The 72,089-nt window shown below is 37.4% G+C and overlaps 2 protein-coding genes, 1 long non-coding RNA gene and 1 pseudogene across 3 annotated transcripts; 3 read left to right on the forward strand and 1 right to left on the reverse strand.

Annotated features, from left to right (window-relative positions):
- Positions 1 to 19,215: 19,215 nt before the first annotated feature.
- Positions 19,216 to 20,615, reverse strand: LOC139194573 (uncharacterized). Its single transcript, XM_070819413.1, has 2 exons — positions 20,389 to 20,615; positions 19,216 to 19,791 (listed from the first exon to the last, which is right to left on the reverse strand). The coding sequence occupies exons 1-2, from the start codon at positions 20,552 to 20,554 to the stop codon at positions 19,355 to 19,357; spliced, it is 603 nt and encodes a 200-aa protein (XP_070675514.1). The 5' UTR covers positions 20,555 to 20,615; the 3' UTR covers positions 19,216 to 19,354.
- Positions 20,616 to 25,659: 5,044 nt separating this feature from the next.
- LOC139194855 (uncharacterized) lies at positions 25,660 to 28,419 on the forward strand (annotated as a pseudogene).
- Positions 28,420 to 49,463: 21,044 nt separating this feature from the next.
- On the forward strand, positions 49,464 to 51,801 carry LOC139194574 (uncharacterized). Its single transcript, XR_011579541.1, has 4 exons — positions 49,464 to 49,671; positions 49,806 to 49,924; positions 50,687 to 50,745; positions 51,578 to 51,801. It is a non-coding gene; the product is annotated as an uncharacterized lncRNA (long non-coding RNA).
- Positions 51,802 to 56,880: 5,079 nt separating this feature from the next.
- On the forward strand, positions 56,881 to 58,283 carry LOC103415705 (transcription elongation factor TFIIS-like). The gene is made up of 3 exons (XM_008354005.4): positions 56,881 to 57,114; positions 57,205 to 57,564; positions 57,657 to 58,283. Exons 1-3 carry the CDS (start codon positions 56,961 to 56,963, stop codon positions 57,995 to 57,997), a joined length of 855 nt encoding a protein of 284 aa, XP_008352227.3. The 5' UTR covers positions 56,881 to 56,960; the 3' UTR covers positions 57,998 to 58,283.
- The last annotated feature ends 13,806 nt before the right edge of the window (positions 58,284 to 72,089 follow it).

The following is a 72,089-nucleotide window of genomic DNA, read 5'->3' on the forward strand; positions in this document are numbered from 1 at the left end:
AAAATTGGAAGACAAGTATATGACGAAGAGTGCAAAGAACCGGCTACACTTGAAGAAAAAGCTCTACCGCTTCCAATACAAAGAAGGTACAAAAATGATTAGACACCTTGATGGTTTTAATAATTTGATTGCCGACTTGTTAAATTTAGATGAGGATATTAAGGATGAAGATAAGGCCTTAATATTGTTGAATTCCTTGCCGGACTCTTATGAGCATTTTGTTACCACTATTATACATGGTAAAGAAACTGTGAAATTTGAAGATGTGTCAAATGCCTTGATGAATTATGAAATGAGGCATAGAGATAAAAATCATGATAGTACCTCTGAAGTTTTATTTGTTAGAGGTAGATCATCGGAAAGGAGGTCATCTTCTAGTAGGAAAAAATCACAGTCTCGACCTAGAGGAAACTCTAAAGGTAGACAAACCTTGGACAGGGATGAATGTGCCTTTTGTCATAATAAGGGCCATTGGAAGAAAGATTGTCCTAGGTTGAAGACCAAAGGAAAAGAAAGTTCGGAAGCCAATGTTGCTGAGGTTGAAACAGATTTTTTTGATTTTGCTTTAACCACTTCCTCATCATTTGATTGTGCTACTAAATGGGTGTTGGATACGGGTTATACTCATCATATGACACCTCACAAGGATTGGTTTTCAAGCTTGAAAGAGTTTGATGGTGGTGTTGTGTTCATGGGAGATGACAATCCTTGTACAACAAAAGGGATTGGTACAGTTCGTTTGAAGTTGCATGATGGCATGGTTAAAGAGTTGACAAGTGTTCGGTATGTACCGAATTTGAAGAAAAATATTATTTCTTTGGGCACTTTAGAATCCAAAGGCTTCAGGTTTCATTCAGATGGGCAAACATTGAAAGTTACTTATGGTGCACTTGTTGTGATGAAAGCTCCTTGATGTGGTCATTTGTATCTATTGCAAGGAAGCACCATGACAAGTGAAGCATATGTAGTCTCAGAAAATATGGGCACATCTGATTCAGATACTACTAAATTGTGGCATATGAGATTAGGCCATGCCGGTGAGAAAGCTCTACAAGGGCTTGTGAAAAAAGGTCTTCTAAAAGGTGCTACGACTTGTAAGCTTGATTTTTGCGAGCATTGTGTCTTGGGGAAGCAAACTAGAGTGAAGTTTGGTACTGCAGTACATCAGACGAAAGGCATTTTTGATTATGTGCATTCGAATGTTTGGGGTCCTACAAAGACTCCATCTTTGAGTGGTAGACATTGGTTCGTGACATTCGTTGATGATTATTCAAGAAGGTCTTGGGTCTACACTATGAAGCACAAGAGTGAGGTGTTGAGCATTTTCTTGAGTTGGAAGAAAATGGTTGAGAACCAGACTGGGAGAAAGATTAAAATTTTGCGATCGGATAATGGTGAAGAATACACATCCGACCATTTCTTTAAAGTTTGCAAAGAGGAAGGGATTGTGAGGCATTTTAGTGTTCGGGGAACTCCACAACAAAATGGAGTTGCAGAAAGATTAAATCGAACCTTGCTTGAGAAGGTTAGATGCATGTTGTCTCAGTCGTGTTTGAGCAAGTCGTTTTGGGCAGAGGCAGTTACTTATGCATGTCACATTATCAACCAGTTACCCTCAGCTGCAATTCAAGGTAAAACACCAATGGAGGTAGGGACTGGGAAACCTTCTACTGATTATGATTATATTCATATTTTTGGTTCGCCTACTTATTTTCATGTAATTGAAAATAAACTTGATCCTAGAGCCAAAAAGGCTATCTTTCTTGGTTTTAGTAGTGGTGTCAAAGGTTGTAGGTTGTGGTGCCCAGAGATGAAAAAACTTGTAATTAGCAGAGATGTGACATTTGATGAAGAAAGTATGTACAAAGACTCTGAGAAGAATGTGAAAGATGTCCAACAGGTGGAGCTTGAGAATGTTGCCTTTGGTACTTCAAATCCTATTTCCGCTGATGTCGAAGCCACTACAAGTGAAGAAGTTGGAGACCAAGAGGATGTTGAAGAAGTTGAACTTGAAGATTCTATTCAAGTTGAAGAGCAAGTTTCACCTTAAGAGTCTATTGCCAAGAACAGAGGAAATAGACAAATTACCAAGCCAGCTCGGTATAGTGACTATGTTGCTTTTGCTCTTCCTATTATCATTGATGATATTCCATCCAATTTCGAGGAAGCCATTGAGAATGAGGAGAATGAGAGGTGGTGCAATGCCATGGGTGATGTGATGAATTCTCTCTTGAAGAACAAGACTTGGGAGTTAGGTAAATTGCCTAAGGGCAAGAAAGCTATCGGTTGTAAATGGGTGTATGCCAAGAAGGAAAGTGCTGATGAGAAAAGCAATGTGAGATTCAAAGCAAGATTAGTTGCTAAAGGGTATGCACAAAATGAGGGCATTGACTACAACGAAATCTTTTCTCCGGTTGTGAAGCACTCCTCAATTCGCATTATGTTAGCTTTTGTTACACAGTATGATCTTGAGCTTGTGCAACTTGATGTGAAGACTACTTTCCTACATGGTGATTTGAATGAAGAGATCTATATGTGTCAACCGGATGGGTATACAGTGAAAGGGAAAGAGAATTTGTTTTGCAAATTGAAGAAATCACTTTATGGCTTGAAGCAATCTCCAAGGCAATGGTATTTGAGGTTTGATAAATTTATGAGAGGCCAAAATTATTCTAGAAGTCAATATGATCATTGTGTGTACTTCAAGAAGTTGCAAGATGGGTCTTTCATTTATTTGTTGATATATGTTGATGATATGTTGATTGCCTCAAAGAATGTTGAAGAGATTGAGAAATTGAAGAAACAAATGAAGAACGAGTTCGAGATGAATGATCTTGGTGAAGCGAAGAAGATCCTTGGCATGGAGATCACTAAAGATAGAGAGAAGGGTTTGGTCAGTTTGAATCAAAGACAATACCTTGAGAAGTTGATCCGGAAGTTTAGAGTTCATGATTCAACCAAACCGGTTAGTACCCCTTTGGCTCCTCATTTTAAATTGAGTTCTCTACAATGTCCTAAAACTGATAAAGAGAAGCTGCAAACGAAAAATATACCATATGCAAATTTGGTTGGTAGTTTGATGTATGCAATGCTATGCTATAGACCGGATATTGCTCATGCAATTGGCACGGTGAGTCGATATATGCATAATCCAGGTAAAGAGCATTGGGAAGCAGCTAAGTGGATATTGAGGTATCTCCATGGTACTCGACATGTTGGTTGATGCTTTGAGAGAGATGACTCTGGTATTGGTCATTTTGCAGTTGGTTATGTTGATTCAGATTATGCAGGTGATTTGGATGGAAGGAAGTCTACTACAGGCTATGTGTTTACTATAGCTAAATGGCCAGTTTGTTGGTGGTCCATTTTACAGTCGTCTGTTGCCTTGTCTACTATAGAGGTTGAATATATGACAGTTGCTGAAGCTATAAAGGGGGCCATTTGGATACATGGGCTGATTAGAGATTTGGGGGTTAATCAAAAGCAGGTGGAGGTACATTGTGATAGTCAGAGTGCCATTTATTTGGCTAAGTATCAGGTTCATCATGCGAGGACCAAACACATAGATGTGCGTTATCACTTTGTGCGAGAATTCGTTGGTGAAGGAGAGATTATTCTCCAGAAGATTCTGCTGATATGTTGACTAAGGTTGTTGGTGTAGCCAAGTTTGTTCACTGTTTGAACTTGGCTCACATTATGCCTATATAAAGAAGACGTTGAGCAGTAGGTGTTTTGGAGCATTTGGCTCAGCATGAGTTGTTCTCTTGCTAGTGTTTGGGAGTGATTTTTGTGTTGATTGTGTTGGTTGGCTTATCATGGTGTTTTCAGAATTTGGCCAAGGTGGAGATTGTTGGATAGTGGCCAAAATTAGTGGCCAACTTGCAAATGCCTTTTGATTAAATAAAAGAAAAAAAAAGGTGGACAATATCATTGTGTCCCTTCCTTGTTTTGGGGAGAAAAAAGGGCACCTTGTCTAAAGTTATTTGTTTGGCCATCAACACCCGTGGGTTTTGGTTCTTAACAGAGGGTTGTTGCCTTTGGAGCAATTTGAGAGAAAATGGAGAGCACCACAGAGAGAAGTGAGAGCTGCCGAGAGCAGAGAGAGATGCAGAGAGCCTAAAACAAGAAAGAGCTGCTGCTCCATTTGTTAGTAATCATCCACCAAGGTAGTTGTTGTTGTAATAGCTTTGAGCTTTGTATAGAGAGGAAATTATTCATTATATTTCTCTCTATTTGTTTTTTTGGTGTGTGTGAGCTATTGGTTGTATTGGGGTTTTGGGTTGTGAGCTTGCCAACACTTTGTAAACTCCCATTTGATTGATAGTGAATTATTGGGTGAGCTCCTACTGCTCCGAGTACGTACTCCAGTTACTCTGGTCAGTGTGGGGAATCTCGTTAAAATCTTGGTGTCTTTTATATTTTGTTCTTGCATTCTATTTGATATATTTCCTGTGGATGAGCTTGAGTTGGTTCCAATTGATTTGGTGCTATCCTAGCACAACACATTGTTATTCTTTTGGGGTACTAGACTGCAATTCACTCACTTTCAATGGGGTATTGTTCATCATGGTGAAACTGCGTCAATCGATTGTGGACTTCTTTCCAATTGTTATTGTTATCCATTAGGCATATTACATAGGTAGTACTATTAGGCCCATCTACCTCAAACCCTACTACCCTTGGATGCATTTAAATTCATTTTCTGATGCAAAGAAGACTATGAATGAAATGATACGGATTTACTTTAGTTTCTTCTACTTTTCTTGCATTTTTATCGCTAAATTTGCCATTGTCACGGCTATTGCATTAGCAATGTTGCTTTTCATTCTTAAGTCTTCCACTTGTTAGTAGATAAAAGCAGTGTTCATATCTTTTGCTTCCGTTTCCAGTAATGGACTTGTTCAATCATATTAGCAACAAAATCTTGTCCAGTAAATGTGCAATTGAGCACATGTTTTTTGGGTTTACTTGATAGCGTTACAGTTTACCATTCAATTTAGTGATAAAAGGGTGAGAAGATGGTAAAGATAGTGGCAGTAGGGACAAATAAGGGGAATGGAATATTCATCAACCCAACTCCAACCATATTCATCCTTTCCTACATTACGCAACAAGTAAAAGTAAAAGAGTGAAATTAGCACCACCAAAATCAAATTCTGAATAAAAAATAGCAAGAAAAGTAAACCGAAACCAGGTTATACGATTATATGTGAAACCAGGTTGTTTGGGAGTGTCAAACATTTTTTTGAGTTTAGTAATATTGAATCAGAACACTCTCCCAGCTTATATGTGAAACCAGGTTGTTTGGGAGTGTCAAACATCTTTTTGAGTTTAAACCGAAACCTAGAATAGCGATATGTATTATTTTTACTTGGATTTTATGTAGATTCTGAAAATTGGTCCGTCGATATTTGCTCTTTTATCGGATACTTTTTCAGCATCCTATATCCTCTAGATTGTGTTTTTCTTTCCAGAACAAGTGGGATTTCGAATTCATATCATCACCTATCCCCTCCCCTCAAAAGAGTTTTTAGCTGAACGAATGAAATGATTCCGACGTTATTCACCACTCTGGTTTGCCGGGTGTGACGGAGAAGAGGACAAGGCGGACGTGGAGCTGCTTGGCCGGACCAACCAGGCGGCGCACCGTACATTGCTGGATGAGGTGGCCATAAGTTCTGCGGTCGAGCCCGTCGAGTCCATGGAGATTTTGAAGGGCTCGTTGGACGTTTGGTGGCCGAGATTTGAATGTTCAATGGCTTTGTTGACAACATTCATTTGTTTTTTTCTCACAAAAGCCCCATGGAGGTTTTGAAGGCCTCTTTGATCCGACCTTAGCCGCCGTAATTGGATTTTGAAATCGGTTGGATTCTTGGTATTTTGGTATTTATATTACCCACACTTAAATCCATCAATATTCTTATCCACAGTACTACGGTCTGATGGTATTCATCTTCACTTGAAAGTGAGAGGTCTTAGGTTCGAGTCTCGTAGATGGCGAATTCAATATCAAATTAGGCTACCTATTTTGTGGTTTAGCCAAACTCCTCATTCCCTTAGTGTAAAAATATCGATGTACTCAAAAAAAAAATCCATCAATATTCTTTGCCTATTAATATCCTTGCAAGTCTTTGGCATTTTCACTAAACCTATATATTTATAGACTTTTTTTTTTAATTTTAATTGGCTACCTCTGGTTTGGATTTAAAATCCTACCTCTGATTTGGATTTAAAATCCTCTTGAATCCTTATTTTTGTGGATGCAAATTTCCGCCATTTTTTATTTTGACGAAAATGCACCTGCAAAATAATAATACCTTCGATTAAGGTCAAAAGCCTTACACGCCCATGATGAATGGGGGGAGGGCTTTGGTCAAAGAATCTTTGATGCCAAAATTAGAATGCTGAAAATAATGTGTTTTAGGAGTTTGTGGGTAGCAAATGACTTAGCATTTTCGTAGGATAAGAGGGGTATTTATAGGAGAGTGATTGGCCCTTTAGGTGGAGAGTGGCCGGCCATATTTGGTGATAATGGGTGAATAATTGCAGGATATGATATAAATTCAATCGGATTCAATTGTCAACTGTTCCTATGGATTCGAGGCATAACACATGGTTTCAGAAAATCGAACGATTTAAGTTTTGAGAGTTACCTTTTGAATAAAATAATATAAAAAAAACATTCAACAAGAGATCGCAACAAACGATTTCGTGTACTTGTCATTTGTTTTCTACAATAAAATTCCTCGTGTACTTTTTCTATGAATAAAAACCTTCAATATCAGTAAAACGGTGTACAAGATAACTTTAATCATTTGTTTTCTTCGATATTGTATGAGTTCAGTTCAGTGTGAACGTCCAATAGAAAAGTAGCAAGTTAACAAGATAACTTTGATAACCATGAATGTGAATTAACACGCTGTTAATATTTTGTAGACATGCCCGGCCTAGGCTCATTGCGGGCAGGGCGATCATCCGGGGCCCAAAATTGACAAGGCTATTTAGTTTTAGGGTTGGAGATGCATTTGGCCAATTACCCATCTCATTTTTTAAGGGTGCAGTTGCTCTAAAGAGTGGTGTTAGAAATTGAGAGGAAAGGGTTGGCTGCACGGTGGCTTGAAATTGGACTGGGATTCTCTTATTGACACATATTCCAGGACATCATAACAGTTTCTGTTATGCTTAGTGTAACTAATAGTTATCTTAGTGTAATTAGTTATACTTGATTAGGTGCTAATTATGATTAGCAGATATATATATATATACACAGTTGTAAAGCCTCATTAATTCAATGAAACAGAATATTTTCATAACTCTCATATGGTATCAATCGCCTTTGCTTAACCGCCTCTTCGCGATCCTCTCCACCTCTTCGCGATTTTCATCGATCTTCGAGATCCTCTCCACCTCTTCGTGATCTCTGTGGTTTTCTTCAGCTCTTGATCGATTCTTCCCCTTTTCGATCTTTCATCTCTGTTTCTCTGTCTCTCCGATGGCATCTTCGACGTCTTCTCCAGCGAATCCAGACATTCTTGCCCCAAATTCCTCTTCGATGAACCCTAACCCTAATTTCCCAATTTCATCTATTTCTTCAATCACAATCCAAAACATTAGTTGTATGGTTCCCACGAAGCTCAAACGAGACAATTATCTCGTCTGGAAGGCGCTCTTTGCTCCAATCTTTCGCCGTTACAAGCTCACTGGCATTCTTGACGGTACTGAAGTATGTCCACCGCCGTTTCTTCTTGATAGTTCTGGCCACAGCACCGGTGCTCCGAATCCAGCCTTTGAAGCTTGGTATGAAAAGGATCAAAACATCCTCATTTGGTTAAATTCCACTTTATCTGAAGAAATCATCCCTTTTACTGTCGGTGTATCTTCATCTCGCGAACTGTGGATCAATCTTGAACAACGCTTTGGTGGTGTCTCCGCTGTGCACATTCACCAACTCCGCACTCGCCTTCACTCTGTTCAGAAAGGTGATCTTTCAATCTCTGCCTACATTCAACAAATCAAAGGAATTTCAGATGCTTTAATGGCGGCTGGAGCGCCAATTTCTGATCCTGATCTTATTGCTGTTACGCTCAATGGCCTCTCTGATGAGTACGAGTCCTTCATTGACTCTATAATGTTGCGAATTTCCTCCACCTCTCTTGATGAACTTCATGGCTTATTGATCAACAAAGAACTCTTTATGGATCAAAAGAAGAAGTTTGTTGTTCCTTCTGTTACAGAACCATTTCATGCCTACGCTGCTCAGTCTCAGCGTTCTCAGGCTCCGCTTCTTCCAACGCCTCAATTTAATGCCTTTCCTCAAGCATTTGTTGCTCCATACTCCAACTATAATTCTTCTAAGAATTATCGAGGCAGCCATCGTGGTCACACTCGTGGCAATAATCGTGGCAACAATCGCAGTTTTACCAATTATCGTGGGACTAATAATTTCCGAGGCAACTCATACACTCCAAGTCGCTCTTCAGGAGGCTCCAATCGACAGTACTCTGGTGGCCGAGTTCCCTGTCAAATCTGTCACTCTCATGATCATGAAGCAATTTACTGCTTTGAACGCATGAATCATGCCTTTGCTGGAAAAATTCCACCTGCAAAATTGGCAGCAATGTGTGCTCACACCACTGCTAAATCTACCTCTCCTACCTGGATTTTGGATTCTGGAGCTACCTCGCATATCACGAATGATATCTCTGTTATTCATTCTCCTATGCCTTATCATGGTGACGACAAAGTCTATATTGGTGATGGTCAAGGTATGCCCATTCACCACACTGGTACTTCTGTTCTTAAAACTCCAACTGCCGCATTTAAGTTGAACAATGTTCTCCATGTTCCTCATATGAAGTTTAATCTCCTCTCTGCATATCAATTTTTAAAGGATAATTACTGTCAATTAATCCTTGATTCTGATGGTTCTACAATCAAGGACCGTTCTACGGGGAGGATGCTTTTTCAGGGGCCAGTTAGCTCTGGCTTTTATCCTGTGCAAGGTACTTCACCTGCTTCTGTTTGTGCTCCAGTTTCTACCTCATCCTATGCTAATATTAGTACTCCAGCTTCTTTACAACTTTGGCATAAGCGGCTTGGACATCCCTCTTCTGCAATCTTCCGGAAGATCTTAAGTAGAAATAAGCTTGCTTACACTGGCAAACCATCTGTATCTTTCTTTTGTCAAGATTGTGCAATTGGTAAAAATCATAAGTTGCCATTTTCTGTAAGCACTAGCAGTACTACTCACAGTTTAGAACTTGTTCATTGTGATGTTTGGGGCCCTGCTCCTATCTCCTCTGTCAGTGGATATAAATTCTATGTACTGTTTGTTGATGAGTTTACCAAATACAGTTGGCTATTTCCTTTGAAGTTCAAATCTGAGGTCTTCTCCATATTTGTGCATTTTAAATATTATGTTGAGACCTTGACTGGAAACAAAATCAAGACTTTACGGTCTGATTCAGGGGGTGAGTTTACAAGTTCTCAGTTTCGTTCTTTTCTTCTCCAACATGGTATTTTGCATCAGTTCAGCTGTCCTCACACCCCAGAGCAAAATGGGTGTGTTGAGAGGAAACATCGGCATTTAACTGAGACCACTCGAACAATGCTTGCTGCTTCTAAAGTTCCTCACAAATTTTGGGTTGAAGCTTTCTCCACTGCAGTTTATCTAGTTAACAGATTGCCAATTTCTGGTTTGGATAAATCACCATGGGAGCTTCTTTTTCACAAACCACCAGATTACTCACGGTTAAAGGTTTTTGGATGCAGTTGCTATCCTTGGCTTAAACCTTATGTTTCTTCTAAGCTTGATGGCAAAAGTACACCATGTGCCTTTCTTGGCTATAGCCTGCAGCATAAAGGGTATAGGTGTTTAGATATGCACACATCTCGGGTCTATATTTCCAGACATGTCTTGTTTAATGAGAGTCATTTTCCATTTCAGCACAAGCCTCTTCCATCATCTACCCAATCCTCCTTTTCTGTTCCAGATTCAACCTTTCTTTTACCCTTTCCCATTACTTCATCTAGTACTGCCCCTCCTGCACCTTCTCATATATCCTCTTCTTCACCACTTGCCTCTTCCTCAGTTTCTCCACCCACTGTACCTTCTCATATATCCTCTTCTTTACCTCTTGCCTCTCCTTTGATTTCTCCATCATTACCCCCTTCACCTCCCCACAATAATCACCCAATGATAACTAGATCCAAAGCTGGCATATTTAAACCAAAGGCTTTAACAGCAACCAAACATCCTGTTGACCTTGCTCAATTTGTTCCTACTACATATTCCCAAGCCTCTAAGCATGCTCCTTGGAAACAAGCTATGTTAGAGGAATTTCAAGCTCTCCAATCTACTGGTACATGGACTCTTGTTCCCTCTTCTCCCCATCAGAATTTAATTGGTTGTAAATGGGTTTTTAGAATAAAGAGGAATCCTGATGGCTCTGTGGACAGATACAAGGCTCGATTAGTGGCCAAAGGCTTCCATCAACAAGAAGGTGTGGATTTTACAGAAACATTTAGCCCTGTTGCAAAGCCAGTGACCATTCGGATCTTGCTCACACTGGCTGTTCAGTTTGACTGGTTCTTGAATCAACTGGACATTAGCAATGCTTTTCTTCATGGTTCCCTCAAAGAAGAAGTATTCATGCAGCAACCTCCAGGCTTTATTGACTCTTCTAAGTCTACGTATGTTTGCAAGTTAAACAAATCACTCTATGGGCTTAAGCAAGCTCCTAGAGCTTGGTATGACAAACTGTTTCATGCACTGTTATCCCTTGGCTTCTCTAACTCACAATCTGATTGTTCCCTCTTTGTTACATTCTCTCCTGCCTTGGTGATAATTTTGGTTTATGTGGATGATATATTGGTCACGGGTCCCAATCCTTCAGTCTGCAAGGATATTATCACTCAACTTGGTGCACTGTTTCCAGTTAAGGACTTAGGTCCTCTTCATTACTTCTTAGGCCTGGAAGTCCACAGATCTTCAGAGGGTATTTTTCTTTCTCAAGGGAAATATGCGCTTGATTTATTACTCAAAGCAAAGATGGAAGGCTGCAAACCGTGCTCAACACCACTTGGCAGTCAGAAATTAGATCATGTTGGCTCCCCTTTATCTGATCCTCATGAATACAGGTCTATTGTTGGTGCTCTTCAGTATTTGACCTGGACACGGCCCGACTTATCATTTGCAGTTAATCAAGTCTGCCAATTCCTTCATTGTCCACGAGATCTGCATTATCAAGCTGTCAAAAGGATCCTCATATTTCTTAAGGGTTCTGTGACTCAAGGATTATGGTTTCGAAAGAGTGCTCTACATCTCACTGCTTTCTCTGATGCTGACTGGGCTGGCTGTGTTTATGACCGGCGTTCAACCAGTGGCTACTGTGTGTATTTGGGCAGCAATCTTATCAGTTGGAGTGCAAAGAAGCAAAGCACAGTTGCTCGCTCTTCCACAGAAGCTGAATATCGTTCTCTAGCACATACTGCAGCAGAAATTACATGGATTTGTAAGATTTTCAGAGACATTGGTTTTCCTTTATCCAAAGTTCCTGTTGTATGGTGTGACAATGTTTCTGCCATCTCTCTCTCATCGAATCCAGTTTTTCATGCTCGCACCAAACATGTTGAAATAGATTATCACTATATTCGGGAGTTGGTCCTATCCCATCTTCTTCATGTCAAGTATGTGCCTACTCAACATCAAATTGCCGATATTCATACAAAGGCTCTTTCTAAAGCTCGGTTCAGTGCTTTGCAGTCCAAGCTTTCCCTCGGATTACCTCCTGTCTGCTTGAGGGGGTGTATTGACACATATTCCAGGACATCATAACAGTTTCTGTTATGCTTAGTGTAACTAATAGTTATCTTAGTGTAATTAGTTATACTTGATTAGGTGCTAATTATGATTAGCAGATATATATATATACACAGTTGTAAAGCCTCATTAATTCAATGAAACAGAATATTTTCATAACTCTCATATCTCTCCCCTCCTCTTTTCATTCCCTTCCAGCCCCTCCTCTCACATTCTCTTATTTTGTCTTTCTTTTGTTATAAAAAATTAATATAAGATATTGATGTGGCATAACCATGACTGTTCAAATATGAGCGAAGGAAATGAGAGGAAAAAAAAGAAGGGAGAGAATCCTACTCCCTTGAAATTGGCTAATTTGGGTGGCTCCCAGTACGTGATGCTTTACTTATAAGTTGTGTTTCAGAAACAACCTGAGGCCGACAAGTTTGGGAAGTGAGTCATATTTAAGGGTGATCTCTGGCCATTTGGACCACCACAACTAATTAAAAATCCCTTTTGTTTTAACTCACTGTTTTTTTTTTTTTGGTGGAAGAATGTTTTAACTCACTGTTTAACCTTATTTTGTTTCATGTTTTGTTTCGTGTGTACCAAACAAGTTGAAGAATCCAAATTACGTGGCTCAATGCTTTTTCTTTTCTTTTTTTATTCTTTTTAGGTAGTATAAGTATGTACCATAGAAAATTACATTAATTCACAAAATTTATTTTGTACTTTCATCACCATGCTAACCCCTTCTGCAAGTTGCAATTAGCCTAGTGCAACGAAAGATTTTCAGGTGTCACTAGATAATGATAGACATGTAATTGTACAAGTGCATATTATTTCACAAATTTTTAACATGTTGAGAATCTCACATTGATAAAAAATGGGACTTTACATAAGCTTATAAGTAAGTTTGGCTACTTCATATATTGTTAATTAGTTTTATGGTAGAATCTCAACTTCTTTCATGATATCAAATTAGCAGTTTGTCCCATATGTGAAACTCAATGTCATACATCCTCCACGTCACGTCAGTTGTGTTGTCCACTTGTTTAGCTTGAAAATTCGTCATATGTGAGAGGGTGTGGTGAGATGAATCGCACATTGATGAGAGGATGAACCTTGCATGAGCTCATAAGTAAGTTTGACTACTCTCCATATAGCCAATTAGTTTATAGTGGAACTTCAACTTCTTTCATATATAAGCTTCAGTATAATAGAAGACTCAAATTTTACTGTAAATTACGTGACAAGAAAAACATAATTATAAAATAGCTGATTCTCTGATGAAGTTACCAAAAACGATATGGGGACGCTTTCACCCCCTTGACATTGGATGTCATACAACTCGATTCATCTCACTCGAAAATCTTGTAGTTTTGCATCATATTTTGTGCTCTGACTTTCCATGTTTCAAATCTGTAGTAATTTGACTTTCTTTTGATATAGCAAATACTAGAAATTGTACCCGCGCGCGTTGCTGCAGGATGGAAAACTGTATGAAAAATTATGCAACTTTATTCTCTCTATAAAACAAATACAACATAAGTAAATTTTTTACAATTAGATAATAGATTACAAAAATATCAATGTGGCAAAGTATATGTAAGTGGTAAGAGAAGATATCCTAATTATAACCCTATTTGTTTTTATTCAACACAGGCTTGAAAAAAGAAGCAATCATTTTTACTTTTTATATTCCCAAATTTGATTACCCTTACCCAACATCGTTTGTATTAAAAAGAAAGGGTTGGTTCATACATAACAATCAATTCTTCATTGTTTGTAAGAAAGAGGAACTTGTGTTATGCAATTGGAGGAGAGGGGTTTTGAACTTGGGTCGTTTTCCTGAATTGTAACCAAACAATGTTTTTGTATTAGTTAGTAAATATTTGGCCTTAATCCCCATGAATTAAATACTAAAATGAATTATGCTAAATAAGTGACGAATGCAAAAACAATAACCCTCATGCGAAATTAAAGCAGGGTAAAAACAAATGTTAATTGAACTGAATAATTAATGACTTACTGAATAAGCTTAAAGTCATTTTTGCGTAGTCAAGAGTAATGGCCTGGATGAAGAAAGTTGAAGATGACATCAAATTTTCTCCATTGGATCCATTGGAGGGCACGATATACTATCTGAATATCAGCTAGCTAATAATAATACAAAATAGGAAAATGTTCAAAGTTGGCCTACTGGATCTATAACAACCTTCCCTACTGCGCTGCTGCTGCACAATGTGCATATGATGGAAAAGCATGATGATGTTTATAGAAATATATATTAGCAACGGAGGTTGATTCTCTGCCCTCCCATTTCCCGTGTCCTCCTGTTTGTGTGGTCACCGTTAAGCCACGTCAACATTTTATATTACTATTCATTTTTGTCTTATTCTCTATAAAAAATATATATAAAATGTTGACGTGGCTTAACCGTGACCATACAAAACAGGAGGGCACGGGAAGTGGGAGGGCAGAGAATCTGCCTCCATTAGCAACACCCCCCCAACACACCAAAACACCCTCTTCTTTCACCTGCCAAAATTCTCTGCCCCCATTAGCAACACCCACCCCAACCCCCCCCCCCCCCCCCCCCACACACCAAAACACCCTCTTCTTTCACCTGCCAAAAGCAGGTGGCAATCATTAAACTAAAAGCTTATTGTTTAATAGAGTTGAACTTCTGAGACACTTACACTTTCAGAAAATTTTGGGCTGGGAATTCCTGGTGCCAAGGATCTGAACAATGGGGTACATTTAATAGAAGGAGTGAGCTTTGACTTCACGATGCAACTGCGTAGTCTTTTGTTGCTACAACACATGATGAAAATCTCTCTGGGAAAAGAAAGATTAGATAGGTTATCAAAAGATTCAATAGGAAATGTAATGTATAATTTAAAAACAGTAAGCTATTATCAGCCAACATATCTTATAAGTTAATCCATTACTTTGCTTTTCGGAAACAATCCCTTTTTCACAATCACCAACATGATTTTGCCGTTCAATAGGAATTGAGTGTGATCCTGGTCGAATCTCCTAAATCAAAACTCTAAATTAGCATCTAAATTATGAACAATTAAGCTAGCATGAAAAAGGAAAATAGTATTGTTTAAATTTCAGATAGTTTCGCTGTTAACTTGATATTTTTAAAATCAAAATACTACTTTTTATTATTAATGCTATGGATGGAGATGTAGAAACTTGTAGTGGTACTACACACATATATATAAGAAAAAGAGAAAAAAAAAAAGAAAAAAAAAGAGAGAGAGAGTTGGGGCCGAATTAATCACCTTCAGGGACAAACAGTGGCGTAAATCCACCAGAAGCTACATTTTGTATATATAGGGAGATCATACCAAGGCGTCTCCAGCAGCGTTTCCCTCTTACCATCACCGTCCGACAGAGGCGCAGGTAAAGGTGCCCTCCTGCCGCCTGAAATTGGTTTTGATTTGAATGCCCCGCCAGCGCTATTACTGGGGAGAATCTCCCTATTCAATCATCCTTATTAACTGTGGTGATAATCAATGCATTGAGTGGGAGTGAGGTGGCTTCTATTGGGCCCCGAGGTGGCGAAGAGGTTGTCTTGGACAGCAAGTATATACGGTGCGGCAAAACATAAACTTTGTGCAGCTTGGCCTTGGTCCAGGTTTATCAGTTCGTGAGCTGTCTGAGTTAGGCTCCGATCCTTTCAACCTCATGCCAATTATTGAGCATCATCAAAGGGCTAGGAGGAAGAAACAAAGAAGATTGAAACATTTTGGTGGCAGCTCTTCGAGCAGCACCCAGTCCAATGCAAGGGATAATGGTGGTGCGTCATTACCTGAACTCGGGAAACGACTTGTGCAAGAAGATGAGGACCTTGTGGCACGGCCTGGTGGTCGAATGAAGTTGTTGGCTAACTCGGAGTTATTCAGTTCATCAGCGGAGGTTGATAGAGTTCAACCATGCTGCCAGCAATGAGTTGGTTAAGTTAGAACTGCCGGGGGCTTGGGAACCTTCGGACAGTTCATGTGCTTCAACGCCTAATCTCTAGTCAAGATCCCACTGTAGTGTTCTTGTGCGAGACAAAAAGTAATGCTCGTTACATGGAACTTTTACGTTTAAAGTTAAATTTTGATCGTATTTTTATAGTTGATAGTAGAGGTACCTTCAGTGGTTTGTGTGTTTTATGGAACGAGGAAATAAATTTATGTTTAAGGTCTAATTCACATAACCATGTCCATTTTGATGTGGGTGCTCCGGGGAATACGTTTTCTTGGCCTTTTATTGCTTTTTATGGCTTTCCAGCTATGAGTGATAGGTATAAGTCATGGCCGTTGTTAGAGTCTCTTTGTGACAATGAGTCCAAACCTTGGTTATGCATATGTGACTTCAACGAAATCCTTCAAGCCAACAAGCAGGAATGGGGTAATATTCGGCAAGATAGATAAATGGAGGGCTTTTGTACTGCTGTGGAGCATTGTCGGTTCATAGATCTGGGCTTCTTTGGGAATAAATATACGTGATTCACGACGAAAGGAGGTGGAATCAAGGTGAGGTTGGATCGAGCTTTGGGTGATCAGGAATGGATATATATGTTTCCTCAGTTTGCAGTGTAGCATTTGAATAAGTGTACGTTCGATCATGTACCAGTTATGTTAAATTGGTCGGTAGGGGTGGGTTCGGTTCAAATCGGTTCGGTTTTTTGCCAAAACCGAAACCAAACCAAAATTTCGTTTCAGTTCAGTTCGGTTCATTTTTTTTTCGGTTTTTTTCGGTTCGGTTTTTTCCGGTTCGGGTTCGGTTTTTTTTTTTTTTTTCAAAAAATGAAAAACATTGAAATTTTAAATTTTAACATCTCCAACACAATCATAACATAAGCATTCTAACTAGAATCAAAGACAATGAAAATAAACATTTAAAGTTGAACTAAAATCATCAATCAAGTCTTCCAAAGTCCAAACTAACAACCTCACAACACAAAAATCGTACAAATGACTTAGAAAAGTTAAATTGTATGATGTTGTTCAAAGATCAGGGCTGTTTGCTTGTAACTGCATGTTGACAACTTGAATAATAAAAGTAATGCGTGGGTGGATTTATTTAGTGTGTGTTGGATTCTTTTCCATTACAAATTACGCAAGTAATCTACCCGAAATAAATGTTTATGGATTCTGTTACATGTTATATGAGAGTAGATTTGGAAAAGAAAGCTGGGGCAGAAGTAGACAGTGCTATGGAGATGGATGTAGGTACTTCAGGAGAAGGTTTGGTTCTGGAACCTTATATGGGGGAGAAATAATAGGTTAGGGTTTAGAGTTTTTATAGGCCTTTTTTAATATTTTGAGCTTAAAGTTTGGCAACATATTGGGTTTAGCACATTTTAACTTACAAATTGGGTTTAGAAAATAATACCCAAAACAAATAATTAAATAAAAAAATTAATTTAATTAATTCAGTTCGGTTCGGTTTGGTTCGGTTTCTAGATCACTAAAACCGAACCGAACCAAAAGAATTCGGTTCGGTTCGATTTTTTCAATTCGGTTCGGTTTTTTTGTTCGGTTCGGTTCGGTTTTCTGTTTTTTTCGATTTTTGGTTTTTTGAACCCACCCCTATTGGTCGGGACGCAATCCATTTCGAGGTAAAAAGTAGTTTCGATAGGATGAATTTTGGAATATGCAGGAGGGGTGTTTTGAGGTGGTGCGGAAAGGGCAGGAACATGTTGTGGATGGCTCACCAATGTATCAAGTTACCGAGAAAATTAAAATGACAAGGATGAAGTTAAATAACTAGGCTCATAACAATGCCAGGTCGCGACCGAGAGAGATTAGGGAAGTTGAGGACAAGCTCACAAGTTTATTGGGGCAACCATTTACTGAGAAATCCATTGAGCAAAAGAATGAGCTTATTGGTAGGTTAAACAGATTGCTTGAACAAGAGGAGCAATTTTGGAGGCAAAGATCGAAGGATAATTGCGTTAAACTTGGTGATCGCAACACCAAATTTTTTCATCAGAAAGCAAATAAGAGGCAAAAGCGAAATTGTTTGTATGGTCTAATAGATGACAGTGGGGTTTGGTGTGAAGACCGAAGTGGCATGGAAGAGGTTGTGGTGTTATATTTCTCCAAGTTATTTACTTCCAATGGGGTGGAGAATTTTGATGAGATTTTATGTCACATCACTCCTTCGGTAACGGAGGAGATGAATATCACTCTTGGAAAACTTTTCACGGATGAGGAGATTAAATGTGCAGTATTTCAAATGCATCCCACGAAAGCGTCTGGCCCTGGTGGTATGTCTCCAGGGTTTTATCAAAAACATTGGGAGGTGGTTGGTGCTGATGTATGTAATGGTATTCGTGCCATGCTTCTCTCGGGGAATATTCTAAAGAAAATTAACTATACACATGTCACGTTAATCCCCCAAAGTCAAGGATGCTACGATGATGAAACAACTACGCCCTATCAGTTTGTGTATTGTTCTATACAAAATAGTGGCGAAGGTACTCACGAACAGGTTGAAAGTTATCCTCCCCTATATTATTTCTCCCACCCATATTAACAATAAGTATCAAATCAAACGTACCAATATTAACAATAAGTATCAAATCAAACGTACCAAAATTGCAAATAAACGTATCAATTAATGATTTTTGTAAATTCAAACGTACCCGCATATAATATATACGTAATGTATTGTACCTAACAATAATTCATCAACAACTAGACATAAAAAAACAGCAAAAAGAAAAAAATTTCACCAAAAAAAATTGCAAAAATTACACAGAGCTTTTATATTGATCACCAACTATTTGAAAAAAAAAATCCATTTGAAAAAAGAAATAATATTAAATGTTTGCATAACAAAAAAAAATTGTGATCGAAAAACCATATTTGGAAGAAGAGAAAATATAGTTTAATTACTAATATCTCCACTAAATAAGGAAAAGTGCATCATGCAGATAAAAAGACAAATTCAAAAATTATTTTAAATTAAAAAAAATATAATAATGACATGTAATTTACCTTGAGGTGGTTTTTGGTCAAAGCACTTTAATCAAATTTTAAAAAAGCACAAATATTTAATCTAAATGATATAAAAAGACTGTAGAAGATTCTAATTTCCCAGTAAAAAGGAATTCAAGTTTATTAAAATTTTAGAGCGCAAAATGGAATAGACTTGCTCGACAGTCGACGAAAGAGGGTGGGCTCTTTGTACGTCGTGTTAGACCAATTGGACCATGCTAATATACATACCGATCCACTTACTGACTTTCTTTTCTATGGCCGGCCCACTTTTACATGAAACTTGGACTTTTGGACTAAGCCCGTGACACACCCTGACCTAGATCGAGGCATGCTGGCTGTCACGTGAGAGTGACGTAACCATGTGCGCAGTATGGAAATGAAATTGATATAGAGAAATACGAATAAATAAAAACCAAACTAATTAAGAGTACTAGATAAGATAAAGTGCAAGTGATGAGATTAAATGTGATTATACATAACCAGAGCATAAGTAACCTAAGTGCAGTCCGCCAGGACAAGTACTAATTATCTTCAAGCTAAATTACGAATTCTTCCTCTGTATCATCTTCCTCTTCCTCTTCCTCTGTACGAATTCTTCATCTTTTGCAATGTAGTTAACATACGAGGCACAAAAGTCGTATGAAAACGTAGGCTTGGGGTAACTCTGATACAGTTCATCTACAGACATGTTGGCCAACATCTGTGGCGTGATATCTCCAAGAAGAACTTGTTTACGCAAAACTTTGATATCAGTGTCATGCAGCGTACTTAATAAAGCTGCATACTTTTCACACACTGGATGGTTTGACAGATCATTGAGACCCCATTGCTCAAACAGCACAGCCTCCACTTCAGTAGCAATTCTAGTAGGGTCAGCTGCATTGACAGAATCCACAAATCCTGCACCGGCTTCCTCAGATGCCTTGGACAAAGCGTCCAAAATGACCTCCCGTACAGTAGTCCGTTCGGAGGCTTCATCTATTGTGACAGTTTCAGAACCTAGTATTAGCCAAAATTCTTCGAATCTTGATGTTTTTTTTTTCTTTCTTTATTACACAATGATTTTCTATTAAGAAGGATTCAAAACTGAGATAAAAGTTGCACATTAACTTTGAGATACCAAATCAAAAGCTCTAGTACTCCCTTGCTATTTTCAGCTTCTTATGTGTTACTGACTACTACAAGTTTTAAAATACGAGTCTCGTTGTCTTTGTCTTAGGTCACTAGTGTGACCAAGGATTCACAGTAGAAAATTGACTTAAAAGAACAATACCATAACATATTCAACTGCAAAATTGGCATCAAATTTACTGCTAGTGATGAATAAAAAGGTATATCTTTGGTAAAATTAGCATCTAAATTATGAACAATTAAGCTAGCATGAAAAAGGAAAATAGTATTGTTTAAATTTCAGATAGTTTCGCTGTTAACTTGATATTTTTAAAATCAAAATACTACTTTTTATTATTAATGCTATGGATGGAGATGTAGAAACTTGTAGTGGCACTACACACATATATATAAGAAAAAGAGGAAAAAAAAAATAGAGAGAGAGATTGGGGCCGAATTAATCACCTTCAGGGACAAACGGTGGCGTAAATCCACCAGAAGCTACATTTTGTATAGGGAGATCATACCAAGGCGTCTCCGGCAGCGTTTCCCTCTTACCATCACCGTCCGACAGAGGCGCTGGTAAAGGTGGCCCGCCTGAAATTGGCCTTGAACCTGACCCTGACGCCATTGCTCTCTCTCTTTCTCTGAGAATGCAGAACTCGATCGGGACTTTTAGGGTTTAAAGATTTTGACTGGTAGGTGGGGGTTCCGGGTTCCCTTATAAATATAAAATTGGGCTTGGCCCTTTCTTCTTTCCCTTTTTCCTCTCAAATGGGCTCAGCTTTTTTTTTTTTTTTTTGTAGGAAAACTAATAAAATGGCTTGAAAACTTTGAGTTTTAATGATAAGGATAAAATAAAAAGTAAATTGAATAGTACCATGATTGACTTTTTAGTGTAAAAATGTGATTTTTCGTTAAAGTGAACAGTACAGAGAGTTTTTCGTTAAAATTCCCTTTTTTTTTTCGTCAATCAAATGAATTAGCAATATGATTTTATGTTTATATTTAGTTATTATTATCTCAGAGAATTAACCATGCTTACCCTATAGCGTGTCAACTAATTTACATACTACAATAACCAACTACGATACTTAAACAATATTATCCTTAGTAGCCTACAAGCAAAAGATCGACAAAATTGCCTTCTCACACATTTTATTTATTTTTTGCGATGTTGGTGACATTGCAGCGTCATAGAGCCATTGAACTCTTATGTCGCAACGGGGCCTACCACTACACTCTACGTCCGCTCACTCTCCCCCTTGAAGCGTTTGTCAACATTACCAAATTAAATAACGTGGCTGACGTCCGCCTTACCCGCTGACGCAAGACCATTCTTATACTTTTGGGCGAACATTGCATGGCCCACCACTTGCCCTCTTCCATTTATCCCATTGGTGGGTTTTTTATTTTTATTTTTTTTTATCATTGTTCTTAGTTTAAGCCATGTTTCGAGTCCTTGTCAAAGCCCTTGTGTACTTGCTCTTACAACCAATCAAACATTATTATACATACAAGTGACATTGTAACATGGACCAGACAACGAGACCCACATATGCCTAGCCAATGATATCATGGGCCCTCCAAGTGTACCTTCTTCCCCTTCTTCATTTATGACGAAACCGAAGCCAATGAGCTCTCAAAAGGTATCATGCTATATGAAGGTGGGTATGTACATATAAGGCACATCACCCCCTCTTCGTTGGTCGATGTGGGATGTTACAAATACAATGAACAAATTCGAAAATTGAAAATATTTACAATAGTGGATACCACAAAAATTTTATGGAAGAAATAATTTAGTTTTGGAACCATTCATTAAGGTCTACAGAAGGTGACTTTGTGCGACGAAGACTATTGTCGCGCAAAACAGCTTTGCGCAACGAAGGTGTACATTTGTTGCGCAAAACATCTTTGAACGACGGAGGTGCACCTACATCGCGCAAAGATGTTTTGCGCGACGACAGTCTTCGTTGCGCAAAGTTCCGTTGCACAAAATGTCTTTGCGTGACCTTTTGTTGTCACCGTTGCGCAAACACACTTTGCGTGACGCAATTTGCTTGGTCGCCCAAGTATGTTTTTGTACCACTGCTCCCAAGGTGATTGATTCGCTCCCAATCTCTCTCTCCCCCTCTCTTTTTCTTTTTGTAATTATTTACTTTGATTATAATGTTAGCTTTGTTTTTCAGAAACTGTCACGACAGAAGGACGGGATCGTATAAGGGACTGCATTGTGTGATCTTTGTCCAAGTTGTCTGTGGAAGATTATGAAAGATATACGGTTCCTTTCAAGTTTCAAGGCATCTGACCCTTCTAAAGTTGCTGCTCAAGTGGAGGCTGCGCTGTTTCAATTTGAACACTCGCGTCCCGATGATGACAAACCATTGGAAGTACAGCGTCCAGTTCTGTTGGATACTCTTTGGGGCAAAAAAGATTTGCGCAGACAAGTTCTTTTTGGAGAGATCACGCCAGAGATGTTGCTCAACATGCCCATAGCCGAACTGCGGCAGAAGTACCCAGCAAACTCAGAGACAATCTTGGTGCCTCGCTCCCGAGGTGATTGATTCCGCCCCAATCTCTCTCCCTTTTTTTTCTTTTTAATTTTGAATTTAACGTTAGCTTTGTTTTCTGAAACTGTCACAACAGAGCGGCATGTTATAAGGCTTTTTATTGCCGGTGGTTTGTCCAAGGTGTCTGATGAAGTTGATGAAAGATATATGGATTCTGTCAATGCATCTGACCCTTCTAAAGTTGCTACTCCAAGTGGAGGCTGCGCTGTTTAAACACTGGGGTCCCGATGAAACGTTGGAACCAGTGGCTTATAAGTATTCGCTTCTAATAACTCTTATTAACAACGCTTGGAACAAAGATTTGCGCAGACAAGTTCTTCTTGGGGAGATCACGCCAGAGATGTTGGCCAACATGTCCCTAGCCGAAATGCAACAGTTGGACACGTGGCCGGAGGACGCCCCGATATCTTGTTATAAAACAACGACTGATCAATCCCCTGGAATTCAGGCTGTGTGTTCTGGTAGGAAGTCTCTTCTTGGAGCTACCTCTGTGTGCTTCTTTCATGGTTGTTTTCCTCGCACTTGGTCAGACAAATGTTTCGTCTTCTGAGTATATTGTCATCCCTAGTATAGTATATATTTCGGTATTATGCTTTTATCAAGTGTTGTTCTACTTTGCGCGTGTAAGGACATTATATGTGCGGTATGTGTTGCGAAATTTGGCAAATGGAACCTGTTTTAGTGGAAATTGAGATTCGGGGGTTTTGCTTGTGCTTTTCTCTTGAACTATTTTTGTGGCACAATGTTGTTTCGTTAAAGATACGAGTCAGTTTCCTTAACGTTTTCGACAATCATTTAGTTAGTACTCACTTCCATAACTTTTACTAAACTTTTTTGTAAAGAGGAACATATTAATTTGTGATACCTCGTCTGCGTATTTTTGTTTCATACCCACTGGTTCTTCATACTTGTTGTGCAACCAAGAGTATTCTTGTATATAGCAACAAGAAAAGACCCCCAAATCCTTTTTTGTTTACAATCGACATATAATGTTACCCTTTCCTAACCATAACGGTATCTATTGAAAACATGTAGCTCTTTCATGTTTATGAATGGTAACAACCTTCATTGCGTTTGTGATATTAATTATGGATAATGATACGAAGACTAAATTTGTAGACAAAATTTTGAAAACTAAAGGACATAAAAGTTGATGATTGGTTTATTACTTAAGTGTTAATAAACATGCTCATTTTTATTGGTGACACACAAATTTAGTCTAATTAGCATTACCTATTAATTATTGTACAGGTGATTGTCTTGTATTACTTGCAAGGCGAGTATGCCTGCTTGGAGAACAAAGGAATAGACTAACTATAGTTTAACAGTTACTTTAGACCAAATTTTTATTTCTTTTTCTAACACGAGTATATATATTTTAAATTGCTCTACTCGAATTATGGTGCACCAAAACATATCAAGCGACGTCATTAAAAATAGGAAACTGATAGATTACAAACTGTAGCTGATCAAATCTTACAGAATACAAGACACATGAAAGACTACGTAAGTACTTTAAGAAGGAAAAACTAGAGCACTGCTTAGACTTTTGAAATACAAAGCTCACTACAGTACTAATTTGAGCCATTTTATTTTTATCAGGATATTTGAGTAGTTAAGATACACTCTGAGTTTCCAAAAAAAAAAAAAAAAACTCTCTGGTGGAACATTTTAATTGCCAATTGGATCTTTCTTGGCCATTACACGGAGATTAATAAAAACCCTCTCTCTCTCTCTCTCTCTTGCTGTTGATCATTTGTCACGTTCTTCTGTTTGTCAATTGATGAAGTTGACCAAAAATCCATACGCAAGAGAAGAGAGTATTTGCATATAAAAACAAGGAAATGATGAATCGAATGGCAGGGATAAGCTTTGTATATAAAATTTGCATGTTTTGTTGAGAGTGTATTCCATGGAGGGATTTCGCATATGCTTATAAGTAATTTGACTACTTCTTATATTGTCATCAAGAGTAGGTTGGTCATGTGTGAAGTCCACCGTCCACACATGCTCGAAGTCACTTGATTTGTGTTGTCCACATGTTATGCTTGAAAATTCGCTACACATGAGGGACGTGTTGACAGTAAATCCCACACTGGGGAAATGACAGACCTCACATATGCTTATAAGTAGTTGAAGTACGTTCCATATTCCAATTAATTTTATGATAAAACCTCAACTTATTCATGTTTATTATGTGAACGTCTTGTCTATGCATTGAATTAGACAAAATACGAGGTACAAAAAAGCTTCTAATTAAAGATTTTTCTTTTAAATTCTTCAAACGGATTCTAATCTTGTGTTTATATTCTTGTGTTGTTGTGAAGAAGCACTAAAAAAATGCATGATGAATCCGATTTGATTTGCAAACGTCGAAACGAAAACCTTCAATGTCACCATCTAAGAAAGATTAGAGCTCGATTAGGGATTACTATGCATATGTTGAAGCCTTAAAGTCTGGAAGCAAGGGAATGAGGGGGCCAATGGGATCTGTTCTGCTACTCTCTAATTAATTTTTTTTTTTAATTCTATATCTATACGATGTCGTTGCACTAAAGGAACATTTTTAACTAGGACCAAACAATGTCGTTTGGCTTGGCTTAAAAAAAAACCAAATGCAGTAGAGCTGCGCGCTAGCAACAAACCCAAATGAACACAGACGAAACCACCACACCAACAGGCACTTTCGATGGGACCAAAGGGGCAAAACCACCGCTCCTGGACTTGATTTCCGGCGAAGGAAGGGGCGGTCGCCCCTATGTAGCTTTGCCACTGCATCTCATAGTAGGTTCCAGCGTGAACGGGAACATCTTGCACATCGAAACATCATTGTTGTTGTATGTTGAAGTGTATTTTGGCCTCTAGAGTCAACTACCATGTTCTCTAGGGATAGCTCTAGGCACTAGAATAATTAGTCTTCTTTCCTTGATTTAAGGGATGTGATTGATTGGTGCAAGTTGTTTTTTGTAAAGTGTAGATTAGGCTAGCTTCTCTTTCTTCCCCCTCTTTCTTCTCATATATATTTGGACCCCTTGTACATTAAACTCATAAAATACATTACAAATTAAAGCCATAATTTCTATATGGTATCAGAGCAGGTTCTTTTGTAACCTATCTCTGCCATTCTTGCTACTGCGAATTTTTTTCTTTCAAAGTCTAAGTCATGGTTGAAGAAAGTCTTGTGAACCATGATGAAGAAACCCAGCATAGTATCTCTCCAAACTTCTCAGACGTTGAGGTTAACACCAATCAACATTTATGTTCAGTTCTCTTAAACGAGTTCAATTATCTTCCTTGGTCCCGAGCTGTTTCACTAGCTCTTGGAGGCAAAGGGAAGTTAGGGTTTGTAAATGGAAGCGTGGAAGCTCCAGAGCGTTCTTCCTCTACATACGATGCATGGCTCTGCAAAGATCAATTTGTTATGTCCTTGCTGCTCAACACCATGGAGAAACATGTTGCTGAAATTTTTAGCTACTCCAATTCCGCACATGATCTTTGGAAAGCTTTGCAGGATATGTATGGAAATCAAAACAACTATGCGCCGGTCTTCCAAGAAGGACATTGCCAGTGCTCAACAAGAAGGGAAAACGTTTGTTCAACACCTTGGGAGTCTCAAAGCCATGTGGAATGAGTTGGATGTATATCTTCCATATACCACAGATCCTACCATTCTCTTAAAACGAGCTGAGGAAGACAAAATTTATCAGCTGTTAGGGAGTTTGAGCTCTGAGTACGAGGACCTAAGGAGTCACATCTTGATGAGTCAAGACCTACCTACATTCAACAATGTTTGTGCAACTATCCAACGAGAAGAAGCAAGGAAGAAGGTAATGAATGCTAATCACAGCCCCAAATTGACTGAGACACGGGCATATGCATCAAATTACAAGAATTTAGAAGCCAAGGTATACAAGGGAAGAAACACACATCTAAAATGCAAATATTGCAATGGTGTTGGTCATGTGGAAGACAAGTGTTGGGAACTCCATCCTGAACTTAAGCCTAAGTTCAGCAAAGATGGAAAGATGATACCAAGGTCCTCACAGCAATTTCAACCTCATTTCAAGGCACAACTTGCTAATGCTCACCCTCCTACTATTTCACAAGGATCCATGGAGTTCACTACCAATCCATTATCATTGATCAATGAATTTGCAGCTTACCTACAAAGTAAATGACACGGAGGAGGCTCACATGGTCAAGGCAATGAAGAGGGTAGTCACACAGCTATGTTGGGACAATTTGCCAGCTTTCTTGCTGAAAATGAGAAAGTTCCAAAGGGAGAAGCATCAGGTATACTCAAAGCCTTCACTACTGCCCTATTAACTAGTACTGAAACTGATTGTTGGATAATTGATTCAGGCGCCACAGATCATATGACAAACAAAGTTACAAATTTACATCATTTAAAAAAAATTTCAAGTCCCTGGCATGTGTCTGTTGCAAATGGAAAAAATGTCTTAGTTTTGGGAAAAGGAGAAATAAACTTACTCTCTAAAAAAATACCTTCCACTGCCCTCTATGTACCAACCTTTCCTTTCCAACTTTTGTCAATTGGAAAGATCACCAACACTCTAAACTGCCGTGCTATTTTCTCACCAAATAATGTGATGTTTCAGGATGTTCTCACCATGAAGATGATTAGTGAAGGGGTCTTTATAAATGGACTTTACTACCTGTGCAAGAATGCCTGTTTCACTCAGGCTCTTCAAGCTCAATCGAAGTCCATAGATGAAAACCAACTTTGGCATAGGAGATTAGCTCACCCCTCTGAAGTTTTCTTGTCTAAACTGTTTCCAAATTTTTGTAACCCTTATCCTATTTGTGATACTTGTCAATTTTCTAAGTTTACTAGGCTACATTTTGGTAATTCAATGTCTAGGACAAGTAAACCTTTTGAAATGGTACACACCGATGTATGGGGACCTGCAACTGAATCAATGGAAGGGTTTAAGTACTTTGTTCTATTTGTTGATGATTTCTCTCGAACAAGTTTTCTATATCTTATGAAATCAAAGAGTGAAGTCCCAACCATTTTCAAAGATTTTCACATGCATTTTAAAACACAATTTCAATCAAACATTAAGGTTTTAAGGTCAGATAATGGCATTGAATTTCTATCCAACAACATGCTCCAACAACATTAAGGTTTGTAGGGACTCCTCAACAAAATGGAGTAGCCGAGAGGAAAAATAGAGATCTCTTGGAGAAGACTCGTGCTCTCATGATTCACATGCATGTTCCAAAGAAATTTTGGTCATTTGCCTTCCTTACTGCCACTTATCTCATCAATCGACTTCCAAGTCGTGTGCTAGGGTTTAAATATCCCTATGAAGTTCTCAAGGGGAGGAAAATAGATTTGACACACCTCAAGGTGTTTGGTTGTGTTTGTTTTGTTCACATCCAAACCTTGAACCGTGATAAACTAGATGCTAGGGCAACCAAAAGTGTGTTTATGGGATACTCGGCCACCCAAAAGGGATACAAGTGCTTCAATCCAGTCACTAAGAAGTGCACAATTTCAAGAGATGTGAAGTTCGAAGAAGATTGTCCCTATTTTACAAGTCAAAGGAAGGATTTAGTTGACATGTTCCCACTCCCTCAAAACTTTAATCATCCAATGTTGGAAGAAAGATCAATCACTGTGAGTCCAGATTGTGAAGAGGTACAAACTGACCAAATTATTGCCAATGAGAATGAAGAAGAGCCCTACTCTGATCATTCTCAGTCCACTACAAAGTCTCAGGTGATTAAGAGAAACCCTCCTCAAATCAGAAAACCTCCAGTTAGGTTGCAAGACTATGTTACATATGCCTCACGGCATCCTATCACTGAATGTATCAGCTTTAGTAAGTTCTCAACATCTCATGCTGCATTTCTTAGTGAAATTGATAAGCATTGTGAACCAAGAAGATTTCAATAAGCTTTTCTTCTCCCACAATGGAAACAAGCCATGACAGAAGAGCTTCGTGCACTGGAAGAGAATCACACCTGGAGTCTAGTTCAACTACCACCAAGAAAAAAGGTTGTTGGAAGTCGTTGGATCTACAAGACAAAATTCAAAGCTGATGGATCTATCGAGAGACACAAGGCTAAACTTGTTGCTCGAGGTTTCACCCAAACCTTTGGAGTAGATTATAAGGAAACATTTGCACCGGTGGCCAAGATAAACTCAATCAGGGTTTTACTTTCAGTTGCAAGCAATTGTGGGTGGTCACTCTACCAAATGGACGTGAAGAATGCTTTCCTTCACGGAGAGTTGCAGGAAGAAGTATATATACAACCTCCTCCAGGCTATGATGGTATCAAAGGCAACATGGTTTGCAAATTGCACAAGGCAATATACGAATTGAAACAATCACCAAGAGCTTGGCATGCCAAGCTCAGTTCTATTCTGGAAAAGGCTGGATTCGTGCGAAGTAATGCTGATTCTTCGTTATTTGTGAGAACTGGCACCAGTGGGAAGTTGGTGGTCCTCATCTACGTTGATGATCTTATCATCACTGGAGATAATACCGTGGAGATTGAGGCACTAAAACTCTCACTACATCAAACTTTCGCTATAAAAGATTTGGGGAGTTTAAAGTATTTTTTTTGGATCGAAATGGCAACATCTTCAAAATGATTGCTTCTACATCAAAGGAAATATGTATTAGACCTTCTTCAAGAAGCAAAAATGCTTGACTGCAAGCCTGCTATCACTCCCGTTGATTGTAAACTAAACCTCAGCATAGATGGAGAAGCCATGCATGATGTAACCTACTATCAACGATTAGTAGGCAAGCTCATATACCTCACCATCACTCGTCCAGATATCACTTATGCAGTGAGCTTGGCTAGTCAGTTTATGCACTCTCCCACTGTTGATCACCTTAACATTGTTAAGAGAATCATTCGTTATCTCAAGGTCCAATAGGACAAGGAATTACAATGCACGACAATCAATCCACTGTCATTAGTGGCTACACAGATGCAGACTGGGCAGGTAATGCAATTGATAGGAAATCAACCACAGGCTATTGTACATTTGTTGGTGGAAACCTTGTCACATGGAAGAGCAAGAAGCAACATGTAATTGCTCGTTCCAGCGCAGAGGCTGAGTATCGAGCCATGGCAGCCACTGCTTGTGAACTCATTTGGCTTAAAGGGCTTCTTTCAGACTTAGGGTTTTCTAGTTCTACTCCTATGCCACTTATGTGTGATAATCAGGCAGCCATGCATATTGCTGCCAACCCTGTGTTCCATGAAAGAACCAAACATATTGAAGTGGATTGTCATTTCATCTGAGCTCAAGTTCAAACTCAAATCATCCGGACCATGTTCACACGAAGGCATGATCAATTGGCAGATCTCTTTACAAAGGCATTGGCATCCACTCAGTTCCATCGATTATTAGGCAAGCTTGGCTCAGTTAACCTTCTCGATCCAGCTTGAGGGGGAATGTTGAAGTGTTGAAGTATATTTTGGCCTCTAGAGTCAGCTACCATGTTCTCTAGGGATAGCTCTAGGCACTAGAGTAATTAGTCTTCTTTCCTTGATTTAAGGGATGTGATTGATTGGTGAGCTACCATGTTCTCTAGGGATAGCTCTAGGCACTAGAGTAATTAGTCTTCTTTCCTTGATTTAAGGGATGTGATTGATTGATGCAAGTTGTTTTATGTAAGGTGTAGATTAGGCTAGCTTATCTTTCTTCCCCCTCTTTCTTCTCATATATATTTGGACCCCTTGTACATTAAACTCATAAAATACATTACAAATTAATGCCATAATTTCTATATTGTATAATGCCATAGGGTTTCAGTAGTGCATGTTATGGTAGTTTGGGTCGAAGTCTTCACGGAACGATTTGAATCTAGGCCAGGAGAACTTATCTGATGATGGCATGGATTTAGTCGTCAAGGAGAGGGGGCTCCTAACGCAGACGGTTGGCTTGTTAATTATTCAAATTCAATGAATTCATTGCTCAAGTCATTTGAAGTGTACGCGTACCATATAAATCACACACATCTTGTATATTCATTTTTTTTTTGTGATTTTTTGCATAGGAGATTTCGAAGTATATGCAAATATGTTTGACGGTTGGATTGTGGAAACTAGTTTTTGTACTTAATATTACCTAATTTCCGAACGTGGCGGTGCCTAGGCCTATATGGCTAGTTAGGGAATAAGTTGCACTTCACTCCAAACCCTCACACCACTCGCACAACTTTGTTATGACATTGGCACGGTTCCCACAGTTCTTCATATGGGTTCCAAGAGCGGAGCTAGGACTTTTTTCTTGGGTGGACTAGCTGAAAATAGTACCATAAAATCATATATTTATTTTTTTGCTTATATAAAACTATATAATAATCAATATAAAAAACAACAATATAATATAAATTATTCTCAAAATCATAACCCTAACTGATAAATTCAAGGACAATATAATTAACACTAATTGAAATATTGCAACGGAAAGTCTGGAATTGCGGAGATAGGGATTTAATTGTGTATTTAAAGAACTTATTAATCTTTTCTTGAGTAAGAGTACAGAGGTTAAATTACATAGGGTAAATAGTCTTTTTCTTTAAAGAATAGGATAAAGGGGGACTGGAGATAGAACTAATTTATAATTTTTAGCATAAAACATATTATTTACTACCTCAATAATAATCTGTATTGAAATTGAGTATGCTATAAGCACGAATTTACAAAAGAATAGATATATTCACAAACCCATTTTTATTTCCAACACAGACTTATTAATATTATGTCAGTGATCATCTTCACTTTATTCGATCCGAACAACAGACAATTAAGAAAGGTGTGTAAGAAGTAAAACTGAGTGCATGGATAACACTACCCTTTCAGAAAACCTCCCTGAGCTACAACCCACCTTAGCCTTGTGGGTGGCTACGCCATTGATGGGTTCAGCTGAGAACCTTGTGATTGTAGATTATAGCTTGAGAAAGCCATGAGAGAGAATATCAGAGAACTCAGAGAAGAGTTTTGTTTTGTAAAGTTGATTTTGGCTTTTGCTTTTAGAATCATAAAGATGTGTAAGTGGTGGGAGAGTTTGGAGTGATGAGGTTGTTTTTAAGCATACAGGGTGTATGGATGGACTGTCTGGATGTAATATGTGGTGAACCAAATGTGGGGGTTCGCAACAATTATAAGATTTCTAAAAATAATATTGTAACTAGTACTTTGAAAGGATACAAGGATCGTCGTGTCGAGTACGTGAGTAATTTTTCGGTGTCAATAAAGATGATGGCCAAACGTTTCTCAGATGTTTTACATGTGGAAGAATAATATAAGTATTTAAGAATATTTGTAATAACACAATATTATATGGCAAAAATTAAGCTGAAATAATGTACAAGATTAAACGTAGGTTGATTTGGTCAGGAAAAATGGTATGCACCAAGATCCTTGACAATGTTATAATTCGCCAACCAACCCTTCAGTGAATGATTAGCCATTCAAACTACAAAGTCGTCAAGGATCTGGTTGAAGACCCATTTTTTCTGCCAAAATCAACCTACAATTAATGTTCTTTTTTTTTGTCAAACCTACAATTAATCATTTACATGATCTTAGATTAATTTTTGCCATGCAATATAACTTTATCACTAATATTCTTCAATACTTCTACTATTCTTCCACATGTAAGACATCCGAGCAACTTTTGGTCATCACTTTCATCAACACAGAGAAATTACTCAAGTACTTAACATAGCAATTTTTATATCCTTTCAAACTAATAGTTCTAATGCTATTATTAGAAGTCTTATAGTTGTTGTGAGCCCTGCAATTGGCTCACCAAAAATTACATCCAGCCGTCAATCCACAGACCATGGTATGCTTAAAAATAACCTCATCACTCCAAACCCTCCCACCACTCACACAACTTTCTGATTCTAAAAGCAGAAGTCAAAAGTAGCTTTACGAAACAAAACCCTTTTCTGAGTACTCTGATCTTTTCTCCCATGGCTTCTTCTAGCTATAAACCACAACCACAAGGTTCCCAGCAAAACCCATATACAGAACCATGGGAACCGTGCCAATATTATTCATAAACATGTGTAAGTGGTGGGAGGGTTTGGAGTGAAGGTGCACCCTCCTTCCCTTAACTAGCCGTTTGGGTCTAGGCGTTGTCCTCTTCTGGTTGTGGACTATTTGGGGACTTTGTGCAAAGTAATGAAATGGTAGGGTTTTCGGTAGACTTGGTATTCATGTCATGTTTTCCGTGTTCGTTTCGTTTTTGTGTCATATGATCGGATCATATTTATATATATTTTTACTTCGAATTCACTCGTCTTTTCTTAGGTAGTTCCTTATATTTTTGAGCTATTTACTATGTTTTTGTGTTTTGTGTGATTTATCAAGCAAAGAAAAGAAAAGTAGCACAAGTGAATTATTAAGTAACAAATTCGTCAAAACTGCCTGTGCAGATTACTGACTTTGAAAGCATGTTACGAACAGCTCAGAATGAATGAGAGAATTAGCCTTATATGCGTGGAAAGCTACGGATGTCTATTTTCTGGAGCAATTTACGGATTGTTAATCTCATTTTTCTAGAAGAAGTTATGGGCATTGTAACACTGAAAGGTCAGAAAAGGGCTAAGCAGATTTGGCTAATAAAAAGAGAAAGGCAACACATGGGCAAAGGAAACACACACACATGGGCAGAAAATGGGTGGATTGTTGACTGAAATAATGAAGAACATGTGTCTTCAAATGCAAAGGAAAAACACATACACATGGGCAAAGGAAACACACACACATGGGTAGGAATTGTGGGTGTTTGGTGGTTGAAATGATGAAGCATGTGTGTGTAAATGTAAAGGGAAAAACAGGGCAGAAAATGTGTGTGTTTTGTGGTTGAAATGATGAAGCATGTGTGTGTAAATGTAAAGAGGAAACATGCCAACACACACCCACACAAGCTCACATGCAAAGGAAATGGAGTGGTCCTCTCCCTAGCCTATAAATACATCCACCCTTCACCATAACAAGGAGGAGGAAGAAAACCAAAGAGAACACAATCCACCCATCCACCCTTCACCATAACTCACCTATATCCATCCACCACCATAATTTACCACTCATCCATCAAACCACACCTTGTGCCGCTACAAAGAGAAGAAGGAGGACCCTTGGACGTGCTTGCCATTCAAATTGGATTGTTGGAGCGTTTTTAGGTGTTTTCTTTCTTTTGTTTTCAATGTTTAAATTTGTTTATCTTTGCTTTGTAAGTATGAGTGGCTAAACCCCTATTTAGTTAGGGGGAAGTTTGAAGCCATGAACATGCTTGAGATTTAAATTGATTTCTTCCAATTGTGATTTGATAAGTTGTGATTGCAATTCAATTATCTATTTTATTCATAACTGATTCTTGTATGTTTATTAAGGATGCATACTTAGTTTTCATGCATGAATTAGATGCTAGAATATAAATGAGTTTCACCTAATCGTTACAAGTTTATATTCATGAGTAGTGAAGGTTGTTTATCACAATCGCGTTAATTGAATTCTTGGCATAAGTTTCATGCAATTCATAGTTACAAGTGTTTCGTCAATGCTTATGATTTTCATAGAACTTAATGATTCTTGCTTGTATCTCTATTATGCAATTCATGTAGAGAACTTGTGGGGAATGCTTTGGGTTGTTGTATGCAATCATCCAATTCAATGAAATTAGGAAAATCTGAGGATTAATTTAAGCGTACCTAATTAATCTGGGGTGTTGAGCATCATAGTTTATTGAAAAGCAATTGGAAATCAATTCATATACAAGTGTGTCATGTGTGAAGAACAGACCTCTAACTAATCCATCCATAATTTTATTTCTCAAATTCATTTTATAATCTGCCTAGTTTTATAACTTGCTTGTTTATTTCAAATTCATCCAAACCAAAATCCCCTTTTTACTTTCTTGTTTCAAAGTGTTAAATTTCTGTTTTGTTTGTGTTTTTAAGTGCTTTGAGTCTATAGAGTCTAGTTAAGTGTTTTTAAGTTTCTTTTTGTAAGTCAGTTTAGTTTAGATTGGCAATCCCTCCTAATCCCCGGTCCAGAACGATCCCTACTTATACATATACTACAATTGTCAAAAGAGGGTTTAATTTGTGTGCTTATATATTTCGCATCAAATTTTTGGCGCCGTTGCCGGGGATTAGCAACTTTGCTAATCCCTTTATTTTTGTTTTTGTTTATGTTTATATTGGTGTTTGTGTATTTTACTTTTGATATTTGATTTATTTTTCTTTCTTTGATTTTAGGTACAAATGGAGCGAGACATGGCACTTGAAACCATTCAAGCTCAATTGGCACAGCTCACTGCTCAATTGACTCATAATGCCGAACAGACCACAATGCCAAGTGTCCCTACATTTGATGTGCCCTATGGGCAAGGTTATCAAAGTCCTCAATTTTCTGCAAATGAAGATGTTTTGGGATATCAAGGCTATAACCAATCAAGGGGCAACATATGTTCCAACGCTTACAATTCAGATTGGAGAGGTAATTCAGATTATATGTGGGATGAACCTCAACAATTTCAACAAGGTGGATATTGGCAGCAAGACGAGTTCTATTCAAGACCTATGCAGCCACCACAGCATCCCCCACAACAATTCCAATCAAATCAAAGTATGCCCATGAATTATAATGAAATTCTTGAAGGACTAATTTCTGTGGCGCAGGGTTTACGAAAAGAAGAACAATTGCCGCCATCGGAAGAGTTCTATCAGTGGCCATATGAACCGTCACAGCCACCACAACAATCAACCCAATTCAATTCAGGTACATCATTGGATAATGATACACTTAATAAGTTACTCACCTCTTTGAATCAGGGAGTAGAAAATCAAAACCAGGAGATGCATGACCGAGTCAAAAGAGTGGACGAATTGGATATGCAAGTTGGGCAGATTATGGAATTCATGGCACAGATTCAAGAGCAAAGTGAAGTCTCCAACTCAACTCTTGAAAATTCAAAGGCAGAAGTTGAAATTGATGAAGCCATCACCTTGGAATGTGACAGGGAGGATGAAGCTGTACCAGAACCATCCAAACACAGCCCGAACATGGATGAATTGCTGCTGCAAGCAGAAGATGAGGAGGACGACCTGGGCAGTTTAGAAGAATTCTTGCTGCAAGCTCCTCAAATCCCTATGTCATCCAACTCAGGTGAGGAAGTTCTAAATTCACTTCATTCTAACATTATTCCACCGAATGTCCTTTTTCCTTGCAGGTTTTTTATTCCAAATATCAAAGAGAGTGAAAAAGACATTGTGGAAGCTCTTCCAAAAGTGCAAAGTGATATCCCAATTCTTGGTGCACCAAAACAAGTTCCCGATGGTATTGAAACGTTCAAAGAACCTTGCACACCAAGAAAAGGGATTCAAGAGAATGAAGTGGTTGAAGCATATCAAGAATACATCCAAGAGGCTGTGCATGAGACAATCAAGCCCAAAGCAGTTGAGTTTGATGACACGGGACAAGCCACAACCATCATAGTAAACCTGGCCAAGTTCAAAGTCCCGGAAATGTTCACAGATGTGGTGTTTGTCATTGAGTTTGTGTCGGAAAAAGAAAGTAAGCCATATTCTCCAATTTTAATTTTAATTTATACTAACATGTTTCTGATTTTGATGATTCAGGTACCCACTCTTGAATTTAAACCATTGCCGAATCATTTCAAGTATCACCTCCCATTAAAAGATAAATTCCATGCTTTGGAGCCGAGGGGAATTTAAAGGAAAGATTCGTCAGGCTAAAGACGTTAAATCAAGCGCTTCTTGGGAGGCAACCCAAGCATTCAACGAAGGGAGACTTTGAAATTGCTCAACAAATCTTTTTCCGATCAGATTTGCACTCCTAAACCCTTCTCTTTACTGCATTTATTTTACCTTGTTTAAATTCATTAACTGTTTGTGTACTTAAGTGTGAACTTTGTTTAGGGTAAATAAAGTCTTTTCACTTTAATTTACATATTTTATATTACATTTTTTTTACATTGCTTAAAAAATTAAAAATAAATAAATAAATAATAATAATAATAATATATATATATATAAATAAACATAAAAAAAAATTAAATTAAATATAAAAAAACATAAAAGTAAAAATATTTAACAATAATACGAAAACTAATAACATTCATTGGTCATTGGTCAGGCGGTGCCTCAGCATTCGACGGACCTCCAGAAAGACGAAGCGCCAGAGTCTGATTTTTCGGAGCCTCAACACTTGGTGAAGCGCCAGAAGACGAAGGCAGAAGTTGCCTCTGGAGTAACGTCACAAACCTCTGGTGATCACTCTGAATCCGCACTTCGGACTCCTGCAGCTGATCAAGCTTCCTCTTCATGCTTGTTGAGTAATTAGTTGCGAGCATGTGCAACTCTTTGTTCTCATGCCTAAGCACTCTGACCTCTTGCCGAAGACTAGCCACTTCATCCATCAACGACTCAACCTGACGAGTTCGAGCAAGGAGGCGCTGGCCCATGTTTGATACTGAGCCTGCACATTGGACGCTGTAGGCCAGAGAGTCCTGAACAGCCAGTTCGTCGGACCGCCTGGAAAGTATCCTAGTGTCTCTAGGAGTGAGCAGATTTCTGGCCACCACCGAAGCGGTTGTATCATTCATCATCATGGAATCCCCAACTGTAAGAGGACCATTTGGGGATATGAAGGACAGCTGCCAAATGTTGGATGGAGAAGACATATCAATATCTTCCCCAACATTCAAGTTTAGGCGACGGTCAGAAGGGCAAGACATATTTGAAGGTGTGAAGAAAAAGAAGAGTCGGACTGATCAAGATAAAAAAAAATGCAAGAAGGGAGTGTTTACAGGAGGGAGCTCAAGTGTGTTGTGGAACAAAATTAACGCCTCTATAAAAAGAAGAAATCAAATAGGCGCTCCTCAGAAATCGAAGAGGCGTCCTCTCGCAAATCGAAGAGTCGGGGCTCCTTTCTCAAAAGCCGGATTCTTTTCTCAAAAGCGGCGTTTCCTTTCTCAAAAGCTGGGCTTGCTCAGAAACCACGAGCCGAACCCCGGATTTCAAAAGATCAATTTGTCCAGACGTGTCGGCACCCATCACACGCAAACTCAGCTTTGCGAAAATCACGGGCAGTCTGTCGAAGCGCCGATTCCAACCATCTGTCTCTCTCAGCCTCGTCAGCACTTGTCACATGCAATCTCTGCCCTCAACGAAGCTCAGAACTCGAAGCGCAAATTCCGGATATTAAGGAGGCCTCTGCTTTATCGAGACGTGTCAGCATCTGTCAAGTTGCACATCCGCGTTGCGTAAATCACGCGCAATCTGTCGAAAATTTCTGGAGAAGCGGAATGCACGTGAAGACTACTGTTCATCCATCCACCGGCTGCCGACAATGAGTGAGAGAATAGTTCCGGTTGTGAAGAAAAGTCCTTTAAGTATCTACCTTCGCCTTCCACAGCAAAGGCACACCCTCTCAGCACTTCTTCATCTCCGAGAATGTATTCTCAAAGAAACCTTTCGAGTTACTCTGTATTCTTCATCCCTTGGGGTACCTCTGCAAACAAGTCATCAAGAGCAAAAGTATTTCATATCATGAAGGTTGAAAGCAAGAGTATCTCATATCATGCTTTCTCCCTGTCCTTTTCCTTGTCTTTGTGACAAGGAGAAAGCGAGCAATCAGCCAGCACTCGGTGTCAATCTTCCGATCTAAAAACCGACTGCCTGGAAATCCTTCCTGATTGCTTACCTAGCATTGCTCTCGAGTGCTCATCTTCAGCTGCTGATGTACTTCCGAAGAAGATGCCACATCTGCCTGGAGAACAGATAAGGCAAGTGAAAATGATACCTTGAAGCATGTGGAGACAAGGTGCTGCTTCATCTTCAAGATCAAGTCTCATTTTCCTTGCTAAGAAGTTCCACAGCCCAGCTCAAGAATAAACCTGTGGAACGATACTTCTTCAAAAGCAAAAGTATCTCATATCATCAGAGTCAAAGGCAAAGATTTCTCATGGCATGCTTTTCCTTTACCCTTGCTCTTGCCTGCGGGATAAGGAGAAAGAAAGCAATCGGTCGGCACTTGGACAGATTGAATAAAGAAACAGACCACCACCTCTACCTCGTGCCTACCTGCCGTGCAGAAGAAACAAGCAGAGAAGAATGCAGCTTGCAGACTCAATCAACCCGGCAGAAGGAGTCCGAGTTGAAACCAAGTGCTCGAGAGGCTTCAACAACATATGGACGAATCAGTCGCCAAAGTGCACAGCCTCGCCGTACAAGGCCATCAAATCACCACCACCAATCAAGTCTCATTTTCCTTGCTAAGAAGTTACCTAGGCCAGTTCGAGTTCAAAGCTGTGGAAAGTCAACAAGCACGACCAATGATCACTAATTAGTTCTATTCTTTGTCTTTTATCGTCATTTTCAATTTTTCGTTTGCATTTTTTACATTTTCTTGTGTTACTTAACTAAATTATTTCTTTTCTTTGCAGGAACTTTTGGTTGATTGCAGAATTTTAGCTTGGGGGTCATCGCTTGATTTTACTGCAAATTAGGGAAGTTTTCAGTCCAATTGCTTTATTTTGTTTCTTATTATTTATTCATTTTATTTTTATTTGCATTATAGTGTTTTCTGACATTGGGGACAATGTCCAGTTTAAGTTTGGGGGTAAAGAGTATAAAAAATGACCAAATTGAAATTTTTTGCACCTTCGACTACGAACTGGTTTCATTTGTTTCCGTGTTGTTGCTTTTTGTTTTCTTAATTAGTTTTGTTTTCTTTAAAATAAAAAAATAAAAAAAAATCGGAAAATTTAAAAAAATAAATAAATAAAAAAATATTGTCTTGTTTTCCTTATTGTTTTGAATTAGATTTTCGTTAGTTTCCCAACCCAATGATATAACTGGATAAAATTTGAACCATGATCATCAAGAACTTAGTTAACATGTGTTTTGTGAAATTCCTAATTCTCTTGTTAGTTTTGTACATGTTTGATCATCTTTAAAAAACCAAATGCACATAGCCTTGTTGATGTGAAACTAAAGCATGACTTAAAGCTTCATATGTGAATTTAGTGACCATATACATCCTATGTGAGTTTTTGAGCCTATTGAAAGTGTGTGCATTTTTCATACACTCCTATTCTTTCATGTGTGATGAACTTATGTGAGATGCATCACTAGAACTTGCGTAACGATCTTTCGAAATGTTTGTCATTGATTGCATGAACTTGGAAATGATAGAGGCATTAGGTTTACCACTATGGCCCAAATAACCATGTTTCCCAAAGAAAAATGATATCATTAGATTGCCAATTTGAGCCGTATTTGTTGAACCTTTTATTTCTTATCACCAGATATGTCTACCCTTATACCTGAAACATTTTTTCCTTACCCTTTCCAAGCGAGCAATGCGAGATTGTCTTATGAGAAACGTTTGTGAAGTACTTTGAAGGTGTTTGGCAAAAGAATAAGTGTGGGGGTATTTCATGTTTGTGATTAAAAAAAAAATTAAAAAAAAATAAAAAAAAAAAAGAAAAGAAAAATAAAGATTGTATACAAAGAAAATAAAAAGTTTTTCAAGTTTCAGTTAAGGGTGTGGTTGGAGGTGCTAGAAGGATCGCTGGAAAGATTGAGTTCTTATAAATCTAAACAAAAGAATTGCTTGCAATGTAGCTTGGAACTTGTGTTTACCTATTCTTTCATTTCAATAACCCTCTCCCTAAACCTCATTACATCCAATAAAAGTCCTCTTGATTTAAGTTTTGCAATTATGATTGTGGAGATGAGATCTTTATGCAAGCTTATGGTAGAAATTTCACATTTGATTCTTTGAGAGAAACACATTAAAACTAAACACATGTGTGATTGAGTGCATATCCCGTGAGAAGGTCGCTAGTTTGCATATGATGATTTTAAAAATAAAAACTTGAAATTGCATTAGCATGGCTATCTCACACACTACACTTCAAGGATGATTCAAAGATTACTGCTAATATTTGAATAAGGAAGATGAACTTGGATTAGTTCCTTGATGCTAGCTATGGTTCTTGATGATTTGTTTTCTTGAATGAAATTCTATGAGGGTCACATAGAGGGAAGCTAATGTTTTTCTTGTTACTTCTTGTTCTTGTTTTCTTTGTTTTGCTCGAGTACTAGCAAAAGTTAAGTGTGGGGGTATTTGATCGGATCATATTTATATATATTTTTACTTCGAATTCACTCGTCTTTTCTTAGGTAGTTCCTTATATTTTTGAGCTATTTACTATGTTTTTGTGTTTTGTGTGATTTATCAAGCAAAGAAAAGAAAAGTAGCACAAGTGAATTATTAAGTAACAAATTCGTCAAAACTGCCTGTGCAGATTAGCTGACTTTGAAAGCATGTTACGAATAGCTCAGAATGAATGAGAGAATGAACCTTATATGCGTGGAAAGCTACGGATGTTTATTTTCTGGAGCAATTTACGGATTGTTGATCTCATTTTTCTAGAAGAAGTTATGGGCATTGTAACACTGAAAGGTCAGAAAGGGGCTAAGCAGATTTGGCTAATAAAAAGAGAAAGGCAACACATGGGCAAAGGAAACACACACACATGGGCAGAAAATGGGTGGATTGTTGGCTGAAATAATGAAGAACATGTGTCTTCAAATGCAAAGGAAAAACACACACACATGGGCAAAGGAAACACACACACATGGGTAGGAATTGTGGGTGTTTGGTGGTTGAAATGATGAAGCATGTGTGTGTAAATGTAAAGGGAAAAACAGGGCAGAAAATGTGTGTGTTTTGTGGTTGAAATGATGAAGCATGTGTGTGTAAATGTAAAGAGGAAACATGCCAACACACACCCACACAAGCTCACATGCAAAGGAAATGGAGTGGTCCTCTCCCTAGCCTATAAATACATCCACCCTTCACCATAACAAGGAGGAGGAAGAAAACCAAAGAGAACACAATCCACCCATCCACCCTTCACCATAACTCACCTATATCCATCCACCACCATAATTTACCACTCATCCATCAAACCACACCTTGTGCCGCTACAAAGAGAAGAAGGAGGACCCTTGGACGTGCTTGCTATTCAAATTGGATTGTTGGAGCGTTTTTAGGTGTTTTCTTTCTTTTGTTTTCAATGTTTAAATTTTTTTATCTTTGCTTTGTAAGTATGAGTGGCTAAACCCCTATTTAGTTAGGGGGAAGTTTGAAGCCATGAACATGCTTGAGATTTAAATTGATTTCTTCCAATTGTGATTTGATAAGTTGTGATTGCAATTCAATTATCTATTTTATTCATAACTGATTCTTGTATGTTTATTAAGGATGCATACTTAGTTTTCATGCATGAATTAGATGCTAGAATATAAATGAGTTTCACCTAATCGTTACAAGTTTATATTCATGAGTAGTGAAGGTTGTTTATCACAATCGCGTTAATTGAATTCTTGGCATAAGTTTCATGCAATTCATAGTTACAAGTGTTTCGTCAATGCTTATGATTTTCATAGAACTTAATGATTCTTGCTTGTATCTCTATTATGCAATTCATGTAGAGAACTTGTGGGGAATGCTTTGGGTTGTTGTATGCAATCATCCAATTCAATGAAATTAGGAAAATCTGAGGATTAATTTAAGCGTACCTAATTAATCTGGGGTGTTGAGCATCATAGTTTATTGAAAAGAAATTGGAAATCAATTCATATACAAGTGTGTCATGTGTGAAGAACGGACCTCTAACTAATCCATCCATAATTTTATTTCTCAAATTCATTTTATAATCTGCCTAGTTTTATAACTTGCTTGTTTATTTCAAATTCATCCAAACCAAAATCCCCTTTTTACTTTCTTGTTTCAAAGTGTTAAATTTCTGTTTTGTTTGTGTTTTTAAGTGCTTTGAGTCTATAGAGTCTAGTTAAGTGTTTTTAAGTTTCTTTTTGTAAGTCAGTTTAGTTTAGATTGGCAATCCCTCCTAATCCCCGGTCCAGAACGATCCCTACTTATACATATACTACAATTGTCAAAAGAGGGTTTAATTTGTGTGCTTATATATTTCGCATCATCATACTCGGTATCTTAATAGTCCACAATATTGCTCGGAGTTTATAAAGTCTCTAAAAGCTATATAACATCGACTCACATTTCAATTAATACCATAAATATCAAAATGTGACACTAACGACCTGAATGGTTCATTTTTCTATATCCGCTAAAAGATCATGTTTTAAAAAAATAAAATCTAAAAAACGAAATGCAGTGAGAAGAATGAAGCGTAAACGAAAATCAACAGTAAAATATAAATCTAAGATTTATGGATTATGGTGTCGGATTTCGTGTAACATCCCACATCGCCAAGGGAAGTGATCCTTAAATATATATTCTCATCCCTACTTAGCACGAGGCCTTTTGGGAGCTCACTGGCTTTGGGTTGAGCTCCCAAAAGGCCTCGTGCTAAGTAGGGATGAGAATATATATTTAAGGATCACTTCCCTTGGCGATGTGGGATGTTACACGAAATCCGACACCATAATCCATAAATCTTAGATTTATATTTTACTGTTGATTTTCGTTTACGCTTCATTCTTCTCACTGCATTTCGTTTTTTAGATTTTATTTTTTTAAAACATGATCTTTTAGCGGATATAGAAAAATGAACCATTCAGGTCGTTAGTGTCACATTTTGATATTTATGGTGGTGGAGCGGGCCCGGGAAGTGATCCGCCCCGGGCCGGGATGTGACATTTCGGAGTTGACTCCTTCACAGAAGTTGTAAAGTTTGTTATTACGAGTGATTATATATATTTCTTTTACATTTTTCACACTTCCATAATGATTATTTTGAATTTTATTGATTTTGGGCTTAAATAAAAAAACCTAAACGACGATGTAACCAACGTCTACATGTGGAGGATGCAATCACGAGCATTTATATATATTTTTTTCACAATTTTCAAACTTGTACATGAATTATTATTTATTTTGAACTCTCCTAGAAACACTATTCATGGGGGTTTATAGGGTTTTAAAAATTCAAACGATGATGTAAGCATCTCAAAGTGGAGAAAATGGGATCACAAGCATTTGCATATATTTTTAGGAAAACTAATGAAAATGACTTCAAAACTTTTAATCTTAACAAAAAACCAGGTACTAAGTTTATTTAATGGTTAGGACAAAACCCAACATCAAACTAGCCCAAGAAATGAGTTTCCAGTTTTACCCCTAACTGCAAATCTGTTCCCGTTTAATCCTCTCTCCCTTTCTCGATCTCTCCCGACTCCACCTAATCTCTACTTCTCGATCTCCAGGTCTCAACCTCTCCGCCTAATCTTGATTTCTGTTTTGCACAGAAACAATTCCTCCATTTTTGTAATCGAATTGATCTCTGTACCTCTCTTTCGATCTCTCCACCTTATCTCTGTTTTCATTTTCAATTCCATTCGAATTCACCATTTTTCGAATCACCATATTAGGAGTCTTTGAGGATGAAGGAATTTAAGGCTATTGGGTTCTGGGCATCCGCAGCATGAGCATTCGCAGCATTGGTGGTACTGCTAGGTACAGACACTTCTCCATGACATTTCTTAACAAATTTCTCCAATATTACAGTTTCCCTTAATTTCTTCATACATTTTTAAGTTCTAATCAATCTTTTTAGACCTTTAACATTCCCTAATACAATTGTTAATAAGTAAGTTCCATGTCTGCAAATAAAAAATAAAAAACACATTTTTTACTTGTTATCTTTATATTTTGAAATTTCTCCAGCAATCCGGCATGATGTACCAAATATATTAGTTATTAGACATGTATATATGCAGGTGTACCCCTTTGTGTTTGTATGCATAAATTTTTTAAAAATATATTTATATGGAAATTGCATATTTTTTGTTATTGCTCCGTTGAATTCGAGGTCAGTGCTTGGAAACCAAAACGCTAAAGCAAATTAAAGAAGAAACTTAAACAAGATTAATGATTGACAGCTCAATGGAGCATTTTAGGTACTTCATAGTAAAACCTATGTAGGAAATGTGGATAAATCGCCCCGAATTATGGAGGACCCGGAGTTCTCTGCAATTGTTTGGCTTAAAGAGAATTTCATGAATTTGAATATTAAAATAAAAGTTGTTTTCTAGGAATGATGACTTATGGTTTTTAGTTTGGTATTAGCATTTGTTGTTTGGACACAGGTACTATTTTTGTGTGTTAGGTAGTGTATAATAACTTCAAGAAGGATAAAAATGGCTACTGGAAGTGGGTCGCTGGGAACCTGGCATCAGGCGGTGCTGCTAGTGCTTCATCTCTTCTTTTTGTATATTCTCAGGACTATGCAAGAACACGTTTGGCAAGTGATGCCAAGGTTGCCAAGAAGGGTGGTTGAAAGGCAGTTTAATGGTTTAGTTGTGTTGGAATTTTCGTGTATCGTGGACTTTACTTTGGAATGTACGATTCTCTAAAACCTGTGGTTTTAACTGGTGGCCTGCATGATAGCTTCTTTGCTAGCTTCTTGTTTTCTTGTTGGGATGGGGAGTTACGATTGGTGCTAGATTAGCTTCTTACCCCATTGATACAGTGCGCCACGGATGATGATGACCTAAGGAGCAGCAGTTAAATATAGTAGCTCTCTGGATGCATTTAAGCAAATTATATAAAACGAGGGTGCTAAGTCGCTGTTTAAACGGAACATTAGTACTATCACTGTTTCGTAAACTAAACACTAACTATTTATCAAACTGTTTGGATTCAAATTTACATCATCGGCCCGTGTAATCAAGGCCGTTAAGTAAACATAGTTCTCAACCGTCGGATGGAAAAGTGAAGATATTTTTGTTATTGTTAAAGGATAATATCATGGTTTTTGCCATATTAATTATCTTTTAATTATCCGATCATTATATCTTCAAACATGGACAGTTCGAGTGAACTTGGGATTCCTGCTATCAGATTCAAGGTGCATGGATGGGATACTGAGATACGGAATGCATCCGGATGGGTTTGAGTAGAACACAATTAAAAATTAATTTAATACTCATGTTGTCAGGATGTATACCACATTTTTGGGAAATGATGGTCTTGGATAATGATGACAAGTCTAGGTGGGCTAGGCAATGATGATAAGAAGACTTTTATTTGGATAGGCTTTTATGGGGTTTGAAAAGTCACAAAAGCTGGAGGATAGGCTTTGGCATTTCACACGGATCAATTTTACAGAGTCAGAGTTGCAGTTGGACTTTACACAGTTATCCAGCCGTGCCAAGCAAGTACAAAATGTTATAAATACAAGATGCTCTGCGACAGAAAAAAGACCCCTGCAATTCAACACACAAAACTGCCCTGCGCAAACCCTCTCAACAACTGAGATTTTTTTATTTTCTCTTTTCGCTGACACATCTTCCGTTGGCATCAACAGCACTGTGAAAGCAACCGGTGATATCTTAAGTCGGCATAGATAGCTCTGTCACCGTAGAATCAGCCGGTCTCGCAGCATCTTCTGTTGGCATCAACAGCACTACGGCGAGGACGGTTGGTTATCTATCAAAGTCTCGGTCGAGAAGGATTTCCGAATCCTTATTGGTCGAGGTCATCTCATCAGCCTTCTCGGCGAAGTGAGGTGTTACGAGTTACTACATTCGGCACATTGAAAGCCGAATTTGATATTGAACTTCGCAGAACTAGCAGCCTTGTCTTCAGGCTCTAGAACCCGAAGGCCGAGAGTGTTCCTTCCTCGGCCGCAGTCGCAAGATTCAGAAGTCAGCAGCGCACCCAACGCAACATCAACAAATTTTACTCCTCGGCCGAGCTCGGCCGACGAGTTGGCACGCCCCGCATACAACCGAAGGACGTAGTTAGCCTATAGATTACTCGGCCTGCGCGCCACGTAGGCTTGGTAGTTTTTAGGGTCAACACAAACGAACACTAGTACTATCACTGTTTCGTAAACTAAACACTGACTATTTATCAAACGAACACAAGTACTATCACTATTTCGTAAACTAAACACTAACTATTTCTTAAACGGAACACTAGTACTATCACTGTTTCGTAAACTAAACACTAACTATTTATCAAATGAACACTAGTACTATCACTGTTTCGTAAACTAAACACTAACTATTTATCAAACGAACACTAGTACTATCACTGTTTCGTAAACTAAACACTGACTGTTTCTTAAACGGAACACTATTACTATCACTGTTTCGTAAACTAAACACTAACTATTTTTTAAACGGAACACTAGTACTATCACTGTTTCGTAAACTAAACACTGCCTATTTATCAAACGAACATTAGTACTATCACTGTTTCGTAAACTAAACACTGACTATTTCTTAAACGGAACACTAGTACTATCACTGTTTCGTAAACTAAACACTGATTATTTCTCAAACGGAACACTAGAATTATCACTGTTTCGTAAACTAAACACTAACTATTTATCAAACGAACACTAGTACTATCACTGTTTCGTAAACTAAACACTAACTATTTCTTAAACGGAACACTAGTACTATCACTGTTTCGTAAACTAAACATTGACTATTTATCAAACGAACACTAGTACTATCACTGTTTCATAAACTAAACACTAACTATTTCTTAAACGGAACACTAGTACTATCACTGTTTCGTAAACTAAACACTGATTATTTCTCAAACGGAACACTAGAACTATCACTGTTTCGTAAACTAAACACTAACTATTTATCAAACGAACACTAGTACTATCACTGTTTCGTAAACGAAACACTGATTATTTCTCAAACGGAACACTAGTACTATCACTATTTCTTAACTGAGCATTTACTACTTCTTAAAATGAACACTATTTCTTAAATTAAACACTGACTATATCTTAAACCGAATATTAGTACTATCACTATTTCATAAACTGAACACAAGTACTGTCATTATTTCGAAAACTAAACATTTGTTAAGAAAAAGTTGACCCAAACCCTTTTCATTAAAACTATCTTTTTCAAGTTTCAAATCACACCACCAAACACTCCTAATCCTGCAAACCAAACGTCCCTCTTCTCCTTCTCTCCGCCACGGTTCACTCCATACCAGCAAAAACATTGCAAATTCTTTCACAAAAAGCTATCACCCATCTAACTGAACTCATACGATTTATTTTTAGAAAAAAGAGATCATGCTCTTCCTTGAGGTTCTTCTTCACACACTGATTGTAACCATGGAGATCCAAATAATTAATGGCAGAAATTGTGGCTTCAGGATCTTGCTCGTCACCACAAGGCACAAACATCACCGATCAAATGGGGAGAGGGACTGTCGGAATTGATGATGATAGGTCGCAATCATCGTCGTCATCCATAATGGAGGATGACGATCGCAGTCGCTGTAGAAGAAAGGGATTGGTGGGTCGCAAGAAATAGGGATTGGGTCACCGGGATTGGGGTCACCGGAGAAGAGAGGGGCTGTGGGTGCGTCGCCAGAAATGAGAGGGGATTCAGGTTCGATGAGGGAGAAGAAGAATGTTTGGTTTGCAGAACAAGGGATGTTTGGTTGTATGGGCAATTTTGGAATATTAATTGTTATGCGGTTTGGGCTTTTTGGCGAGCCCGTGTGTTTTAGTTTTTGTAGGGCCTGACATAAAAGTTTTGTGTCCTTATGATTAAAATTTAAGCCCTTTTTATTAAATAATAGTTTAGGGTGGTTTTTCATTAAATAAAAGTTAGTCCAAGCCCTTTTCATTAAAGCTCCCTATATTTTTTTCACATTGTTTGCACTTGCAAATTAATTATTATAATTTTTTAATGTGTTTGGTAATTGGTATTTTTAAATTACTTTGACATTTTTATGTTTTAATATGTTTTATAATTTTTTTAATCACACTTCTAAGATGACAAATTTATCAGTATGACTCTATGAAAGAGAATAAAAAATTTACTAGGTCGTTGACTCTATGAAGACGACATCCAACAGTCGCGCATCATCAGAAATCGTCGAAAAACGACGACGAAGGTTCGACTTTAAGCAAACCTGTGGTGAGAGAGACAACGAAAAACCGCGCACTTTATGGTTTTTGGGGCAGGAGCAGCTCGGCTCCTTGGCAGCTGCTCCGCTTCTGGTGCAACTCAGCGCGTGGCTAATGTTTAAAAACCCTTTTTTTCAGTAATAATAATAATAATATTATTATTATTATTATTATTATTTCTGCAATTTAGGTTTTTAGAAACCAAAAATTCATGCTTTTATTTTCTTTCTTTTTTTACTCACAAATTACACATAGCGATTTTATAACTTGTGTATGCATGAACATATATATATATATATTCGTATGTATATCGGAAACCTTTAAGGGAAAGGATCCCTATGTTTTTATAAAAATTAGGATTAGTCGTAGGGTCCACACAACATCAAACTTTAATGATCCGAACCGTTTATTTTTCAAATTGCACCTCATAGATCATCCTAGCAAAATATTAGCCAAATTGAAAATGTTTAAGACATCTAATTGAGTTCAAAGAAATTAACGAATACTTTGTTATATAAGAAATAATGAAATTTTATCTTGATAATTAAATAGGCAAATCGTTTTAGATTGATTTGAATTTTTGCGAGGATGATCTATCAATCAAGACTTACAAAATAAACGGTTCGGATCGTTAAAGTTCGATATGGAGTTGGTCCTACACCTAATTCCTATTTTTTGAAAGGGGATCCCTTTGCATAAAGGGCCTGTATATATATATGTCACAGCCCGTCCCGAGATTTTTTTATCGGGAACGTGAAATGACGGGATTACCCTTGACGGGTATTAAGGTATGTGTGTATGTGACATTATTTAGACTTAAAACTTTATAAATTTTGGAATTATCTTATGTTGGATTGTTTGTGTGGTTAGGGAACTAAGATGAGAATGGATGGTGAGGATTGATGTTGGACCACACATACAAGCCCTCCTTCCTTTTCCCTTTCCCGTGTCTCTCTCTCCTCCCTTCGAACTCTCCCTTTCTCTGCAAATTGTACGGACGTAGTCCGTTGACCCCCATTCCTTCACGGATCAAGCTCCCAAGACCCCCCATCATATTTCTTGCAAGAATACGAATTCAACCATACCCTTGGTTGGTTGAATTATCTTCGATAAACCCAGAAACCACGAGGGTTCCGTCGAAGCACTGTAGCACCGATTTGATCGTCGAGGTTTCACGCCATTTTGAGGTTCAGAAAGGTAACAAGTCTCTTTCCTTAGTCATTTGGCATGATTTTGGTTGAAGTTTAACGTGAGAAAACCCCGGAAAATCGAATCCCCGAGTTGGTCACTATTCATCAACTTTTAAACGGAGGGTTTTCTTTGAATTTCAGGGCTATAGTGAGCTTTAGAACGTCCTCATGATGCTCGGAGTGCAACGTTGAGGTATTTTGGACGTCGGGGAGCCATAGAACGAAGTTTCACTTTTTGCCGAATTATCATGCTTCCCCAGGTAAAATCTAGTGAATTTTGGACCTTGAAACTAGTCCATCGTGATTCTACATGTTGAGGGCTTCAAATTGATATAAAATTTGAAGAAAACGGTTGAGAAACGAAGGAGAACAAACAATTACAAAATTCGCCGGAATCCGGCCACCGGAAACACCAGTCCGGCAACTGGCTGGGGAAGATGATGCGCGTGGGAGGCGCGTGTGTCCGTGCGTTCCCTGGCGCGTGGGGGCGCGTGCGACACCAAAAAATTAATCTAAAAATTTCTCGACGTCCGTGACGTCGAGTAGGTCGATGTGGTATATTCATATACCCAAATTGAGCACCGTATGAGAAGTTATTAAGAATTGTTGGTTAGGTGCTTTAAATAACGTTTATAATTATTTCGCATATAGGTGAAAATGTGAATTGACGATCCGACCGTTGGATCGTCACCAAACTTTGATACGTTGTAATACGTAATATTTGAGGATTATAGGAACTTACGGATTGGGAATCCGAGTTACGGATCTTCCGGAATTTGAGTTGTAAGTTCATAAAATAGAATGTTAACCGTCACTTAGTTTTGGAAATTGACGGAGATCCGACCGTTGGATGGTAATGAAATTTTAGGAAGTTGTCCTAGGGTATATTGTGGACCTCTGAAAGTTACGGATTTGAAATCTGATTGCAGATCTTCCGGATCGAACTGCGTAGTGACGTGTTTTATATAAGTTATATATTCTATCGATATGAATTCTGAGGTTGGATTTGATTATTGTTTTAGGCGCCGATCGTCATGACGCCTTGGCGTATTGTGCTAGGGAGTTGTAGGGCGAACTCCAGGTGAGTGGGCAGTTTTGTTTTCGTATTACCTATATACTATTGTTTTCCCAGAAAATGCATTTATATGAGAAAATGTTTTTAAAATGCCATGCATAGAAGTTTATGAAAAGTATGAATTGAAATGCCAAGCATAGAAGTTTATGAAAAACATGAATTGATATATGATGCATACATGTTGCATGGTGCTGTGGAGGCACAGGTAAGTCAGGTGAGTTCATTTATTCATTTAATTGATTGATGTTGAGATGTTTTGAGCTCATAACCTGCACCCTAGGTGTTTGTGCTTATATTATTCACCACACCGCACGCTCGTCTTGGATCCAAGTAGGTGGATGTCGTACAGACCATGTGAGGGTTCCGACATGCTAGTCGTATAGATCACTAAGCGTGATTCCGACTAGTGGGTGACCTTAGTTATGCGCGCTGATGATTGATGAGAGAAGCACTAGAGCGTATTTTTACACCTTTCATCGTACAGACTACCTTACGTAGTTCCGAGTGATGTGCAGAGTAGGGCCGTATAGGTCACTGTGGTGACTCCGGCTGAGTGAGATATTGAGCTATAGAATTAATCGTATAGGACCAACTGCAGGGTCTCCGATTGATTCCTTATTTCACCTGATTTATATTTTGATTCATGGCATGGCATGTTTTTCTTGAAAAATGTTAAAGACTTGGGATTTGAGTTTTGAGATTATATATGGTTTTATATATACTATTTTCTGGGAAAGTATACAGGTTTTACAGCGAGGGGTTAGAAATGTTTTAAATGAAAGATTTTCGAAAAGCTTTGTTTTGCTGACCCACTCAATTTTGTTTTGCGCCCCTCCAGGTTCAAGTTAGCAGAGCTTTGGTGGCCACGAGGAACCCAACGGCGTTACAGAATTCACAAAAGTAGGACTCACCCTCGGGGGTTTCCATTTTAGTAATTGTATTTTAAAAGCTTCCGAACTGTGTAAATGGTTACGTCACTCTCACGTGACGGCCAGCACGCCCTCCTTCGGGACGGGGATTGTCATATATTTTAAGGTAAATATAAATGAAGGGTTTTATGCATCATGGGCCACATTTTCAGGCATCATGGTTGTTGAAAATGTCAAACTTGGATTTTAGGAGAACCTGATTGGCAGAAAAAAAAAATTGAGCCTTTGAATTTGTAGAAGATCCTTTTCGTAAAGCTCGAATTTCATCTCCAATACATTGTATCATGTTCAACATATAAAAATTAAATTGAATCAATAGCATGTAGATCAATTTAATAAAATAATAAGTTAATCATATAAAGACTGATTAAAACATAATACTCCTATGATTAAACATGATTAAAGATGAACAAACTCTCTTTCGTGCATAATAAAAAAGAGTCTTGATAAAGTGTTGTGGAGCATATTTAACTAAGAATTATAGAGAGATGAAGAGAGGGATTTTCTTATCCTTTAAGCATTACAACTTAAATAAAATAGTATCTAAAAGATATGATATACTCACATAAGGATTTCCTAGGATCTAACTAAATTAGGACTACAACAAAAAGTGATTTTTTAGTGATAATTAACAATTTTTAAATTAAATAACGAAGCAAAATTGTAATATGTACGTGTAGCCTGACCACTACTGGATAATAAAATTCTGCATGTGCTAGTAAGTGCATTATCAGGTAAAATGCTTCTTTAGCACGAAACTGTTCGAGGTAATGTTGTCCAGAATGCCGGATGATGCTACATAATCTATGTAATATTTGGAACTATTAATATGTTACTTGTACAGTAATTTAAATAAATAAATAAATAAATAATTAAATTATTACTTACAAACTCTCACGGTCTCTCCTAATCCAATAGTCATGGACTCATGGCAGAACCCTTTCTTACTCCACCACAACTCACACACATCTAATTGAATATGCTTGCTACAAAACAATTGCCTTTGGGCTCGTTTGTTCTCGAAACAAAGAACAGGGATGGGTTTGTGGTGACGAGGCGAGTGCAATGGTGATGTTTTGGGTGCTGATCCGCATAAGATGGCAGTGTTCTTTGAGGTTGCAGAGAGAAGAGGAAGGACGGGGAGGAGGGAGAGACCGAGAGGAAAGAGAGCGAAAGAGTCGGAGAGAGAGAGAGAGAAGAAGAAGCGGAAGTGCTTCTGATGGGTGCTGTGAGGCAGGATAGAATTTGATTGGTGGGGAGTGAATGATCTTCCCAAAGGGAGATACCCAATTATATAGAAAATGTAACCCTACAAACAAAAAAACCAATCAAATATTTTTTTCCCGCAACAGTACCCACCGACCGTTTATGTAGGGGTGGGCGTGATTCGGTTTGGTGTGGTTTTTGGTGAAACCAAAACCAAAACCGCAAGTTTTTGCGGTTTGATTCGGTGCGGTTTTGAGGCTAAAACCGAAATGAAACCAAATCATTTGGTTCGGTTCGGTTTGGTTTTAAACGGTTTTGATTTGTTTTCATTGTTTGAAAAAACTATACAATATTAAAATTCAATCATGCATACAATATTAAAACCGCAAGTTACTGCATTGTTCAAGCATGCATACAATATTAAAATTCAATCAAGCATAGCTTCAATTATAATCAGGCATGCATGCATACAACATACATTATTACACTCATTCAACTAGAACCTTTTGATTGGCTTGAAGCTTGTTGTAGTTGTGAATTAAGAGTAACAGCAAGCACAACAATTAACAGCAATTAACATCAACAAAGTGGTACGAGAGGTGGATCTGCATTCGGTGCATGTGAATATTACCTACATAGGGTTTGTTTTCGATTGTGCTAATGGATTTGCGTGTTTTGAAGTGCATGTGAATGAATAATATCTAAAGCAGTAGGTATTGTTTGTTTGAAATATCTAACCGAGTGGAGACCGAGAGAGAGACAGAGAGTTAGATGAAGAATGAAGTTGAGTAGCAAATGAGTAAAGCAAGAAAGAGGACATTCTACGACTACAAGAAAGAAAAGAAAAGGGAGACTTTAGATGCAGTCTTTAGTTATGAATATTTTTTTATTGAAACTTTGTTGGTTTTCAATTTATGATCGAAGTCCCTGAAATTAATGTGATAATTTATTTCTATGTATGTTACTATAAATTAAAAATTAAAATTTTTAGTTGTTTATATAAATGAGATTTTAAATAAAAAACCATAATTTGTGGGATTAAAAATATTAAAATATAAATATACTATTGTGTGTGTGTGTGTGTGTATAAACATGGGTACATTCATCAAAATTAACCAAAAAAATTATTATATCAAAACATGGGTACATTCTTCAAAATCACAAAAAAAAAGAAAAAGATATTAGGCTTAATAACATTAGTAAATTTCTTCGATTAAACATGACATGGATACATTTTAAAATCAAAGAAAAATGAATGTACCCATATAATTTTAAAAATAGATTAGAAAAAAATTGAATAGATTTTATATATAAAAAAAGGTACATTTTACATATAACAAATTGGTATATTTAAGAATGAGTACATTTTAAGATTAAAAATTTGAAAAAAATTACATGAATGTGTACATATAATTAGCATGGGTACATTTGGCAAAATAAAAAATGGGTACAAATAAATTTAAAAAACAAATAGGTACAAATATAAATAAAACTTTAAAAAATATGGGCACAAAAAGAAATTAATATATGGGTACAAATCAAAACTGAAAAAAAAATTGGTACAAATTAAAAATGGGTTGCAGATTAAAAATGGGTACAAACTAAAACTAAAAATATATGATAAAAAATTTAGTGATAAATATAAATATACTAGTTGTAACATTTTTAACATTAAATGAATATATTTAGAAATAAAAAATATTTTATTATTGAAATAATTAATGATGTTATTAATACCTAAAGACCTTGATAAAAATTTGAAAAGGAATAGGTTTAATCAATGAATTAGTAAAATGAAGGATGAGAACCTAATTTCTCCAAAAGAAAAAGATTATGTGGCCATGTTATGATGAGGTTGAGTCCATACATTTAGTATGGACTCAATAAAATAACCAATTAGAATTTAACATTTAATAAAGTTATGCGATTTCGATTTCGGTTCGGTTTAGTTTTGGAGGGTCAGAATCAAAACCAAACCGTTTTTCCCCTATTTGGTTCGGTTTCAAACCGAAACCGTTTTGAAACCGCAAAACCAAACTGTTCGATACGGTTAGATTTGGTTCGTATTTTGGTTTTAATTTTCGGTTTCAAGTGCCTATCCCTACGTTATGCACGATGCGCGTGAGTTCCAACCAACTTCCTCTAAAAATTTATCACTTTATTATCAAACTTTAAATCAGCATATAAACTTCATTACGTGTCCGATTGGGAATTTAGGATCCGGTTGGACTTAAGCTTAAAGAAAAATATAGACGAAAGAACGTCGAATTAAGGTGGCCTTGGATAAAAAATTGACACATAGCACTTAAATCAGTTCTATACAAGTTGTTGGACATACTTAAGATAAAGGACAAGATCAATTACAGTGTTGCATCATTTCCATCTCTGCATGCATGATTTGGGGACCCGCAAAAATAATAACTGGTATTCAAGTTAGGTATTAGCATTTATGTGATCAGTCCATGGGGACCCGCGAAAGCAATATAAAGGTTGCATGTTAGATATTAGCATTTATGCTATCAGATCCATGGGGACGGGGAAGGATCCTCTTATGAGTTATAATTATTATAATTTTTAGATGAGCCTCTTATTTGTAGCCATTAGATAAAATTTAAACGGTCAGATAAGCTTACTCAAGAGGATTCTCACCCTTAACTTAGGAGAGGACCCTGGGATTCACTAAGAAAAAATTTCAATTTGCTAATCACATAGTTTGTTACACTAAATATAATAATATAATTCATTTAATATTTTTTTTAAGTTTTCAATTAATTAGTTTATTACACTTAAGTGTAAAATCTCCCACGGTTTTTTATTCTTTGCTTTACTTTTCATTCGCTAATTATTTAGTCATATATTTCTACCTTTGTTTTGATGCTCATTATATTGAAATTGTTATTTTTTTGTCAAAATTATATAGAAATTGTTGGACATCTCTAAAATTTTAGTTTTCTAATTTCTGGTTTTTCTTTATTACTGACCCTTAGACAGGTTATGGGTTACTACTTACTAGGCTACTAGCGTTTTATTGTGTATGAGAAATTAAATTAAGCTTGCGGGACTGTGGCTAATTACAAAGAGATTTATCTGGTGCATTTTATTTTGCAACTCTGAGTTGTATTTGTAGCTTGTGCAGCCCTCTTTTTTTTATCTGAAATTTTGTCCTAAATAATTTTCTTCAAGAAGTATTTTATTTTTCCGAGGCCCCTGTATTAATTTAGACGTAAAACCTGTTGTTTCTATGCTTATTTGGAAGGCTTTGTTTTTAGAAATAGGATTAACAAGTCCACTTTTTTTGTTTTATTCCCCCCTGTATTTTCTTTTTAAGTTGGAGCTATAATTTTGATATTCATGTTGGAGTTTGGATAGGCTTTGTTTGACTATCTTTGTTTTATCATATGACATTAATGGCACCATCAATTTATCAGATTAAAACATCAAAGCCTAGTTAAGTTCTTCAAATTGATCCTCTTTTCTAATGGCTAAAAGCTAAAAAGCCTTATTGATACTGTTACAAAATAAAATCCTACCTAGAAAAGGTCTTCTAAAAATTAAGAAACATAATAGAATAGAATAACTAGGAAATAAACGGTTTCCTATTTGAACTGAAATTCAAACTTCTTAGAAAATCACATTTTTGACCAACCAAATCAACTCCGATTTGATACCAAAATGTCTCTTTTGAAAGCTTAAGACGTCACTAAAAGTAATTATATAATATATTAGGATGAGTTAGGATGACATTTATGACTTAATTAGGGTATTGTGGCATAAGTGGTAAATACATATTCCAGAAATAAACGGTTTCCCACGAAAAATCTGGGAGAGAATACGAAATTAGTCAATGTGCTTGCTTTCTCAGATACCAAATTAAAATACAGAAATTATATGTGATTGTGTAAATCATTAGTAAAATATATTTAGAATACTAGAAGATCCTTTCTCTTTAAATTTGTATTATTTGCAAGGCAGGCAATTCTTTTTTATTTACTATAAATAAAGGCAAAGAACCGGAGAATAACACACGAATTCCTCAGCACCCTGAACCCGGCTTACAATTTCCCAACCTCAGAGAGAGAGAGTGCCATGGCGTCGGGGTCAAGGGCAGACGCCAAACCCTGCATCCCTTTTCCGATACCTAAAAACCGTTCAATCGCCCAGGTAACCGCGGGGCTGGTTGATATCCCCATAGAAAGAGATGAAACTCCTGCACAATTTACGCCAGCGCCTGTCTCCCTAGGTGATTGATTCGCCCCCAATCTCTCTCTCCCCCTCTCTTTTTCTTTTTGTAATTATTTACTTTGATTATAATGTTAGCTTTGTTTTTCAGGAACTGTCACGACAGAAGGACGGGATCGTATAAGGGACTGCATTGCGCGAGCTTTGTCCCTCTTGTCTGAGGAAGATTATGAAAGATATAAGGTTTCTTTCAAGGCATCTAACCCTTCTAAAGTTGCTGCTCAAGTGGAGGCTGCGCTGTTTCAATTTGAACACTCGCGTCCCGATGATGACAAACCATTGGAAGTAAAGCGTCAAGTTCTGTTGGATACTCTTCGGCGCAACAAAGATTTGCGCAGACAAGTTCTTTTTGGAGAGATCACGCCAGAGATGTTGCTCAACATGCCCATAGCCGAACTGCGGCAGAAGTACCCAGCAAACTCACGGCAAATCTTGCTGCCTCCTTCCCGAGGTGATTGATTCGGCCCCAATCTCTCTCCCTTTTTTTTTCTTTTTAATTTTGATTTTAACGTTTGGCTTTGTTTTCTGAAACTGTCAAAACAGAGCGGCGTGTTATAAGGCTTTGTATTGCCGGTGGTTTGTCCAAGGTGTCTGAGGAAGTTGATGAAGGATATATGGATTCTGTCAATGCATCTGACCCTTCTAAAGTTGCTGCTCAAGTGGAGGCTGCGCTGTTTAAGCACTGGGGTCCCGATGAAACGATGGAACCAGTGGCTTATAGGTATTCACTTCTAATAACTCTTATTAACATCCCTTGGAACAAAGATTTGCGCAGACAAGTTCTTCTTGGGGAGATCACGCCAGAGATGTTGGCCAACATGTCCCTAGCCGAAATGCAACAGTTGAACACGTGGCCGGAGGACGACCCTGTTATCTTGATATAAAACGACTGATCAAGCCCCTGGAATTAAGGCTGTTGTTCTGGTAGGAAGTCTCTTCTTGGAGCTAGCTCTGTGTGCTTCTTTCGTGGTTGTTTTCCTCGCACTTGGTCAGACAAATGTTTCGTCTTCTGAGTATTTTGTTGTCCCTAGTATAGTATAAATTTCGCAATTATGCTTTATCAAGTGTTGTTCTACTTTGCGTGTAAGGACATTATATATGCGTGTGTGTGTTGTGAAATTTGGCAAATGGGACCTGTTTTAGTGGAAATTGAGATTCGGGGGTTTTGCTTGTGCTTTTCTCTTTGTGGCGCAATTTTGTTTCGTTAAAGATATGAGTCAGTTTCCTAAACGTTTTCGACAATCATTTAGTTAGTACTCACCCATAACTTTTACTTAACCTTTTGTAAAGAGGAGCATATTAATTTGTGATACCTCGTCCGCGTATTTCTGTTTCATAGCCACTTGTTCTTCATACTTGTTATGCAGCCAAGAGCATTCTTGTATATAGCAACAAGAAAAGACCCCCAAATCCTTTTTTGTTTACAATCGACATATAATGTTACCATTTCCTGACCATAACGATGTCCATTGAAAACATGTAGCTCTTCATGGTTCTGAATGGTAACAAACCTTCATTGCGTTTGTGCTATTAATTATAGATAATGCTAGGGAGATTAAATTTGTAGACAATTTTGGAAACTAATGGACATGAAAGTTGATTATTGGTTTATTACTTAAGCGTTAATAAACGTGCTCATTTTTATTGGTGACACACAAATTTAGTCTCCCTAATATTACCGATTAATTATAGTACATGTGATTGTGTTGTATTACTTGCAAGGCAAGTATGCCTGCTTGGAGATCAAATGAATAGACTAACTATAGTTTAACAGTTACTTTAGACTAAATTTCTTTTTCTAAGACGACTATGTATATTTTAAATTGCTCTACTCGAATAATGGTGCACCAAAACATATAAAGCGACTTCATTAAAAATCGGAAACTGATAGATTACAAACCGTAGCTGATCAAATCTTACAGAATACAAGACACATGAAACACTACATAAGTACATTACGGAGGAAAAAAAACAAGAGCACTGCTTAGACTTGGTCTAAAGTAACTGTTAAACACTACATAAGTACTTTAAGGAGGAAAAAACAAGAGCACTGCTAAACGAACAAAACGGTATAGGTTAAAAGAGACTCCTTTGACATTATTACTTTGAAATTTTAGGTTTACAATCATGCAAAGTTTCAAAGTTGTGCTTTGCTCAAATGATTGAGGTATGTATCACCATAAAAAAGAAAGAAGAAACAAACATTGATCATAAAATAAACAAACTTTAAAATTTCTTTATTTGATAAAGGAAATAGGGTTGTTGATGAGGGAGTGTGATTGAATCCGGGAAGGATTGCCTACATATCTCCAAGAAGGAGAATCTAATCACTGATGTTGTTCTAAGAAAAGATGATATAGCATAAGTATTACATTAGGGATGATCTTGGATGAGTAGCCTATGGTGGGGCGTTACAAATATGAGTTCTCGATGGATTTGTCTTCATGCAGACGGCGGCATTGCAAATGAGTCCAAAACTGATGACCTACATATCCCTAGGAACGGAATCAAATATCATGCGGTTCAGATGGTTCTTCCCTAATTGATATGGAGGTGTCTATGAGGGGTCCATCTCAGGGTGATGCAAACTCCCTTCTTGGGGACTGTTCACCAGTTTCCTTACCTTATCAGACCCTACATCCTCCATAAATACAATTGATGTTAAGAGTGGGCTTTTTCGCCGGGTGCTGATCTTCGTCGTCGATGTGCTTATCGGACATGCCCCCATTCTTTGGTTCGGTTGAATCTTCCTTTCTTGCCTTGCCTTGACATACTCCTAGCAATGTCCCTGATCCAGCAGTTCTTTAATGTGATCCCTCAGTGTGCGGCAACTCTTGGTAGCGTTGCTGGTACTCTTGTGGAAGGAGCAGTACTCATTCGGCTTTTTTTTTTTTTTGCTAGATCTGCGAAGAATGTTGATGGTAGTGTATTGCTTTGACTTGGAAGGAGCTTAGCCTCAAAATCGACCACAATCATTTAATCTTGTATAAAAGTGAGATTAATTTGAGATTTCTTCGCAGGATAACACTGCAACTATAATTAAGTTTGGAGCTGTTTATGATAAGCTCATATTTATATATATTTTACATCAAATTCACTTGTCTTTTCTTAGTTAGTTCCTTATATTTTTGAGCTATTTACTTTATTTTTGTGTTTTGTGGGATTTGTCAAGCAAAGAAAAGAAATATAGCACAAGTGGGATTTTAAGTAACAAATTCGTCAAAACTGCCTGTGCAGATCAGCTGACTTTGGAAGCAATTTGCGAACAGCTCAGAATGAATTAGAGAATGAGCCTTATATGCTTGGAAAGCTACGGATGTCTATTTTCTGGAACATTTCGAGGATTGTTAATATCATTTTTCTAGAAGAAGTTATGGCCTTTTTAACACTGAAAGGTTTCCAAGACGCTGAGCAGTTTGTAACTGCATTGAAGGCAATAAATCCAATAAAACTAGCAGCCAAAACTGATGCAGCCAAGAACAAGTCAGCTTACACTTATTCAAATATCAGAGGAAATGGAATTAAAAATGAGGATTAAGAGGGAGTAATTGGCATAAGGGCTACCTAAAGTGTTACAATTGTTTTACCACATTTCCTCTCACTTATTGTCATCATTAAGTTGCTATTAGTGGGTGAGTTAAGGAGAAGAAAATGATGCAGCAAGAATTGGTTTAAAAGCAGCGTTGGGGAAGGAAGGAAGAAAAGGAGGAGGAGGCCTCGGTCGATTTCTTTCGGTTCTATCTTCTCAAACTCATGTCTATCTTTTGTTTTAACTTGAGGATTGTGTGTAACTAAATTTTTAGTAGTTAGGGCTGTTTTGAAGCCCCGAATATGATTGCAATTTTGTTATGACATTTCGTTGAATTACTTTTATGAATGGATGAAAATTGGTTCACTACTTGTCTCATTGATGAATTCTTTATTTGTTTTCTATGGATGCATACGTAGTAAGCATATCTAGGATTCTAATGCTATGAATATGTGTGTGCCTGCCCTTGTCGAATGAGGACCTACATATGTTCTAGAGTAGTACTTGTTAATTGCAATTAACATGTGAACCAATTTCTAGGATAAGTAAGACAACGCCAGTACTTACGATGCCTTGTGATGACTCAAACTCTTTTCGTTCTTAATGATTTCTTCTTGTTAAATCGATGAACACGCTATTCTAGATTGCATGCTAGGAACTAAGTTAAGTTGAAAACGCCATTCTCTTAACATACTACGTAAGAAAGAGTAATAGGTTGAGTTCTAACATTGAGCCAACTTGAGCATCTTCATCTGGAAATAAAAGGAATTTGAATGAAACATAACATGTTTGCATGATTATTTGGTGGTGGATAGCAATACCCCTAACTCGTTTTTCTTAATTTGTGAACTACTTAAAATTGGTTTCTATCCTGTTTTTGTTCGATTTAATTTAAATAGCAAATCAACTCCAAAAATCCCAAAAATTTGTGTGAGTGTAGCTTTGTGTGTCTAGTATCTGCATATAAAATTTCGTAGACTTTAGATAAGTATAAGTCGGTCTAATAATTATTTTTCGGTGGCTGGTCAGTAGGGACAGCAACCCAGTTTTTGTGACATTTTAGGTAGTTAGATAAAACAATCTTCTGTGGGAAAGACCCTTATTTTCATATGCTACAATTGACAAATTTTAGTGTTAATAAGGAAAATCAATAGGACATTTGTGTGCTACTTTGTGGTGTGCTTTTAATCCTATCAGTTCAGAAACTCCAAGATGGAGATTTCGTTGCTCAAGTAATTTTCTCTTTTGAAAAAAACCTTTATATGATTGTCTACTTGATTTTAAGTCGGTCTTTGTACATCATGAATTATTCCCCCGACTTCTCTTTGTCTAGTTCATCATAGTTTTAGTGCCTTAATGTATTTTATTATTTGATACTTGCAGAAAACTAAGGAATGCGTGGCAAAGTCATTGAAAAACCTCGAGGAGAAGATTTGTGGACGAGTGAGTTCTTTCACATTGGACTCCTTTTCTTTTGGCTGTCCGCTGTTTGTTTTACTTTGGATATTACTCAGGATCTCCTCAGAGCTGCTGATCAGTATTGCTCAGGGCGAGTGGCAGATACGCACGCAATTTTTTTTTACCAGAAATAGCATGCATATCGCCATTTCATCAAGTCTTGGTAGGCCTGAAGTCATTTGGAAAGGCATATTGCTCACCTGTTAATGTATGCAAGGGGCAGCACTCAAGATATCCATGGACGTTCACTGAGTCTTGGTAGGCCTGAAGTCGGTTGGAGGGCATGTATGAAGCCAACTTTAATCTTCAAAATGGCAGCACCCAAGGTATCCATGAACATTCACCGAAGTTTGGAAGGTTAGCACCCAAGGTATCCATGCACGTTCACCGAAGTTCGGAGAGTCAGTTGATCCCCCTGCCCCTCAATGCATCCGTCACTGCTCAGGGCCTCAAGCGGCTCTGCGAGCATGCCATTGCTCAGGTGAGCTACCTAATATAGTTGTTGCTGATTATTAATTACTCTTTTGTTTTTCCGGGTTTAGTTTGATTGGCTTCTTATTACATTTATCAAGGACATCCGCGTGGAAAGTCTTTCGCTCATGTTTGAGTTATCAGAGGCCTAAATGCCATGTCGTTAGGGCAAGCATGCATTCTATTTCTACTGGAGCAATTTGATGAATTGGTTGAGAAACCGTGGTAAGCATGTCAATGCGATTTATTATGAAGATAGAAAAGAAGAAATGTACAGAAAGTAGTAGAGCTCATTTTTGTCAGTGTTGATTCTACTACAGAAGTGGGCTGGCTAGCTTCTCTTTAGTTTTTCAATCCGTAGACATTGAATGCGATTTGATTCTGAGGCTTTTTTGGTCAAGGCCCAAAATAGTTTTTATAGCACACTTTTGAAGAATGTCTTTTTTCAAGATCCTTCATGCAAAATAAAATACAAAAACAATATTTTTTTTTCAGTTGTAATTGACAATTATAAATTGAATTATAAAAGTCTAACTATAATAATATTTTATCTAAGACATCCCCACCGCAATAGGGATCCATTATTGCAGTACGTGTTAAGAGTGACATGATGTCATGAACGACATGCCCTAATTGTTTATACTTGTGAACTATCAGATGTTCGATTGAAATGCTGGAAATTATTAAAAAAGTATTTAGACTCTTATTTATATATAAACAATTAGTTATGTTAATTTTAAAATAATTCACTTACTGATCTGCCCTTGATCCTATGACAAATGTATGGCCCCCAATAATTCTCTTAGTCGATGTGGTAACACAATACATTTGCGGGAATATGCTACTATTGTCCAAGCCCATCACCGGGGAATGAACGAGTGATTGACCAATAGAAATCACATGATTCGAAAAATGATAAGCAATTTCCAATACTGTTGATCAGAATGTGGTAATCTTTTAACCTAACAACATGATTAAAAAGTTAAATAACACAAGAATAACCTATTTCAACAATTTATTGATACAATCCCACAAAATACTTACCAAAGTGCTTAACGTGTCCAACACGGTATGAAAAATAGCGACGAAGCCTGCTGCAGTCATATAGATATTATCCATCACTCTATGAAAATTTACACTAGTATAATTAGATACTTCATTGGCTAGACCATTTGTAGATTGTGAATCCACACCTACACAAATGGTATTTCCCCAAATTTTTGCCAGGTTTAGGGTGCCGTGCTAATCCCCTGTAAAAGAATTACAAATTAGAACAAAAAATAGGTTTAATTTTCATCGACAAATTTCATACATATTCTTTTTAAACATATGATCCAAAATAGTTTGAATATTAGATTGTTGGTGGAGAATCTTTATTTAAGATCCTTCCTGCAAAATAAAATATATGAGATCCAAAATAGTTTGAATATCAGATTTTTAGATTCTACTACAAAAGTGGGCTAGTTATAGCTTCTCTTTAGTTTTTCAATCTATAGACATGGAATGTGATTTGATGTTGAGGCTTTTTTGGTCAAGGTCCAAAATAGTTTTTATAGCACACTTTTGGCCAAAGTGCTTAATGTGTCCAACACGGTATGAAAAATGGCGGCGGAGCCTGATGCAGTCATATAGATATTATCGTCCTGCGGTGGTTCTTCTGTTTGACAATCTTATACAACTGCGGCAATGGGCTCGTAAAATCCCAGCCCATCACCAGGAAGTTATCCCGTTGTTTACCAAGATAATTCTGATAATTTCAAACTTGATAAGCTAGTTGTGATACGGTACAGTTAACTAGACCCGGCAGTTTCTGACACGACACGAAAACGACACGAAAATAACTGGTCAACACGATAACTTTTCGGGTCATTATCGGATAACCCGTTAAGTGCGGGTAACACGTGGGTAACCCGTTTCGACCCGTTAAGAAAAAATTTATTTTGATAATTTTAAAGTTTAATTACTAAAAGATTTATTATAAAATACAATAGCCATATTAATATATACAATATATTCTTATTAAATATATAGTTTTGTATTATTATTCTATATAAGTTTAAAAAAAAAGTTTTAGTTATTATTTATTTTTATTATGAGAGTTCCTTATTATCATTACTAGGATAAATTTTACTTAACTTGTTGTTGTCCAAAATTAAAATAAATTAATATAGTATTTGTATAGGCAAAAACTAAGAAGACATACATACAAGTATGAAAAATGTGAAAGAATACATAAACACTCGTGATTCATCATTATTCCTCTACGAGTAGATAATGGTTACACTTACATTATCGTTTAGATTTTTAAAATCCTCCAAACCTTCATGAATAATGTTTTTTATTTGAGGGAAAATTAATAAAATTAATAATAATTATTGTAGAAGTGTAAAAAAAGTATACAATCACTCATAGTGACAAACTTTACAACTTTCATGAAGGGGTCAGCTTCGAAATCCAACACTATAATTCATAAACCTTAAATTTATATTTAACCGTCGATTGCCATTTACGCTTTATTCTTCTTACTGAATTTCACTTTTTAAATTTTCTTTTTTGAAAACATGATCATATGGTGGATGTAAAAAGATGAACTGTTCAGATTTTTGATATCACGTTTCAATATTTACGGTTAACTGAAATATGAGTCGATGTCATATAGTTTGTAGAAACTTTATAAACATTAAGCAATATTTTCACTAACCGTAAAACTCTGAATATAATATCAACGATCCAAACCGTTCATCTTCATGCATCCTCTAATAGATCAAGTTTTCAAAATAGAAAATCCGAAGAAAAAAAAATTTTTGATGAGAACAATGAAGCGTAAATGTAAACAACAATCAACGGTTAAATTTTGATCTATGATTTATATGATTATAGTGGCGAATTTCGAAGTTAAGCTCTTCATGAAAGTTGTAAAGCTGGTCATTACGAGCGTTTATATATTTTTTCTATATTTTTTTACATTCCTACATTAATTAAAAAACTATTAAAGACTTTAGGTAAGTGAAAATATACTTAAAAGAAAAATGTGTTTTATGTTTTGGATGTGACAATATGGTATGTATATACTTATTTAGTATTATGTTTTTCATTTGATTATTTATTGGTTTAAAAAATATTTTTCTTAACGGGTCGGGTCATATTACCTGTTAATATTATCGGGTCGGGTCATTTTACCCGTTTTTTTAACAGGTGTTATACGATACGATCCGTTAAGATATCGGGTATGATATGAAAACGACACGAACACGGAAAACACGACACGAATGCCAAGTCTACAGTTAACAGGTGACAAAGTTGAAACTAATAAAATGATAATAATTATTTTAAAACATAACAATAAGCTATTTAACAATTTTTACAAAACCCCACAAAATTCTTAAGTGTGTAAGGTTGGTTATACCAACCTTTAAATCAACGGTTATGCACATACAATCTTCCCAAACTTTAGTGCTATTAACGGTGCCATGGTAGTCCTCTAATGGCAATTTTAAAAAATAAAATTTGTAAAGATTAGATGAATTGAATCTTCTTACAAGTTACATGCTAGAAGAAAACATATGAAATGGGATTTATGAAGGCAGATGAATCAGATCCGATGAAAAACAAAATCGACTTTCAACATGAAGAAAAAATCATTTACACCAATCCCGATAAGAAACCTTGCAGATTGCCATTAATGTTTGTAAAAGAAAAAAAATCGATTTTACCAAGATGGAAAAATAAAATGAATCAGACCTATATGAAAATTAGGGTAACAAAGTTAACTGAATTAGATCCGATAAAAAAAAGGGAGTTTTAACGAAAAGCCCACGGTACTGTTCACTTTAACGAAAAACCACATTTTTACACTAAAAAGTCAAACTTGGTACTATTCACTTTACCCTTTATTTTGTCCTTATCATTAAAACTCAAAGTTTTCAAGCCATTTTTCATTAGTTTTCCTTAAAAAAAAACGATGTTTCACATGAAAAAAAAATCGATGTTTCAAGGATGACAGTGCAACATCATCCTTCCCGAAATTAGAATTATTAGTGAATCTTTTATTACTACTTAATTGAGGATTATTTAACCAGTGAAGCATCCTACATAATTATGGTTTTTTTTTTTTTTTCCAAATAAAATATTCTTGGGATCAAATGAATAAAGACAAGAACTAGCTTCAAATGAATAAAGACAAGAACAACTTAAATCTCAAGTTCCACTTAAAAATAAGTTTCATTTTTATCAACAAATTACATACATAGGCCTTTTAAATATTTAGTCCAAAATAGTTTGAATACCAAATTTTTGGTGGAAAATTTTTCTTCAAGATCCTCTTAATTATCAAACCCCACAAAATTCTTACCAAATGTGTGTAATTTACGAAAGACTATTTCAAAAACAAAGTTAAAGGTCGTAGCAGTCATGTAGATGTTTTGGTACAGTTCACGAAACTTTGGATAACTATAGCTAGCCACTTGTTTGGTTATACGAAACTTTGGATAACTATAGATATTGAATTTTCCTGCATGGCAGAAGAAAACATACTAAAAAAGAAAACATTATTAACATATATCTAGATAAATTGTAGGAAAACACTTGGGTGCTAACTGGTCAGGACGCAACATACTGAATTTTTGAGGTGGACCAATAATATTGAAATAGCTGGCACTTTAAGCAATTTTTTATTATTAACCAAACACCTGCTATTTCCCTAACCAAACACTCCAAATTCCCTCTTAATCACTATCCAAGTACTCATCTTCTCTCTCAACAAGAAGACAAGCAGACACCCCATCCATAAGTGTCAACCGACCACCGTTGCCTCATCGGATCACCCATTGTCCACGAGCTCCAAGCCCAGGTGTCACATCCCGGCTCAGGCCCCCACCACATTTGGGCTCAACTCCACCGTAGCACGATATTGTCCGTTTTGGGCCCCGACCACACCCTCACGGTTTTGTTTCTGGGAACTCACACGAGAACTTCTCAGTGGGTCACCTATCATGGGGTGCTCTCGTGCGCTACTCGCTTAACTTCCGAGTTTCGATGGAACCCGAAGCCAGTGAGCTCCCAAAAGGCCTCGTGCTAGGTAGAAATGAGAATATACATATAAGGATCACTCCCCTGGGCAATGTAGTAATATCGTTTGTTCAAAAAAAAAATTTCTTATAGTGCACTTTTATAAGTGTAAATTTTTTTTTCTAAATAAAAAAAATTGGAGTACATAATGAGATATTAGGAGTGCCAATAACAACACCTTAAAAAACGATTTTCTTTTCAATTTTATTATATAGTAATGCTATAGATTCAAGTGAAACTTTAAAGTTAAAGTTTTTGAAGTTTTTATTTTTAGGAAAACTAATGAAAAGGGCTTGAAAACTTTGAGTTTTAACGATAAGGACAAAAATAAAGGGTAAAATGAATAGTACCATGATTGATTTTTAGTGTAAAAATGTGGTTTTTTGTTAAAGTGAACAATACCAGGAACTTTTCGTTAAAGTTCTTTTTTTTTTTCTTTATTTGGTTGCTTAAGTTGAATTGTTTTTTATTATTTAGTGAAGGTTATATTTGTAACTTTTTTTACTTATTTAATAACACTTGTAAACTTACAATCAGTGAGTCCTAAAAGTTATTTTTATTTAAGTTAATATTTTCTAGTACCAATACATTGTCCTACTTTAAAAAAAATATCTTAAAAATGGACTCTTTTATAAATTTCGCACATGGCCTCCGAAATCTCAAAGTCGACCTTGTCTTGTTCTCACGGATTCAGAGGGAGGTGGAGGAAGAAGGTTTCTGTTTGTTAATGGGTTTAAAGAAAAAATTGGATGTTTGGTTACAATGATATCAAAGTTTTAAATTATTGGACCATGTGGGAAGTGAATAAAGTTGGGTACTGACGGATCACTACCCAAGTATTGTCCTAAATTGTAATGAAATTTCAAAGATTTTTAATTCCTACCATTTAAACTAACGTAACGTGATTGATAGCCCATAAGAAACATAAGAATTAGACGCATATGAAATTGGAGTTATGAAGGCAAATGAATCAGAGCCAAACCAATCTCGACGAAAAATTTTGCAGACTACCATTCATGTTTGTAAAAGAAAAAAATCGATTTTTACCAAGATAAAACAAATGAATCAGACCCATATGAAATGGGAGTTACTAAGGTAAATGAATCAGACTCGATGAAAAAAAAAACACAGATTTTTAACATGAAGGAAAAATCATTTACACCAATCTCGGAGAGAAACTTTGCACTCTTTCCAACATTTTCCTTTGTCTTCCTTTGTTTACACCACCATGGCAGACTGTCATTCATGTTTGTAAAAGAAAAAAACCGATTTTTATCAAGATATCTGGTGCCAAATCGTCGCCTGTTTAGAACCAAATGAAATGAAAAGCAAATGAATTAGACCCGACAAAAAAATAATTCGATCTTTAACATGAACAAAAATAATCATTTTGTTGATGCACAAAATCAGTGAGGACTTTGGTACAACATAAAGTGTTAGGTTTGTGACCATCGCTAGATTGCTCAGGTCACTAGTGTGGGTAAGTATGCAAATGGATAGAGACAGGGAAGCAAACACAAGATGTACGTGGTTCACCCAGATTGGCTACGTCCACGGAGTAGAGGAGTTCTCATTAATTGTGAAGGGTTTACACAAGTACATAGGTTCAAGCTCTCCTTTAGTGAGTACAAGTAAATGATTTAGTACCAATGACATTAGGCAATATTGTGGGAGAATGATCTCCTTTTATAGAAGAGTTTCTAGCTTTGTTCTGACATTGACACATGTCGTGTTGTGATTGCCTTCAAATGTTGACACGTGTCGCGCTGTGATTGGCTTCTGATGTCGACACGTGTCGCATTGTGATTGGCCTCCTGGTTGGAGAAAAACTCTTCTGGGTCCTTGACGGTATAACGTTGATCGGTGCTCAGTAGTTTCGGGATTGGTCAAGTATGGTACAAACAGTGCTCCCCTAAGTTCCCGAGTGAGGGAAGCTCCTCGGTTGGGGACTTGCAAGATCCAAGCTGCTGAGTAATCACGAAACTTCTAAGTACCGAAGTATGGTATCGTCTTCACTTGCCTTATCTGTCTCATAGGTAGATGTGGCATCTTCTCTGGAAGTACTCTTCCTCCATCCAGGGGTGGTATCTTTAACCGGTGGAGATACACAAGGTAATGTATCAATTTCACTTGAAGCTTACTTGTAGTTTCAGACTTGGTCAAGCGCGATACAAACCATGTAGTAGGAGTCCCCCAAGTCGCTGAGCTAGGAGATCTACCGAAAAAGGTGACAGACAAGGTAAGCAATCAGAGCTCCAAGCAATCAGTCCCAGATCAGAAGTTTGATTTCGAGTTCCGGCTGATTGTTCTCGTTCTCCCTATCTTGCAGACATCATAAAGGATAAAGAGAAGAAAAAGGAGAAGAGATGATATGAGATACTTTTGCTTTTGAATAAGTAATTTTCCACAAGCTTATTCTTGAACTGGGCTGGAGGGTTTTCCGGTTTCCTCCAGAGTATAAGGTCGACTCAAGAATTTGAGGGTCAAAACAAGTCCATCAAATCTAGAGTACGTTCGACCCTGATGATATGGGATACTTTTGCTGTTGACAAAGTAGTGGATGTATCGGCACGTGTTCTGTTATGCTTGTCTCCACATGCTTCCGTGTATCCTTCTCACTTGCTCTATCTGTTCCTCAGGCAGATGTGGTATCTTCTCTGGAAGCATAAGATGTTGAAGATGAGTACTCGAGAGCAATGCCAGGTAAGTAATCAGGTAAGAGGTTCCAGGCAGTCAGTTCCTGACTGGAAGCTTGATTCCAAGTGCTGACTGATTGCTCTCTTTCTCCTTGTCTTGCAGGTAAGAACAATGACAAAGGAAAAGACAGGGAAAAAGCATGATATGGGATACTCTTGCTTTTAACTCTGATGATATGAGATACTTTTGCTCTGGTGTGGCTGGTTTGCATAGGTATTATTGGGGGGGAAGAAAGCTGAGTATTTCGAGAGGCTTCGTTGGAAGTGCCCTCTCAGATATGAGGAAGGGTTGAGCATTTTTGCAGGTCTACCTGTCCGTGGAGGATGGAGGTCGACATATATAGGAGTCTCCCTAACAACAAGTAGTAATGCTATTCATTTACCCTTCTTGGTCATAGCAATGTAATGGGAGCTGCAAGCTTCTCGTGTTTTAACTTTGTCAGAGCACTTTGAAAAAGTGGTATGTGGTATCTGGAAAGCTGATGTTGCGTGTGAAGATTGCAGACAAGCTTTATCCAAGGAAATCTGGCTCTTGAAGTTCGGAGAGCAGTGCCTCTTCAATTTTCGAACAAGCAATCATGTCGGGGATCTGGCTCTCGAGATTCGGAAAACAGTGCCTCTTCTATTTTTGAGAAAGCAATCATGTTGGGAGTCTGGCTCTTGAGATTCGGAGAGCGGTGTCTCTTCGATTTTTGAGAAAGTAATCTTGTTGGGAGTCTAGCTCTCGAGATTCGAAGAACAGTGCCTCTTCGATTTTTGAGAAAGCAATCCTGTTGGGAGTCTGGCTCTTGAGATTCGGAAAGCGGTGTCTCTTCGATTTTTGAGAAAGTAATCCTGTTGGGAGTCTGGCTCTTGAGATTCGAAGGGCGGTGCCTCTTCGATTTTTGAGCAAGTAATCCTGTTGGGAGTTTGGCTCTTGAGATTCGAAGAGCGGTGTCCCTTCGATTTTTGAGAAAGTAATCCTGTTGGGAGTGTTTTCTCGAATGTGAGTAAAGGTTGGGCATTTTTGCCAGTCTGTCTTGCCACGGAGCACGGAAGTTGACACACATAGGGACTTTCCAGTTATCAAGCAGTGGTGCTGTTCCTTTACCCTTGTGTGTAATAGTAGGGTAGTTGGATCTTCAAAATTTATGTGTCTAAACTTTGTCAGAGATCTTTGGCAAAGTTATCTGTGGTACTCGAAGAGCTGATGTTGCGTGTGGAAAGTGGTGCCTCTTCGAAATCCGGAGAGTGGTGCCTCTTCGATTTTTGAACCAACAGCCATATTGCCCTTTCTTTTATAAGGGCACCAATTGTGTGCAAGAAGTACATTCAGAGAGTTATTGCTTGTAAGAATTTTCCCCTTATTTTTGTACTTCAGAGATTTATTGGACCTCATTTCTCCTTCATCATTTCTGAAAATGTCTGGCCCATCCGACCGTCGTTTTGACTAGAACTTTGGTGAAGAGGCAGCTATGTCTCCTCAAGACAACATATGATGCCCATCCTTTTTATCCCTTATTGGTCCTCTTACCGTTGGAAACTCTGTAATGAAGAATGATATGACCGCTGTGGTGTTGGCCAGGAACATTCTCACTCCTAAAGATAACAGACTACTTTCCAAACGGTCTAATGAGTTGGCTGTTAAGGATTCCCTGGCTTTCAGTGTTCAGTGTGCAGGTTCTGTGTCTAATATGGCCCAACGACTATTTGCTCGAACCCGCAAAGTTGAATCATTGACGGCTGAAGTGATAAGTCTCAAACAGGAGATTAGAG

This window comes from Malus domestica, chromosome 03, assembly GCF_042453785.1.
Source record: "Malus domestica chromosome 03, GDT2T_hap1".
Taxonomy (NCBI): Eukaryota; Viridiplantae; Streptophyta; class Magnoliopsida; order Rosales; family Rosaceae; genus Malus; species Malus domestica.

What these genes read in the sequence shown, in the direction of transcription:
- LOC139194573 (XM_070819413.1), bottom strand. Translation starts at nt 20,554, where the DNA reads ATGGCGTCAGGGTCAGGTTCAAGGCCAATTTCAGGCGGGCCACCTTTA. An exon ending in GCCACCGTTTGTCCCTGAAG is followed by an intron (nt 19,792 to 20,388) that starts GTGATTAATTCG and finishes CTGTCACAATAG; the next exon opens with ATGAAGCCTCCGAACGGACT.
- LOC103415705 (XM_008354005.4), top strand. Translation starts at nt 56,961, where the DNA reads ATGGCGTCGGGGTCAAGGGCAGACGCCAAACCCTGCATCCCTTTTCCG. An exon ending in GCCAGCGCCTGTCTCCCTAG is followed by an intron (nt 57,115 to 57,204) that starts GTGATTGATTCG and finishes TTTGTTTTTCAG; the next exon opens with GAACTGTCACGACAGAAGGA. An exon ending in CTTGCTGCCTCCTTCCCGAG is followed by an intron (nt 57,565 to 57,656) that starts GTGATTGATTCG and finishes CTGTCAAAACAG; the next exon opens with AGCGGCGTGTTATAAGGCTT.